This window comes from Prorops nasuta, unplaced genomic scaffold, assembly GCF_024137725.1.
Source record: "Prorops nasuta isolate Cenicafe-Biocafe unplaced genomic scaffold, Cenicafe_Pnas_1.2 PNAS00001, whole genome shotgun sequence".
In the NCBI taxonomy this organism is placed as follows: Eukaryota; Metazoa; Arthropoda; class Insecta; order Hymenoptera; family Bethylidae; genus Prorops; species Prorops nasuta.
In genome coordinates, this window is record NW_027116798.1 from 11,098,018 (window position 1) to 11,170,106 (window position 72,089).

At 36.9% G+C, this 72,089-nt stretch overlaps 2 protein-coding genes and 1 long non-coding RNA gene across 4 annotated transcripts; all 3 read right to left on the bottom strand.

Annotated features, from left to right (window-relative positions):
- Nucleotides 1-7,369: 7,369 nt before the first annotated feature.
- On the bottom strand, nt 7,370-8,704 carry LOC136776794 (uncharacterized). Of its 2 annotated transcripts, XR_010823160.1 has the most exons (4): nt 8,384-8,704; nt 8,135-8,284; nt 7,935-8,069; nt 7,370-7,572 (listed from the first exon to the last, which is right to left on the bottom strand). It is a non-coding gene; the product is annotated as an uncharacterized lncRNA (long non-coding RNA). The 2 variants fall into 2 exon arrangements; XR_010823153.1 differs by having other exon boundaries at nt 8,135-8,704.
- Nucleotides 8,705-32,249: 23,545 nt separating this feature from the next.
- LOC136772121 (piggyBac transposable element-derived protein 4-like) lies at nt 32,250-41,206 on the bottom strand. Its single transcript, XM_066724849.1, is given in 5 exon segments — nt 32,250-32,647; nt 32,650-32,932; nt 33,012-33,700; nt 33,850-34,085; nt 41,118-41,206. Coding segments are annotated over 5 exon segments (1,695 nt in total).
- Nucleotides 41,207-64,657: 23,451 nt separating this feature from the next.
- LOC136772126 (uncharacterized) lies at nt 64,658-65,878 on the bottom strand. Its single transcript, XM_066724862.1, has one exon. The coding sequence runs from the start codon at nt 65,876-65,878 to the stop codon at nt 64,658-64,660; it is 1,221 nt and encodes a 406-aa protein (XP_066580959.1).
- Nucleotides 65,879-72,089: the final 6,211 nt, after the last annotated feature.

Sequence of the window (72,089 nt, forward strand, 5' to 3'; positions counted from 1 at the left end):
AACGATTCATATTAGTACTCTGTTAAAATATTTGTTTACACAATGTCAGGAAAAGCTGAAAGGAAATTGTGGATTTTCGATAATCATCGATTTTTTATTAAAGGCAGAAGAAATGATAAATTGTTTGTATATTACATTTTTTAACATTAACATTCTAGCTTTATTATAAAGTATTTATTTGTTTAAATTTAGACATCTAAGTTGCATAAAATATAAAAAATTAAACTGCCCAGCACATAAGACCCACAAAAAACAAGCTTTGCTTGTAAAAAAAGGACGGCAAGTACATAAGTCGTATCTAGTATGATTAATATATAGTAATATAAAATATTTTAATTAAAAAAAAGTAGTGAAATCCAAATGTTAGGCAAGTATAAATTTTTTCCATGGCGAAAATTGAAATTTAGAAAAAAGTAAATAGTAATACAAAAATTACTTGCCAGGCCCGTTGTATGCAATCGTATTAAATAGCCACATTTTTAACTTACGAGAAGCAATGCTTATATTGCAAGATAGCAACTTACACATGAATATTACGGGCCCGGCAAGTAATTTTTGTATTACTATTTACTTTTTTCTAAATTTCAATTTTCGCCATGGAAAAAATTTATACTTGCCTAACATTTGGATTTCACTACTTTTTTTTAATTAAAATATTTTATATTACTATATATTAATCATACTAGATACGACTTATGTACTTGCCGTCCTTTTTTTACAAGCAAAGCTTGTTTTTTGTGGGATCTTATAACGTTTTGTAAGAATATAGGAATTAAAACTAAAAATTCTTTTAACTAATTCAATCTAATAAAACATTTTCCAATGTTCTCATCGTTCCATAATGTAAAGCTTCAATTCGAGATATTAATTTATTAATCTATTAAATATAATACAAATTATTACAATGATGAGTTCTTATCATAATTACACTTTTAGAGGCATTTAACATAGGATTCAATGACTGTTTGAGTTATATTTTCAACATCATATACCCAATATCACATTAAAGCCTTTCGCTTTCAAAAATTTGTTTCTAAATTTACCTTTAAATCCACTTTTTTCTTAGGTGTTACTCTCACTATCATCTTTGCATTATGGCTCTTTCCCTGGTAAACTAGTGACATTTATATATTCTTTTCATTAATATAAACTGTAAAATATATACCAGTTAATGCAATGGAAGTCTATGTTTTTTAGGTATACTGCTTTCAGTTTCTTGAAGTTACACACTGTATGTTCTATTACATGTGAAATATTGAAATTATGAATTCCTTTCATATTTACACATTTACATGATTTTATTATAATTTTCATCAACTATGTTATTTCTAATTCCAAAGTTGTATGCCCAAAATCACCTGCAGGCACTTCACTCTCAAGGATTTTCTTATAAATTAACTCATATTTATCCATCACTTTTTTAGCTGTTAACCTCAACATCAACTTTGAATTATGGCACTTTTTCCAGCACACTAGTGCCATTTATATTTTCCCTTCATTAGTATAAACTAGGAAATACACCAATTTATACAATGGATGCCTCTCTTTATTAAATATACAGCTTTCAGTTTCCTAATTTTATTCACCATATGCCTGATCACATGTAAAATATTGCAATCATGAATTCTATTCATATTTACACATCTACATAAATTTATTATAATTTTCATCAACTATGTGATTTCTAATTCCAAAGTTGTATGCCTAAAATCACCTGCAAGCACTTCACTCTTAAGGATTTTCTTATAAATTAGCTCATATTTATCCATCATTTTCTTAGCTGTTACCGTCAATATCAACTTTGAATTATGGCACTTTCTCCAGCACACTAGTACCATTTATATTTTCCTTTCATTAATATGTGAGACTGAAAATTTGACTGACTTTGGTGGTCTAGACATTGATTAGATGTACGTAGTCTGGCCAATTTGGAGAAGGAGGCACAGGGCCAGAAGCGGGAGTGCTGAGGTAGCGTGTGTACTGTGAGGACGCACTCAATAAAGAGAGTGAGAATGAGCACGAATGAGTTATCATTATCCTAAATTACCTTTTCCCTCTAAATTATCCAGGATTGAAATAAACTCTTACAAATCAGAAGTGGGATCGTGATCTATACCTGTAACAAGACTTTGAAATCGAAGCGGTCGGAATCTCGGGACCAGCCGTGTATCGCGAAGTGGAAAAGTTGGTTGGAATTGTCATAAAAATCGAGCATAATAGAAGCAGCGTATAACTAGTTAATGCGGTTAGATTTTATGATAGATTTTGTTTTCGGTTCGCGAGTACAGTGGTGGGTAAGTGTGAATTTCGTGGGCGATCGAAATTTCAAAAGGAGTGAACAGGTGGAGAAACAGTAACGGCTTTTACCATAGTGTAGATAACCAATGTGTAACGTTTCTATACAGTGGAAAGAGACAACCTTCAAACATAAACAATAACAGCAAGTTCAAAACTGAGAAGGCATTGGCCTACAAATTCAACTCAATAAGAACGCTGATCTATCGAGCAACTACGACTATAGAAGGTCAAACGAAACGGAGTACATACGTTAGATAAATTTGTTTAGAATGAAGGAGCCAAGCGATTTCACTGTACTTGAGCTAAAGTCTAAATTGCAAAGAAGAAAACTTCCGTCAAGCGGAAATAAAGCAGAGCTAATTGCACGATTGCAAGTAGCAGACCCTAGTGGAGAATGGAGAGGAGAGGAAGACGAGGAGCAGAATGGATTAATAAGCGAACCACACACTTACACTACGGCGAATAATATGCCGGTAAGTCAGAATGTACGGGATGATAGCGAAACCGATCTAGTGAGACGAGAACTAGCAATAGCACATAGGGAGCAGGAATTGTTACGACGCGAACTGGACCTGGCAAACCGCGAATTAGAAATGTGGAGGTCTACTAGGCAGACAGAAGAGCCACAAAGGGCGCGTCGTAGTTCCTCTAGAGATGCACCCAGACCAGATTTGAAACTGTTAACAGATTTCGTTAGCGATTTCAACGGAGCCCAGGGTACATATTGGAAATGGGAGAAGCAGCTGCAGTTGGTGAAGACGACGTATAAATTGAACGACCATTCCATTTTAATGTTGGCAGGATCAAAACTCAAAGGCCCAGCATTAGACTGGTTTCAATCTAGGCCAGAACACATTGAATTGAATTTTAATCAGTTAATGCAAGAAATGAACAAAATGTATAATAATCAGCCTAGTAGACTTGCGTTAAGAAGGATCTTCGAAAATAGACATTGGAAATCCGGTGAAAACTTTGCAGATTATTTTCATGAAAAAGTAACCTTGGGCAATCGAGTACCTATCCCGGAGGAGGAAATAGTCGAATATTTAACAGAAGGAATACCTGATGAAATGCTACGAAATCAAGCGAGAGTCCAAACTTTTGCCAATAAGGAAGATTTCTTTAAAGCCTTCGAAAAGGTGGTACTAAAATCAGTAAAAGACAATAAGCTCCAAGGGAAAAGTCATACTAGCTCTACCGCCAACAAAGACGGGAAAGGAACGGAAGGTGCCAAGGTTAACAGCATGCGGAGATGTTTTCACTGTAAGAAGGATGGGCATATCAAATCAGCATGTCCAGAGCTGGGGGAAGGAAAACTTACCTGCTTCACTTGTGGACAACCAGGACATCTATCCAGAAGCTGTCCTTCTAGGCCAAGTACAACGGATCAAGTGGGCAACGTTGAAGAGAATGGACAGGACGATGCGTATTACAAAAAGTTTGTCTATGTCTTGCAGGAAGATATTAACGAGCGCTCACTTGAATTGTATACTTTGTTGGATACAGGTAGTCCTGTGAGCTTTATAAAGCTGCAATATGTTCCAAGTGGTATGATTGAGCGTGCGGACCATGAATGTAACCGATTTAAGGGAATTAATAGCAGCAGTTTAGTTGTTTTAGGACTAGTGTATGTAAAAATAAAAATAGGAGAGGGCTCGAGAAAGAAAATAAAACTACGAGTAGTACCTGATTATACTATGTCAACGCCGGTTATATTAGGTAGAGATGCACTGAGGGAAATGAGTTTAGGGTTAGTTGCAGTCGACACGCATGAACAGGAAATTCACGAGGTAATGAGCATTGACATGTATGATTCTAAAGATGAAACAGAGATGCTAATAGTTAACCCGGACATCGATTATACAACTCAAAAGAAACTGAGGGAAATATTTTTAGGAAAATATGTTAAGCCAATACGACCTGTGGAACCGGAAATTAGGGCGGAGGTAAAGTTAGTATTAAAGAAACATGAACCTTTCCATTCGCAACCTCGAAGGCTGTCCTATTCAGAGAAAATATGTGTTCAAAATATTCTGGACCAATTGCTAGAGAAGGGTATTATTAGACCTAGTCAGTCTGAGTATTCATCACCTATTGTCCTAGTAAAGAAAAAAACGGGTGAGACAAGGATGTGCGTCGATTATCGGACGTTAAATAAATATTTGGAGCATCACAATTATCCCCTACCGCTAATAGAGGATCAAATTGATATGCTCTATAATAAACGATATTTTACAATCCTTGATTTAAAAGATGGGTTTCACCACTTAAGAGTGTCCGAGGAATCGATAAAGTTCACTGCATTTATTACACCATTGGGACAGTATGAATATATAAGAATGCCTTTTGGATTAAAAAGAGCGCCAACAGAATTTCAGCAATGGATAAATCACGTTTTGAAAGATTTTATTCGTGAAGGGCAAGTGATAGCATATATCGATGATTTCTTAATCGCCACCGAAACACTAGAAGAGCAGCTTCAAATTTTAGAAAAGGTTTTTAAAGTATTAGTCGCAAACAAAATAGATCTACGTCTCGACAAGTGCAAATTTTTGTGCACTGAATTAGAATATTTAGGATATCACATATCCAGTTCGGGAATTAGCCCTACTCAGGAAGGAGTGGAGGCTATCGTTCGATATCCCGTTCCACAGGACGTACGTGGTGTCCAGCGGTTTATCGGTATGTGTTCCTATTTTAGGAAATTCATCGAAAACTTCTCGGTAATCGCAAAACCTTTGTATGACTTAATAAAAAAAAATTCGTTGTTCCAGTTTGGGGAAAGCGAAATGCAGGCGTTTACAAAGCTTAAAACCATGCTTATTAAGAGACCTCTTCTAGCAATTTATAACCCGCACAATGAAACAGAGCTTCATTGCGATGCGAGCTCCCATGGATTTGTGGCGGTCCTACTACAACGAAAGCTTGACCGTAAACTGCATCCCGTTTTTTACTTCTCTATGCGAACTAGTGAAGCTGAAAGTAAATACCACAGCTTTGAGCTCGAGACTCTATCAGTTGTTTACGCGCTACGCCGATTTAGAATTTACCTGCATGGAATTAAATTTAAGGTAGCGACTGACTGCAATGCGTTAAAGTTAACCTTGAATAAAAAAGAAATGAATCCTCGAATAGCGCGATGGGCTCTAGAGTTCCAAAACTATGATTTTGATATTGAGCATCGGGACGCGTCTAAAATGCAACACGTGGATGCTTTGAGTAGGGCAATTAATATACTTGCTATCGAAGACAATCCATTCGAGACGAATCTTATCTTAAGCCAGAGCAAAGATGAGAAAATTAATAAACTTAAAATCACGTTAGAAAAATCTAATCACCCACTATTTGAAATGCGAAATGGACTGATTTACCGGAAAAAGGGTAACGAGTTGCTATTCTATGTTCCAGAAAATATGATTACCCAGGTAATGCACAAATATCATGATGAGCTGGGGCATCAATCAATAGAGAAAACTTGTAATGCGATCCAAACTATTTACTGGTTCCCTAATATGCGCGACCTCTTAAAATTGTATATACAAAATTGTCTGAAGTGTATCGCTTTCAACCCAGTTAGTGGTAGGCAAGAAGGTTTCTTGAATAACCTTCCTAAGGGGAATGTACCCTTTTCGATAATCCATGTAGACCATTATGGACCAATTGAAAAGGAAAGAATGGTGAAAAAGTATATATTAGTAATAGTTGACTCGTTTACAAAATTCACTAAGTTATATTCTACTAAAACGACCTCCACTAAAGAAGTGATCGATTGGTTGTCGCGTTATTTTACCGATTATAGCAAACCAAAATGTATTATAACCGATCGGGGTAGCTGCTTCACCTCTGTTGAATTTAGTCAATTTATAAAAGGAAATGATATCTATCATGTACAGGTGGCAGTAGGCTCCCCAAAGGCAAACGGGCAGGTAGAAAGACTAAACAGAGTGATTGGACCTATGATGGCTAAATTAGTTGACAATTCCTCTGGTCGTTACTGGTATAAAACTTTGGGCGAGGTTGAATTCGCATTAAATAACTCCGTGAATAAATCAACTGGCGAAACACCGGCAAAATTGTTGTTTGGGTTAAATCAAAGAGGCAAAGTCCATGACGCGATTGAAAAATATCTAGAAGAAGAAGTAACGTCTGGAGTGCAGAATCTCAACCTCATGAGATCTAAAGCAGCTAACAAAATCGAAACGTCCCAGAAATATAATAAGCAGTATTTTGATCAAAAGCGCAAACCAGCACGAAAGTATTGCGAGAACGATTATGTTATGATAAAAAATTTTATAAGCACACCAGGTGCCCCGCATAAGCTAGTTCCGCGATTCAAAGGACCTTATCGAGTAGTTAGAGTACTAAGAAACGATAGGTATATAGTAGCGGATGTTGAGAACCATCAAACCACCCAACGGCCATATCATGGTGTATGGGAAGCGGCCAACATGCGCTTATGGCAACAGGGACATAATACTCCTTTTAAACTGTAAAGGTAGCCAAAATAAATGCTATCTAACTACTTGTTTTAGGCTACGAATGTAAATAGGTACGAAGTTATTCAGTTGGAATTAACAATGTAAACTAATAAAATTAGTTCGGGACGAACTAAGGTCAGAAAGGCCGATCTGTGAGACTGAAAATTTGACTGACTTTGGTGGTCTAGACATTGATTAGATGTACGTAGTCTGGCCAATTTGGAGAAGGAGGCACAGGGCCAGAAGCGGGAGTGCTGAGGTAGCGTGTGTACTGTGAGGACGCACTCAATAAAGAGAGTGAGAATGAGCACGAATGAGTTATCATTATCCTAAATTACCTTTTCCCTCTAAATTATCCAGGATTGAAATAAACTCTTACAAATATAAACTAGGAAATACACCAATTTATACAATGGAAGCCACTCTTTTGTGGATATACTGCTTTCAGTTTCGCAAAGTTATTCACTGTAAATTCTATTGCATGGAAAATATTAATATGATGACTTCTTTTCATTGTTTCATTTCTAGATGACGTTATCATTAAAATTATGATTTAATTGACTTACATATTTCAAAGGGTTTATGCCCAAAATCACCTGCAAGCCTTTCGCTATTAAAAATTGGCTTCCAAATTAATTTTTTAATTTCTCCACCTTTTCCTTAGGTTTAACTCTCAACATTAACTTTGCATTATGGCTCTTTCTATGGTAAACTGGAATCATTTCTGACTTCTTGTATTAAATATTACAGCTTAACCCTGCACAATGACACAATAAACATGTTATTGTAAATCAATCTGAAATAAAATCTCACTAAGTACCAAAAGATATATTACATATTATATTATAAAAATCAATGTTATTCTTATAAAAAATTAAATTTGAATAATTTTTTTGGTAATAATAATAATTTCTTTCTATTCTGATTGGGGAAGCGTAGGTAAATATATGGTTTTAATACTTTTTTATATTATAATTGAATATTAAATAACGATTAGAAAATATTTATCTGCTTTTCTTTAATCGTAGTAATAAGAAAGATTTATTGTCTCATGGAAAATTGTTTCTATATATGATATAACCTATCGGACAGTTGAAATCCATATGAGTTTAAAGAAAAGAAAAATTTAAACATGAATTTTGTTATTGATTTCCATACCTGGATGTTTAGCATATGTTTAAACCTCATCCTTCTCTGTTTCATTTACAACCTTTGTTAATCTGCATTCTCCAATGACAGGGTATTTCCAAGAATTGTTATAGCATTTGGCACTGGTTGGCATCAAACTGCAAACTATGAAATAATGCCTATATATAACTTTGTTTTAATTAAACAAATTCTTTTTACAATGTACTTACTTTACATGAAAATGTTTATGTTTATAGCTATTGAGACACTACCGTGTGTCTTAATTATGAGTGAATGTAACAAGATTATCCTTATCTGTTTTATCTGCAATAACCTGCATTTTTGAATAACAGGGTATTTCAATAACCTTTGAAGTACATCTGGAAAGAGAGACTCAACAAAGTAATTGTTATATTTTAATACATGCTTGAGCTGAATTAAAAAATAAATAAATAAACAATTAATTTTTAATTACATACATTTTAAGCGGTTGAATGAGTTACACATACTTTACCATGTGATAATGAACAATTGGCTTATCTTTTTCTTTCGCTAGTAAATTGACATATCATTGAGTCATCAACAGTTAATCACATTTCAAACTACTGTTTCCATTGCTCAACCAGTACTCCGTAGTTGCATTAAACCAAAGCTCTGTTTTCCAGCAACACATGGCAGCACTATCTTCATTATCTATTTTATTATAAAAAGTAGTAATATCCACTGGAACTGTAACTGATTCCTCTTTAACTATGGTAGTACTTTTTGGTGCTTGCATTTTTCCAAGAATTGTTATAGCATTTGGCACTGGTCTGGTATCAAATTGCAAACTATGAAAGGATACCTTGTATATAACTTTGCTTTAATTAAACTAATTTTTTTCACAATGTACTTACTTTTCTTAAAAACGTTTATGTTAATTGTTGTTGAAACACTACCATGTGTGTTGGTTATGAGTGAACGTAACAACCTCATCCTTCTGTTTCATTTACAATTTTCGTTAATCTACATTCTTCAATAACAGGGTATTTCCAAGAATTGTTAGAGCATTTGACACTGGTATGACTTCAAATCAGAGGTGCATACAAGGAAAATATTTTATTTATAACCTGAAATAAAATCCCACAAAGTACCACAAAATATTAAATTTTAATATATTTTACAATGTTGTGTTACTTATCTGATTCTCCATCAGACTCCTTCATGTATTTATTCCTTTAGTTTGTTTAATTATCTACACTTTGAATTATATCATACTATTTTTATCCCAACAGAGTAATTTTGATTTTGACAGTTCTATCGAAATCGATCGAAATTTAGGGTTATGCCGGTATTGAATATAGCAGGTGAATATAGCAGCCAACTTCAGCCCGAGACATACAGAAGCGGTCAACTTCAGCCCGAGACATACAGATCAGCCCGAGACATACAGAAAGGAAGGAGAAGAATTTCAACTTCGGCATATATATAGCTAACAGAGTATGAGATCTCTGGATTGCGTGAACCGATTTTAATGTTTATGGGCTTAAATAAAAGCTCGTTAAAAACCATTTTAAGAAAAGCTTTGCTTAAATCATGATAGTGGATTATTCACAAAGAAAAATCGGTTTGAAAATTAGGACAGCCAAACTTGCTGTATAAGAGAGTAGTGCCTCGACGGCCGTATATACATGTCATTATCTACTTTTTTCTGTACGTGCCGTCGAGACACTACCGTGTCTCTTGATCTATCATAAAGATCAATTTTCTCCTGCTGCTAAAGAGCACAATCATGCTCCAGACAAAATTGGGAATAAAAAATCCATATTTTATAAAACAATAAACATTGATAACAATAATATGAAGGCAAAGGAATTGTATAATATTGGGAAAAACATTAGGTATTTAGTAATAATATAATTTATAATTAAATTATAAGGTTTTATACCTATATATATTATGATAGTCATTAATATCTGCATGCAATTTTAATTGTACATATACAGTGTTAGCCAGATAATTCGCCTCAGAAGGCTGAGGCACGCTTGAGGTCGCGTAGTGGGGGCTATGGACGTAATTGGCCGGAGAGATCGAAGGAATGACGACTGTGGGAGGGGGGGGGGGGGGAGCACGCTAGTCGCGTACGTCGCGACTTTGTCACTCCTATTAGTCTCTCTTTCATAAAGGCATGTTGACAAAAATCATTGGCCGCTAGAGAGAGAGGCTAACAGAAGCGAACGAGAGGCATAGTTAAAACAAAATGGCGATTGCACAAACGTAGTAACTCTCTCTCTCTCTCACTCCTCCTTACGTATCTGTCTTGAATGAATATGACGTTCCAATTAAACAAAGAGAAGCTTCTGTCTTTCTAGTGGCTACTCATCTCAATTTTATATGGGGAAAGCTATCCTTTCCTCACCACCTTGCGGTAGATAGCAAGGTGCGTTTTTTTTAACACTCAGAAAATGTTTGCAATTCATTAAATGTTAATCATTACAACAATAAAGCTTATTTCTTGTTGTAATGATTAAAATTTAATGAATTGCAAACATTTTCTGAGTGTAAGTGGTTTCCCCGGTAGGCCTAATCCACAGTTCATTTGTTTACTTATAACTGCTCGAAATGCCTCCCTCTGCTTTGAAGACAGAGTTCAGCTCTTCGAGCAATGTCGCGCGTTGCTCGGAGCACCATGTCCGCCGTGAATGTGTTGAAAGCCGCAATAATTGCTTCGCGAACTTCCATTTCAGTGCCCTCACGCCGATCTTCCACTAGACGCTTGATGTGTGCCCACAAAAAGTAGTCTAGTGGCGTCAAATCCGGTGACCCAGTTGGCCAGGTGATTGAGCCATCATGACCCATCCACCTTTCCGGGAATAGCGCATTTAGTGTAGTACGTACGTTTCGATGATAATGTGCAGGAGCTCCGTCGTGCTGAAAAATCATACATTCCCGCACAGACAGAGGCACATTTTCGAGCAATTCAGGCAATTCCTCCTCCAAGAATCGTAGGTACTTTTTTCCGTCGAGCCTCGATGGGAAGAAAAGTGGTCCAATCTGCAAATAAAATAAACTATATTTTTAACTTTTTTTATTGTCTCGTAAGCTTAACTAACGATTAGCTTACCACTTTAACTCCAATGAGTCCAGCCCACACGTTAATGGTCCACCGAAACTGAAATGCCCCTACTCTTACAGTTCGCGGATTCTCTGTTGCCCAATGAACATAATTTTTGCTGTTAAATATGCCATCCGGCGTAAAAGTTGATTCGTTCGTCCAAAGGATTCGGTCGGGGAAACTACTATTTCGCCTGCATTGCGCTAGGAATCCTAAATTTAAATAGAAAAATTAAAATAAAAAACAGCGAGGACAGACATTTAATTGATGCGATAAGACTATATGCGTAGGAATGAAAAGTCACGAACCCTCGCAAAAATTAACCATTGGCTGGAAGTCTTTCGGCAACAATTGATGAACCCGCTGCAGGTGGAACGGGTGATAGTTGTTATCATGCAAAATCCTACGAACTGTAGTAGCACTTATGTGTAATTCACGGGCCAGGGTGGACGTACTCGTTCGCGGATTTTCTTTTATGTATTGCAACACTTGCTCCACCAACATTGGATCTCTTTTCCGTGATCTCTTAAATTTATCCACTGACCCTGTATGTTCAAATCGTCTTGTCGCACGTAAAATGACCTTGTAATATGGATGTCGTCGGTTTGGGAATCTTATGCTGTATATTTCCGCGGCTTTTCGCGCGTTTTTATTGGCTTTGCCATACGCGTAAATCATATCACAGTATTCTTGCCGTGTGAAAACCATAGCTGTTGCCTTAATCTCTGCACGACTTGCACCGAGAACATGTATTAAAATGTCAAAACATCAACATTATGCGGCAAAACATTAAGCGACTCACCGGAACTTTGTCGGTACAATAATAAAGATATCATTTTCCATCTCAAAATATATTTCACCGTTAATATCTTAGAACTAAAATCCGACAAAGCATCGATGAGTCGCTTATTGTTTTGCCGCATAATGTTGATGTTTTGACATTTTAATACAAGTTCTCAGTGCAAGTCGAGCAGAGATTAAGGCAACAGCTATGGTTTTCACACGGCAAGAATACTGTGATATGATTTACGCGTATGGCAAAGCCAATAAAAACGCGCGAAAAGCCGCGGAAATATACAGCATAAGATTCCCAAACCGACGACATCCATATTACAAGGTCATTTTACGTGCGACAAGACGATTTGAACATACAGGGTCAGTGGATAAATTTAAGAGATCACGGAAAAGAGATCCAATGTTGGTGCAGCAAGTGTTGCAATACATAAAAGAAAATCCGCGAACGAGTACGTCCACCCTGGCCCGTGCATTACACATAAGTGCTACTACAGTTCGTAGGATTTTGCATGATAACAACTATCACCCGTTCCACCTGCAGCGGGTTCATCAATTGTTGCCGAAAGACTTCCAGCCAAGGGTTAATTTTTGCGAGGGTTCGTGACTTTTCATTCCTACGCATGTCGTCTTATCGCATCAATTAAATGTCTGTCCTCGCTGTTTTTCATTTTAATTTTTCTATTTAAATTTAGGATTCCTAGCGCAATGCAGGCGAAATAGTAGTTTCCCCGACCGAATCCTTTGGACGGACGAATCAACTTTTACGCCGAATGGCATATTTAACAGCAAAAATTATGTTCATTGGGCAACAGACAATCCACAAACTGTAAGAGTAGGGGCATTTCAGTTTCGGTGGACCATTAACGTGTGGGCTGGACTCATTGGAGATAAAGTGGTAAGCTAATCGTTAGTTAAGCTTACGAGACAATAAAAGAAGTTAAAAATATAGTTTATTTTATTTGCAGATTGGACCATTTTTCTTCCCATCGAGGCTCGACGGAAAAAAATACCTACGATTCTTGGAGGAGCAATTGCCTGAATTGCTCGAAAATGTGCCTCTGTCTGTGCGGGAATGTATGATTTTTCAGCACGACGGAGCTCCTGCACATTATTATCGAAACGTACGTACTACACTAAATGCGCTATTCCCGGACAGGTGGATGGGTCGTGGTGGCCCAATCACCTGTCCAACTAGGTCACTGGATTTGACGCCACTAGACTACTTTTTGTGGGCACACATCAAGCGTCTAGTGGAAGATCGGCGTGAGGGCACTGAAATGGAAGTTCGCGAAGCAATTATTGCGGCTTTCAACACATTCACGGCGGACATGGTGCTCCGAGCAACGCGCGACATTGCTCGAAGAGCTGAATTCTGTCTTCAAAGCAGAGGGAAGCATTTCGAGCAGTTATAGGTAAACAAATGAACTGTGGATTAGGCCTACCGGGGAAAACACTGTAACGAAGTTCCCCGTTACGTATGCAAGATACCGAATAAAAAGTATGAAAGTTACCGAACAGTGGATATTATTAATCCCTACGTTACCGACTCGCGAGATAGGCTCACGAGTGGATTATAGCTAACGTCAAGGATAGACCCCGTTGACAGGCAGAGGCCCGGATGAAAAGACCGGCGCTCCAGTAAACGAAGTCCAGGTTGTCCTGAGAAGTAAGGCAGGGCCATGCCAAACAACCCAGGCAACCTGAGATAAGGAGAAGTGGCCTCGGGGAGTCCTAAAGGAATGACAGTGTCTATTAGTCCCCACGAGGAGGGGAAATAGAACATCGAGTCTGGCTTGAACGCTGGTTAAGAGCGTCAAGCAGGCTGCGCGAATGTCGTGCGCAGACTGCCATAGCAGGCAGTCGGAACGCGACCATGGGACTGTGCTGATGTGTCCGTGCGTGCTGGTGAGCGCGTGACGCGACACTCAGACAGCCATGGGTCGGTTCGCGTACGGGAGGCGTGTGCGATAGGCCAGCCTGCACGTACGTCACGACTGGATACCGGCCAATGCATAGTGGGTTGTGCAGGGGCGTAGTTAGCCCGTTGGAATGGGTCCCGGTGCCCTCCGTAATCCCATAGGCTTGCGCTATGGCTGGACGGGCCGCGAACATTGCCTCCGTGGTGGTCCGCTCCTGGCAGGCTCTATGCTTGGCAAATGATACCGCATGTTCCCGCACTCCTCACCACCACCTGGGTGTGGGTGGTGAGGGATGAATGTATGCCCCTCAGCAGGTAGGTCTGCGAGGCTCGGACTTCCGTAAGGAACCCTCCCCTCTCTCCACGACCTGGCATACTGAGCGACCCTGGCTACCGCTACCGTCCGAATGCATGGCCGCAGGGCCGTATGAGATGCATAACGAATGGGGTCGAAGGACCCAACTGATACCGTAGGGTTGTTGGCCACCCAACTGACCAACTGGCGCCCTGATACCGATGAATAAGGACGGGCGAAGGTAATGGGAAAACCCGTAGTGTGAGCGGCCTCTCGCACTGACGGGAATAACCTTACACCACTTACACTCAGAAAATGTTTGCAATTCATTAAATTTTAATCATTACAACAAGAAATAAGCTTTATTGTTGTAATGATTAACATTTAATGAATTGCAAACATTTTCTGAGTGTTAAAAAAAACGCACCTTGCTATCTACCGCAAGGTGGTGAGGAAAGGATAGCTTTCCCCATATAAATTTGAGATGAGTAGCCACTAGAAAGACAGAAGCTTCTCTTTGTTTAATTGGAACGTCATATTCATTCAAGACAGATACGTAAGGAGGAGAGAGAGAGAGAGAGAGAGAGAGAGAGAGAGAGTTACTACGTTTGTGCAATCGCCATTTTGTTTTAACTATGCCTCTCGTTCGCTTCTGTTAGCCTCTCTCGCTAGCGGCCAATGATTTTTGTCAACATGCCTTTATGAAAGAGAGACTAATAGGAGTGACAAAGTCGCGACGTACGCGACTAGCGTGCTCCTCCCCCCCCCCCCTCCTTCAGTCGTCATTCCTTCGATCTCTCCGACCAATTACGTCCATAGCCCCCACTACGCGACCTCAAGCGTGCCTCAGCCTTCTGAGGCGAATTATCTGGCTAACCCTGAATAATTTGTCTAATAGTGAACATCATATCAAAGACACTATTCAATTTATAACAAGTAGACGTACATTGCAAAGATAGTTAAAGAAGAGTAGACCAATAAATATTATACTGAAAGAAAATAACTTTCAAAATTTAGCCATAGTTTTAGAAAATGAAACTGATTTAGATAATATTAAATGTGAAATAATTAAAAACAATGGAGAGGCAAACAGCTTTATATTTTATTCTAAAAATGTTTTGAATAATGTAAATGGTAACACACAAATATTTGTTGATGGAACGTTTAAGAGTTGTTCTAATTTAAAGGAAAGAAATATGCAGGTTCTTTCAATTTTGATAAAAAACTGACACTGTGCCTAATAAAGTAAAATATGTTAACTTTTATTAAATATTAATTAACTAATTTGTGTACTCAGTTTTCTTTCATTAATTGCTACTATATGCAGGCGATTCCATGTGAATGGGCGTTAATGAAAAGAAAGCAAACTACAGACTACATACAAATTTTTCATTTTTAAAAACAAAATTTGTAAATTTTGAGCATATGATATTCATGGCAGATTATGAAAATGCATTATCCATGGCTTCTAAAACAGTTTTTCCCCAAATAAAAATTAACCATTGCTTTTTACATTATTCACAAGTATGTTTAACACATTTATATACTTTAAATTATATTTTAGTTTAAATATTGTACCTAATTTAGTTAAATAAATGAATAATCTGACATTTTGTATAGGCATTAATAAAAAAAGCAAGAAATATATCGCTCATTAATAGAGTTATTAATAAAGAAAAATATCCTGAAAGATACAGAATATTGAAAAGATTAACTCTTTTAGCCCTTTTACCAGCACGTTATATCAAACATATATTTTATTTAATAAAGGAAGAAACGCAGTTGGAATTTCCAAATTTATTTGATAAATATTTTAATTACTGTGAATCATTTTGGCTAAACCAAATAATGCCAGAACACTTTAGTGTATATAAATTAGAGAATAGAACAAATAATATCTGCGAGTCTTATCATAGGACATTAAATCAAATTCTCGGAAAAAGACCCAACATTAATTCCTTTTTAAGCAAGCAGCACCTTTTGTTTTTAATAACAATGAATTAATAGTAAAATTATATATATTTCCAATGTTGTTCTAATTACCGACTTTTTCTTACGAAAGTTATATTAAACAGTAATATTTTAATTTAAATACGAAAACTACTTAAATAATTGCATTTAAATAAACTTCCATTTTTCGAATAGTCATATCTTTCCATAATAATTACCTTTAAAATTGTGTTTTACACATTACATAAACAAATTATCATACAAAAGTGAAGAAAATTTAAGCAATACCTGCATTAATTCAAGAGAAAAGAAGAAAACAACAATAAATTTTAATAGAGAGGTTTCCCAATTATATAAGGAATTAGATGCACTTGAGGGAACAAATATTAATAAACTGCATAAAGAAATATTAAATCTAATTAATAGTTTCAATGACATACAAATATTGAAACCAATGAGATGAATCTTATGATTAAGTCAATTCAGAGCATGAAATGTCATAAAGATGAAGTTGAAAAACACGATCAGATTGTTGAGACTATAATCATTGAAAATGGTTTGTCAGTTGATATGATAAATAAGTTAGTATTACTAAAAAACAGGTACCTTAATAATAAAAGCCAAATCAAACTTGAAGTAATAAATAAATCAGACACATAAAATAGAGAAATAGTATTTCTTTACACATCCCTTCTATAATTACAATAATAAAATGTAGATACCAGCAGTACTTTTCCAAAGAATACATTTTAGAGAGTAAAGAAGAAGTAACTAAAAATTAAAAAGCAGAATTATCATTCGGATAACTGCAAATTTATGATTTCATGAAGGTTTAGATTGGTATGTAACTTCAAAAACCTGTACCGTGTAATATATTTGTCAGTCATATTGCTCTACGCATTGCAATAGAGGTAGATGGAATGTCGTTGTGAAAGTATGATGTAATTAAGACCAAAAGGCAATACATAATTAGCATATATCTTGTATGTATAATTTTTCAATGAAATTTGCCATAGGAACTCAATATTGACCTATTAGAGAAATTGAATGCATTTGTAGAATAAATAATATCTTTGTATTATTTAAAAAGAAAAGAAAAATGTAGATACTTGCTTTAGAATACTGAAGCCTAGGTTATATTTTAAAGTTGGCTGTGCAGAATTTACGTTTCCTGACTCTCATCCAACTTTAACGTTATTTGACATGCTTCCTACGTATATCCCTTCAATCAAACAATTAAATTATAATGTTTAAGATAAGCTAATCAACATAATCTAACAGTTTTTGCATTATTAATAATGAAAATAATGATCCAATTACAGTGAACAAGTTAAGCTAATTAAGTGTTTAAAAGTCAAGAAATAACTTCTTTTAGTGATAGACCAAGATGTTAGGCTTAATGTATTACAATGCAAATATATCCATTTTTATACAGACAGCTATTTTGGGTTTTAAGTAATGAAACAATTTCAAATTTTCAGGGTAATCATAATGATATTCATTATCAATAATACAAAGATTATTAGATTCTTTTGATGATAATACATTTGGACAACAACTACCGTAAGATGAAACCTGTACCTCTTTCTGCAAGTGATAAAATTATTTGTGGTAGGCAATCATTTTAAAACCTTCTAGCGCGTAGTTTAAGCTAGCATAATTAATATGGACGACAGGAATAATTGGTAGCATCTGATTAATTTTATGTATTCCTTAAAATGTCTCCTGCCAAAAAGCCTGCAACAATTAACATAAAAAAGATCACAAAGCTATTTGTTTAAATTTAACATTACTTACTAAATCAATTTACTTATCTGAAATTTAAACTCCTCTACATTTCACTTCTTTGCAAAGGTTAGATTTCATGTAAATGAGAATATATAATAATAATTAATAAATCTATTAGCATATTAATTATTATTGTTCAAGAATATTTTTCTACCACATTTGAACACTCTCAATTTTATTTTAATTCATAATATTTTAACCTTAATTCTTGTGTGACTGTCGTACATACAGTATATAAACACAATTGAAAATTATCTTGTCCTGTTATTATGATTTTATCTACTTATTCCACTTATTTTCTAGTCATACTATACATTAATTCAGTGTAGCCAACATTGTCTCGTAAAATGCCCAAATAGCGTAGGTAAAGTTTCGCCGACCCATTTACCGTAGACTATAGGTGCTTTCCTTTGTAACGAAGTTCCTCGTTACGTATACGAGATACCGAATAAAGAACAAAAGCTACAGAATAGTGGATATTATTAATCCCTAAGTTACCGTCTCGTGAGATAGGCTCACGAGTGGATTATAGCTAACGTCAAGGATAGACCCCGTTGACAGGCAAAGGCCCGGATGAAAAGCTCGGCGCTCCAGGAAACGATTTCCAGGTTGTCCTGGGAAGTAAGGCAGAGCCATGCAAAATAATCTACCCGAGTAGAAATTGTATAGGGAACTCCTTACGTACCATCAGGGCCTGATCTGGCTAAATTAAGGATTTCCTGATAAGGATTTCCTTATAAGGCCCATATCATTAAAGAATATGGCTACCTTTATTGTAAAAATCAAGGAATATTTCTGTAAATGCCTGATTTGGCTGAAATAGGGATTCCCTAACTAAGCATGTTGGGAATATATAATTTGTTCCTCATATGTTCCTCGATATGAGTACCCTTAAATTGACGATCGGTTCGGCCCACGAACACCTTGCGTATTAAAGAAATGGCAGTTGATAATTTCAATTTATCTTCTGTTTTTACGGTTGCATCTTTGACGAAAAATGGAGAGTAAGCGATTACTTAGTGCTTTACGATCTAAAAGATATCGTAATTGTAGAAAAAAATTAAGATTGCATGAAGACTGTGATACAAATAGTAGCAGTGTTAGAGGGACAGTTAGTGAAAGTGACAATTCCCGTGATATGCAAGATGTAGAAGACTTTATTAACGAAAATAATGAATCGAGCAATAATAATGATGACACTGATACAAATGAGAGTATGAGTGATGAGCACAATGAATTACCAACTTTTGCAGAAGAGCAAAGTAGCAGTGATGATGATGACAATGATGAGGTGGAGCAAATAAAAAGATGGATTATTAATAATAATGTTTCTCAAAAAGCAGCTGATGATCTGTTAGCCATTTTAAGGAAAAAACTTGTACCAGGATTACCAAAATGTACTAAGACTTTATTGCAAACTTATAAGGCTACTTATAAAATAGAAATAATTAATGATCCAGTGAAAAATGATAATGGTCAATTTGTATACTTTGGCATGACTGAACACCTGAAAAAAATAGTTAACCCTGATTTACACCCTGATAAAATTATACTTTTACAGTTTCATGTGGATGGACTTCCCCTATTCGAGTCAAGCAGCAAAAGTGCATGGCCAATATTATGTAAGATATTTACAAAGATTGATATTTACAAAGTATTCACAGTAGCTGTATACATTGGTGCCAGTAAACCTGCAAATATTAATCAATATTTTACCAAATTTGTTAATGAACTAAACATTTTAATAACTAATGGAATTAAAGTGGAAGGAAGTGTGCTTATGGTCAAAATTATGTGCATAATATGTGATAGGCCTGCTCGTGCATTTGTTAAAAGTATAAAAGGTCACAATGGTTATCATGCGTGTGAAAGATGTCATGTGCATGGTGAAAGAAATGATAATCGAACAATATTTGCTGACACAGAGTGCACTCTTCGAAACAATGAAGAGTTTCGCAGCCAATTGTACCCAGATCATCATACAGGTATTTCACCTTTAATTGAGATATCAGATCTAAATATGATAACCCAATTTCCACTTGACTTTATGCACTTATGTTGCTTAGGAGTTACTAAAAAGATATTAATTGACTATTGGCTACAAGGTAATCGAAGGTGTAAATTATCTTGTACGGCTAAAGCAGAAATGTCTAGGCTTCTTCTTGAAGTGCAATCTCAAATACCTGTAGAATTTCAGAGAACTACAAGAACATTAAATGAAGTTAGTAAGTGGAAAGCCACAGAGTTTCGCTTTTTTTTGCTGTATAGTTTTCCAGTAATTTTAAAACATATATTGCCCGACAAATTTTATAAGCATTTTTTACTTTTTCATGTTTCCGCCAGAATACTGTGCTCAGAAAACATAAGTGTCAGCTATGTCGAAACAATAAAATTATACTTAAAAAGTTTTGTCAACATATCTTGTCAAATATATGGCAAAAATAGTCAAACTTTAAATATGCACAGCCTTATCCATATGGCAGATGATGTTAATAACTTGAGTTGTAATTTAAGTCAAATAACTGCATTTCCATTCGAGTCCAATTTAGGACGAATGAAGAAAATGTTAAGAAGTGGCAAATTACCTCTATCCCAGTTGTGTAGAAGATTACATGAGGAATCGCTTATTAATAATGATAAAATTGTGGTGCCACCATTGGTCAGTGTTCTTCGAACAAAAATAAACAGTAATTTAACTATCACTAAGTTAAGGTATAAAAATTTTGTATTATCCATTAAAGCTCCAAATAATGTAGTGCAATTGAAAGATGAAAACATAATCAGTGTTGAAAGAATTTTTTATTTGAACAATAAAGTGGACGACAACTGTATATATATTAGTGGAACAATTTTAAAGCCAATTGATAATATATTTGAATATCCATGCCAATCAAGAACACTAAATATGTGGTCAGTAACTGAAACTTCCACTGTAAAAACTGTTAAATTAGATTGCATACTTTATAAAATGATAAAACTACAATTTAAAAATATTAGTGGAAAACTTAAAAAGTATGTGATTCCACTTCTCCATCAATGAGTAAAGTTTTGTGTACATTACATTTATATTTTTAAATATCGTGAAATTTATATTTCCCACGTAAGACGTTAAAATTCAAAAATTACAATTTACCAATGGCATAAGTGCAAGTTATATATATGTGTGAGCTATGCTCCTTCAATTGTTATATCCTGCAGCAATTCACAGTGAATGGTCGTGACGGTGAAAAAGAAGGCATTGTAACATGGATTACAAAATTATCTGTTTTATTGATAAAAGACGAAAAACCAAATCCATTGATATCGTTCCATATCATTGGATATATTATGATAAAAATACAGAGGACTTCAAAACAAAGTTTTTACCTCCACCGTACACCGAGGAGAGCACGGCTAATTTGCACACACTTGTGCAGCATTTAGCACCTGCCCCACAAAATTGGCCGGACTATTTGATTGATATCAAAGGCGAAGCTAGTAAGTTAATTTGAATTTAATGAAAATTCAAGGTTAGTTTTGTTATTTTAATTTATTTTGTTGTAGAAAATTATGAAGATGCTCTTAGGAAATTGGACTTATTAAATGAAAAGAATTATGCTTTCACAACTTCTGATGAAGAAACAATACAACAAAAAGTATATAATATTAAAGAAAAATATCAATTGCAACACAGCAACTTAGATCAACTATTCGATGTACCACAACTTGAAAATGATGAATCCAAAAACCAAGCGTTACCCAAAAATAACAACAGGAAGAGGAAACAGGCTAATTTAGTTACAAGTAAGAAATAGTAGACTATAAATAATTAAGTATGTTAAATTTGAAACTATCAAATACTTACAGCAATTGTTAGCCAATCTTCTACTTCTTGTGATTCTATAATAAGTGGTACTAAAGACCAGTATGAAATCATTTTTGAGGAGCCTCTATCAGTTATTAATACTATAAATAGTGATAACGAAGCAACATTGACAAATAAAGATTCAATTGTGACTACTAAAACGTCACAAGAAAGTAAGAGGAGAAAATTAGGTACAGAGGATGCAACAAAGGGTAAAAGAAATATTACAGGTAAATTAATGCTTTTATCTTATAATATAAATTATAGTTATATTCCACACAATCTAATAAAACTCTTGTTAATTAACAGAATCAGCCAATGATCCTGATGATTTAATATTTTCAGCTATTCATCAATCCCGAAAGGGTATTTATACTTTAATATAAGACCATATAAAATGGTATTTCTCTAGTTACCTAATTATTAATAATAAAATTATTTCAGATAATTGGTTGAGCGTTATTCAGAAGCTGTATGCAAGTCATAAGCTACAAATGTCTGAAATTCAATGTACGGTCACTGAAATTAGAAATGAAATGGCATACGTAAGACTAAAGCTGACTTCTGTTGTAAGCAAAATGGATGAAAACCTGAATATATATACATCATGCGAATATTTTGATGATAAATATAATATTAAAATACCCTTTGATAATATGGATGAATTTAATAAGCTAGAACAGTTATTGGAAAACATTGACATTCGTAAAGAACTGGTATGCAATAATAATCAAAATATATTTACTTAGCTTATTCGCAATGATTAAGCAGGCTGGTTGATTTGAAAAAGAACCTGTTTGTTTTATTTAAATACTAATTATTTAAATTATATTGTAGATTGAAAATATGTCTTACTTAGTAAGCATTAATCATTTGCAGAGAAGTTTGACACAAGTATTAAAAAAATATTTTAGCAGACATTTAATCATGCAGTTTACAGCTACCAAAAAAACTAAAGATAAATTGGTATTTGAAGAAACTAAGTTCTGTTCATGCATTAAAGGTGAAACATAATTAGAAATACTAGATTTTATCATGCTTAAAGGAATAAAATTAATTTTTCTACAATAGATACTGTTAAATTATTATGCAATAAAAATAGTGATTCCACTTTTATGTATAATTCTAAAAATATCATGAATTTGCTTCGATCAACAATCAATAATGCCAAAGATTGGGATGGCCATAGGCTGTTGAGAATAACACAGGCCCCTAAGTAAATATAAGTAAGTTGATAACTCTAAGTAAGAAATCACTGTAACTTTTTAATAAAAGGATGTTTATTTGAATAAGTGCTTTAATTTGTACTTATTTTCTTGGTTTTTTCAGGTATTGATTCGATTACAGTATTCACAGTACTATTACGGAATGGATATTTTAATAAATAAGATATATAAATTGAGTATTTGCGATGGAACATGAGTGAGACATTCACGGAAAAATCGCATCTTAACGAATTCACCAGTACGAAGGTGAAACACCTCGCTTAGCAGTACATATTTCGTTTTTGGAATCACTATAATGATTCTGCAAGAATATTAATCTCTGCATACAGTTATTCATAGGACAAAGGGAAGGTGAAGACAGAACTTAACTGACTAAAATGGCGCAAGACGTCGTCAGCATTTCTTAAAACTTTTAGAGTCTTCAAATTCAAGTATTTTAGTTTTGTTCAAAAAATTATTTAGAGGAATTGCTTAAAGTATAATATTTTAAAAATACAAGTTTTTGAATAGAATAGATTTATGCTCGCGTGTTTGTGTTTTTGAAATTACTGTAACTCTTCAAAAAGAGTACGTTTATACTACGATGCACTTTAATTTGTACTTACTTTTTCGATTCCAATAAACATCAAGTAACATTTATTGCTTTTCTTAAATTTTGACTTTCAATTACCTAACTGGGTGTAAAGCTTTGGTGTTATAAATATAAATTTGAATGTGATAAATTGTATATATATTTACTAATACCCATTTCTTGTAAAAATTTTTCATATCATGAATTATAAGTAAATAGTGAACACAGAATATATTTTTATATGAATAATATACATAAAAATATATTTTGTGTTTACTATTTGCTTATAATTCGTGATATGAAAAATTTTTACAAGAAATGAGTATATATATATATATATGTATAATTTATCAAAATCAGGTTTATGTGTGGCCCATGTCAGGAAATTATCAGGTTTAAGTAGGGATTCCACATGAGGTCCTGATCATACTTCAACTTTAGGCTCACTTCGAACGGGGCGTGACGCTTCTTTACATGGGCCAGACGTGGAATCCACATCAGTTCCTTATATATAATCGGGAATACCCAGAACTGGTCCTGATAAGTTCCCTAGTACAAATTCTACTCGGGTAGGCAACCTGGGAAAAGGAGATGCGGCCTCGGGGAGTCCTAAAAAGAATGACTGTGTCTATAAGTCCCCACGAGCAGAGATGGGAAATTGTGGGAATTCGGTATCCCCACCATGCCTCCTCGAGGGAATTAACACAATCGTATGTCTCGTTCGTGTGAGGACAGTCGGCTGTACTCGGCTTGAGTCGCTAGTGCTTTAAGCGCAGGCGCGTGTAAAGCCATTATCGGCTGAGTTCGGTGGACTTCGGTGCATGTCGGGTGTGCAAACGTGATTCACATAGTTCTTATCGGATCTCTCTGACTCTCGCGAGTCGTCGATGAAAGTTCTCCTTCCTTAGGCGATCAGCTGGGCTGCTAGAGAAGGAGAGCGACCATTATATTCTCGCTCCCTTTCTCTCCTAAGTTTAATTCGACTAATTTATGACCCTGCAAATAAAATCTCCTCGATCAATATTTTTGTTTAGTCGATCAGCTGGGCCGCTAAGAGAAAGATAGCGAATGTTGTCATCTCGCTCTCATTCTCTGCTCAGTTTAATCCGATTAATTTTTGGAACCTGTAAGTAAATATTGATAGAAGTATCAAGAGACACGGTAGTGTCTCGAAGGCAAGTACATATAAAAGTACCGCCGACGCTACCGTGTAACTAAAACAGCAAGTGTGGCCGTCCCAATTTTCAAACCGATTTATTTCCGTGAATGATCCATTGTCATGATTTAACTAAAGCTTTTCCTAAACTGATTTTTAACAAGCTTTCATTTGAAACCATAAACATCAAAATTGGTTCATGCCATCCAGAGATCTCATAATCTGTTAGCTATATATATAACGAAAAATTTAATTTCTTTCCGTCATCTTCTTCTTCTCCAGCCAGAATGTATGTCTCGGGCTGAAGTTAACCGCTAAAGAAAATGACGTCATTTTTTCTCAGTGTTGCCAACCGGTTATACTCAACGACAAAATCAGTCTTGTGAACTATCAAATAAAATCGATGTAATCGATATAATTAATCCGGCGACTACTGTTAACTGTCAATTGTAATGTGAGGTTAATTATTGCTATGTTAGGGAATGCGTTAAATTTTCGAAATGACAAATAAATTCGAATAATAATGACATAAGAAGTCGACAATTATTAGATAAGTATAACATTATATTTTACAATATAGGATGTTAATATACTTGGTGCTACTTTTAGTCGGGGAGTAATGGCACAAAAATATAGCACTTTTTCCGCTTCTTGCCATAGAGAATTTTAATTTTTTTATGTATAGATTAGAACGTCCTTAAAGAGCTCCTAAAGTCTTCAAAACGAAGGAGGTCGGGAAGCTTATTATTAATTCAAAATAATGTTGAAAAATGCGTGTCTTTCTGGTTTAACTTAAATAACTCGCTTATTATTCATCTTATCAAAAAATGTGTCAAATAAAACTTGTTCGTAATTAAATTTTCAATAAGATAGGCGTGGTTTAAAAAATCAATTTGTTTTGTTTATTTGTAATATCATTAATGAAGTACAGGAAGTGGAGAAAACTTTGAGTAGTGAAAAACCATATAACAAATACTTCATTGCTACTGAAAGTTCACTAAAAGGTGTCTTTTAGTTAGTAGAATTTTCTATAAAAACCATTTTTCGATATCTAAAAATGGTGGCCTATTGCAAAATTATTTATGTCAGAACTTTAAGTAGCTGCCAATTTTTTCCTGGCGGTCATAAATTAATGAAACTAATTGCTAAAAATTGGAATTAGTGTTATCAGAGATGAAACGGGAGATTGCTCATGGCAGGGTCCTAAAATATTCCTTGCCGGTAGGCGGCCCTGATGTTTGTTAGAAGTCGAAAATTCCATAAAACCACTAACGCCATCTGTCGGACACGAATGGGAAGCACTTTGTTAGGCACATACACCATTACTGTGGTGCGAATGCGTGTGCAACCTCCTTCGGTTACCATCGCTCAGCTTCGGACATCTTCGCTATACATCGAGTTCGAGAGAGAACGGCATAGTTTTATCGGATCTCTATCTCCCTCTCGATCTAACTTTCGTTTAGCCGAAGAGCCGAGTAAAATTCCTTTTCGTCCTGCTTCAATCCTCCTCCATCTTTCAAACCTCAGATTCGAGTTCGATTCCATCCAATAATTTTTTTTTTTTTTATTGTAGAATGTTTTTTTATTGCCATGAACATATTAGATTAAAAATATGTAAAAATGGGGTTTTGATATTCCATAATTACGCTCAAAATATTCTTATAAAAATTTAATTTTTATTTGTTATCAATTCAAATAAGTTATTAATGATTACTATAAATATTCTAAAATTATAAAAAATGAAAAAAAAAAGAGTCGGAGAGGCCTTGAACCTGGGCTCATCGGTTCCAAAAGCCGAGACCTTACTACATGCGCAATAAGAGACTTAAGAATATAGATGATAAACTTGCATAAACTTTATAGCTTCAAATTTGCGTACTCTCCATGTTACACAGATATAAGTATACTTTCTTTCGATACTTTTATACTTTATACTGTGAAATTAAACCAAATGTATGAAAATATTATTAGGTTAATTTTATGGACCTAGAATCGTTAATACATTTTCTATAATTTCGCCGTTTTGACTCTTCAATTAATTTACAGAGACACGTAAAACATTAATTTGTTCTGTTTAATTAATAACTGTATGTTTAGAAAAAAAAGCTTGTAACTATACAGAAATATTAATTTAAATAGTCGAAGCGGTGAATTTGTAGAGTAATAAATATTAACGATTAAGATCACTCGCGCGTTAAACTATGCATGTAATGGAACGAAAAATACAATCATTTCGAAAGAAAACCCAAGTTCTAAAGGGAAATGAAAAAATACGTAGGTAATGAAATGGCATGCGATTCAAATATACAAGTGAATTGTTGTGCGTTTCACTTTGCGTTTTAAATATTATTTGACACTTCAAAATTACTAATTCAGTCATAAAGCCGGAATTGATTTATTACTAATTTAAAAGATGTCTAAATAATATAGTAGATGACTGGGCCATATAATTAACCTAATATTTTCATATATTTTGTTTAATTTCACAGTATAAAGTATAAATATATGGAAAGAAGGTATACTTGTATCTGTGTAACATGGAGAGTACGCGAATTTGAAGCTATAAAGTTTATGCAAGTTTATCATCTATATTCTTAAGTCTCTTATAGCGCATGTAGTAAGGTCTCGACTTTTGGAACCGATGAGTCTAGGTTCGAGACCTCTTCCATTCTTTTTTTTTCATTTTTTATAATTTTAGAATATTTATAGTAATCATTAATAACTTATTTGAATTGATAACAAATAAAAATTAAATTTTTATAAGAATATTTTGAGCGTAACTATGGAATATTAAAACCCCATTTTTACATCTTTTTAATCTTAAATGTTCATGGCAATAAAAAAACATTCTACAATAAAAAAAAAATTTATTGGATGGAATCGAACTCGAATATGAGGTTTAAAAGATGGAGGAGGATTGAAGCAGGACGAAAAGGAATTTTACTCGGCTCTTCGGCTAAACAAATGTTAGATCGAGAGGGAGAGAGAGATCCGATAAACTATGCCGTTCTCTCTCGAACTCGATGTATAGCGAAGATGTCCGAAGCTGAGCGATGGTAACCGAAGGAGGTTGCACACGCTTTCGCTCCACAGTAATGGCGTGTGTGCCTAACAAAGTGCTTTCCATTCGCGTCCGACAGATGGCGTTAGTGGTTTTATAGAATTTTCGACTTCTAACAAATATCAGCACCGCCTACCGGCAAGGATTATTTTAGGACCCTGCCATGAGCAATCTCCCGTTTCATCTCCGGTGTTATTAACAAATGGTGTAAAGAACATATTTTTGAATAATATACAAAGCATTTTTTAATTGAAAAACCCCGTTGCTATCGTTCGTATTTCAGCAACTATTGTATTTTAACAATTGCAATAAAATGCATCGTAATGTTTATAAAAAACCATGAATTTAAAAAAAAACATGGCGATTGGAGCAGTGGAAGCTGAGATAATCAAGTTTTACTTTACGGTGCACTACGTCGAAAGTATTTGAGCTTTCGACCTGAAATTTGGCACAGTAGTTGTGCACATATCACCCTATCACCTAAATTTTTTTGTTAATCTTTCATTCAATTTTTCTTGTTTGCAACGAAGAAGAATCTGTTAGAAATCACGCGTTCGGTGGTAGCGATCACCTCACTACGTAGCGCGGTGGTGGGGGTCGCGCCTGAAGAGTGGAGGAGGCGCGCAGGAGATATTGAATCATTCTTAATTGAAAAATGAATTTCTACATAACCGAATGTCGTAATTGGATGATTCTCTTTTATTTTATAGCATTTTTCCGTACTTTCCAGCAATATTTATTAAACATTTATAAGAGTACGGCAAGTGTCAGAAAACTATGCTTTTTAACTTATTTGTAATTTTCCAGGATTTCGAAATATAGTACAGATATGTTTTTAAATTGCATAATTAAATATACATATCATATTTAACTGCAATTTAAAAACATGTCTGTACTTTATTTCGAAATCCTGGAAAATTACAAATAAGTTAAAAAGCATAGTTTTCTGACACTTGCCGTACTTTTATAAATTTTTATAAATATTGCTGGAAAGTACGGAAAAAATGATATACAATTAAAAAATAATCATCCATCTACGACCTTTGGTTATGTAGAAATAAATTTTTCAATTAAGTTGTTTAATATCTCCTGCGCGCCTCCTCCACTCTTCAGGCGCGACCCCCACCACCGCGCTACGTAGTGAGGTGATCGCTACCACCGAACGCATGATTTCTAACAGATTCTTCTTCGTTGCAAACAAGAAAAATTGAATGAAAGATTAACAAAAAAATTTAGGTGATAGGGTGATATGTGCACAACTTCTGTGCCAAATTTCAGGTCGAAAGCTCAAATACTTTCGACGTAGTGCACCGTGAAGTAAAACTTGATGATCTCAGCTTCTACTGCTCCAATCGCCATGTTTTTTTTTAAATTCATGGTTTTTTATAAACATTACAATGCATTTTATTGCAATTGTCAAAATCCAGTAGTTGCTGAAATACGAACGATAGCAACGGGGTTTTTCAATTAAAAAATGCTTTGTTTATTATTCAAAAATATGTTCTTTACACCATTTGTTAATACGCTAATACCAATTTTTAGCAATTGGTTTCATTAATTTATGACCGCCAGGAAAAAATTGGCAGCTACTTAAAGTTCTGACAAATAATTTTGCAATAGGCCACCATATTTAGATATCGAAAAATTGCTGTTATAGCAAATTCTACTAACTAAAAGACACCTTTTAGTGAACTTTCAGTAGCAATGAAGTATTTGTTATATGGTTTTTCAATACTCAAACTTTTCTCCACTTCCTGTACTTCATTAATGATTTTACAAATAAACAAAACAAATTGATTTTTTAAACCCCGCCTATCTTATTGAAAATTTAATTACGAACAAGTTTTATTTGACACATTTTTCGATCCAATTAATAATAAGCGAGTTATTTAAGTTAAACCAGAAAGAAACGCATTTTTCATCATTTTTTTGAATTAATAATAACCTTCCCGACCTCCTGCGTGTTCGAGACTTTAGGAGCTCTTTAAGGACGTTCTAGTCTATACATAAAAAAATTAAAATTCTCTATGGCACAAAGTGGAAATTCAAATGCTATTTCTCCCCGACTATTTGTGAAATTTCTTTTTCAGATAAATTGAGATAGAACAATTCTATTTTCATTGCTGAGGATAGTAGAGCTGACTGGATGAAATAAGATTAATATTTACATATTTTCAACACTGAGCCAAGAAGAAGTATACTTACAACATTTATATGTATCGGTGATTATCAGGAGCATATTAAATAAATGAAATTTTTAAGATATTTGATAAACATATCCTAAACATCCAGGTATGGAAATCATTAACAAAATTCATGTTTAACTTTTTCTTTTCTTTATACTCATATGGATTTCAACTGTCCCATAGGCTATACCATATATATGAACAATTTTCCAGGAGATAATAAAGTTTCTGTGTTTACTACGATTAGATATAGAAATGATTTTTACAATATAATATGTCATATATTGTTTGGTATTTGTGAAATTGATTTTTCAGATTAAATTGAGACAGAACATTTCCATTGCCAATTTCATTGCTGATGATAGAGCTGACTGGATGAAGTAAGATTAATATTTACATATTTTCAACACTGTGCCAAGGAGAAGTATACTTTGTAACGTTGCGTTCCCGCAGCGTCAATAGCTGCCATCTATCGCTTTGCTAATCTCAAGCGCTAAATAGGCGGGTCTTATGCGAACTAGGAAGTTATCAACCGATGAGTTATTGGTCGGGGATCGATAACTTGTCGGCTTCCTAGTGTCGCGCGATGGGTGTAGCGGGGCAGCGGCGGGACAGGCGCAGGGCCTTACCTGCTTTTGCGGACTGCCCCGACACACGTAGTTTGGAGGTTCATAGGATGAGTGTTGTTAAGAAACCCCGCCGCTGGAAATAAGCCGCAGCAAGGCAGCAGCCGCCGCAGCGAAGTAGAAACAGTGCAGACAGAAGTGCAACGACTGCCACCTTGCCGCGAACCCATACCGGACAGCGGAGCCTACCAGCTCTTCGGGCCAGTGTCAAGGGCGAGAAAGAGAGGGAGAGAGAGGAAAGAGCGAGAGAGAGACGAGAGAGTTAGAGAAGAGAGCCAGCCCTAGGTAGCTGATATAAGGGTGATTATTCGTATTGTGAAAAGTCCAGTGACGTCCCGGGATGTGCTAGGGCTTTAGGGCTCGTAGCAACGAACGGTTTTATAGGGAACCACTGGCCCTGCTCACCTGTCACGGGTAAGCGGGCAACCTAGCGGAGTGGTCATTCCGTCAGACCTGTAACGAACGTCATATTGTGTAAAAGCGCGAATTAGTAAAAGTGTTCGCGATTACATCGATTCGTTGTGAGTTTGACCGTTGACAGGAACGTTCCCGTAAGTCGGTTCAAGGCCGCGGACTTAGTATACTCATGGTGAGGACTCGCGACTTTAGAATCCTAGACGTAAACAATCCGGGTCGTTGTTGTGCTTGAGTACGCGGGAACAGAGCAAGTGCGAATAACCGTCGAATGACGCGCACACGCGTGGATAGGGACTTATCCGCGTAACGTCGAGTCGTGGTTAGCCTAGGAATCCGCCGGTGGCGCACGAGTACCGCGCGACTCGGTGGGTACCGCCGCGAACGCCAACTAGTGGCTCGAGCGCGGGGCTAGCTACTACGTCATCAGGGCTTCAGCCGCGTTCGCACGACTTGGGCCGCGTCCACATTTAAGAACTCGCGTAACATACTGATACCGTGTAAGGAGGACCAGATATTGTATTGAGCACGGAATTTATAATAAAGAGAGTTTAACCAAAGTTGAGGATTTAGTGTTTTAGCACCCCCTTCCCTATATTCGCGTACGAGGGTTAGAACCCCCTCTGTATCAATAAATATTAGGGAATTATAAAATAATTACATCGAAGGCGCCCGGGTCTTGTAGGAAGTCGCCTATTGGGACGCGAACGCGATCGGTGAGGGATCACTCCTCCCTCCCCTTCTACACTATCCCTTGAGATAGACAGTAGCGTCACAACTTTCAACACTTATGTGCATCGGTGATTATCAGGAGCATATTAATTAAAGAAATTGTTAAGATATTTGATAGGCATATGCTAAAGTTTCAGGTATGGAAGTCATTAAAAAAATTCATGTTTAACCTTTTCTTTTCTTTAACCCTTAGTGTGCACACCTGTATAATGAATCAATTAATGCATATGGGGTCAATCTGACCCCATACGACATAAACTTAGAGTATCTTCGCAACTGTACGTTTTTGGTATGAAAAAGCTTAATGTTTTCTATTGGAAATTTATTAAATTTTCACGATTTTAAATAAAAATCTAAAAAAGAAATGAAATATTAGTCAAAAATATATTAAGAGGAGAAATTGTTTAAATTATCGTTTTTAATTGTAAAAAAGGGTGTAAAATTTACATGCATTAATATCCGGAACAATCATTTATGGATTTAGTAGAGTAATCCACGTAGTTTAAGAAAAAAATATGAAATTTCTTAAGGATTTCAAAAAATATATTTATTTACGAATCAATAGTTAAACATTTTTAAGTTATATGAAAAAGTGAAAATAATGGTACTGTAGTAAACGATATGAAATATTCTTGTACACAATAACTAAAAATATTAATATAATTATAAAATTATAGTTATTAGTATATTTAGTCAACACAAGCACAATCTGTGCATAAATAGACTCTGTGGTTGTCAAACATCGGCCGTCCGCAGGATGGACATTTTGCGTTTGTTTTTTGATCTTTTTTGCGACTGCACAGTGAACATCTAACTCTTTTTTCAAACTTTGGACGTGATTCTTCAGTAGGCAGTAACTCTATACCTAAAATTGTTTGAACGCTTTTCTTTATTCCTATTTTCAAACAGGACGTTTCAGCAAGTCGGCGATGGAGTAATGGTTTTAGCAAGTACATTGCAATCTGCTTTTGGCTTTCCCTTCCAGACAATCTCTCTCCTACATTTTCCGGATCATTCATTTGACGACAAGTATGGAGTATTCTGCTATTTACCGCTGCCTGATCCAACATCCCAAAAAAAATCGCACTGGCCATCGTTTTGTACCACGCGTAACAGTGTAGGAGTGACATAATTTGTCAAAAACGTCAGTACCACCTTTTGTACTATTGTAATGACTTATAATGAGAGGTTTTTTCGACTCTGTTGCATTTTCTGTAGAATTAATGAATGAAGATGCTACTAGTACAACTTTCTTCTTTCGTGGTGTCCATGACAGTAAAGCAATATTATCATGGAAAGCATATTTTGCAGTTCCCTCTTCTCCTGCTATTCTCATTTCTAATGGTATCTCGCGTTTATTACTTGATTGTGCCTGTAATTTTCATGTTATACGGATCTGCTAATGCTTTCTCAATTAAATGAATCGAAGTGAACCAATTATCACAAGTTACACTACGATTAGTTCCATGAATTGGTGTCGTAACTTTCAAAAAAACATCCTCAGGAATAGATAATCCTTTTTCAACAACTACTTTACCTGTATAGGGAATTGCATTAATCATATAAAAGGTGGTCACGTCGTTCAAAGTAACGAGCTTAAGACCATATCTATCAGGTTTACTTTTTATGTAGACTCGAAAACTACACCTTCCTCGAAACGATAACAGCTGCTCATCAACAGTGTAGAGTTTGTGTGGTTTGTAATTCCTTCCACATTTATCAATAAACATGTTCCATAGGTCTTCGATACAAGCGAACTTATTTGGTGACCTCTTTGATTTATCATCGAACCGCAATGATTGCGAAAGAAAAATAAATCGTCTACCAGGCATAGCAGATCGAAACATAGTATAGCCTTCAGTATTAGCCCAGAGCTCTTTGACAGCAACATGATTGACCTTCCATATACCCATATAATAAAGCAATCCTATGAAACCGTTTATTTCATTCAAATCGGATAAATGATGATAAGTTTGAATAACACCGCCTTTTGTCGTTATGTCACGTCTCGTTGATTCAATTTTTATGTTGGTATATTTTACGATCAATTCGCGCATTTCCGTCGTGAATAACACTTCCCAAAATTGAAAGATTTTGTCGCAATGTAGAGATTCATTCATTAGTGCTGGCATATCAACCTCTGTAGATGTAAATCGATTTAAAATAGAAATATAAAAAACGAACAATTTAATTTTCATTGAAAAAACAGAACAATACGCAAAGTAAATGTGATATTTTAACTCGAACGCCTTTCATTCTGTTTCGTTGTCCACTTGTATCCATTTTTACCTCTCAATACTGTTCTCGGTCTACCTCTCACGCGCGACTGTAAAGCACGATGTTGTTCCAACGAATTTTCAGTATCGCTCTCTATTTCGAATTCGCTTTCCTCACATGAAGTTTCCGATATCATTTCAACATTATCGTTTTCATCTTCACTTGATTCATCTCCAAAATCGTTGATTTCATCTTCATTTTGTTGAAGGTAATCTCCAATACTTCGCGACCGTAAATTATAAGCCATTCTGTATGCAATACGTTTGATAAAAAAAATTAAAACGTTATATTACACATTTATCTTTACTTACTTCAAAATAAAAGTGAATAATTTCCCTTATCACGAAAACACTTAACACTGAAATCGTGCACACTGGGGTCAATCTAACCCCACCTAAAGCAGAAGGTATTTATATGTGGCTCGAACGTTAATACTAGCAAGAACTCGCAATTGGTTATGACCCAAACTGTTAGAGGTAGGATGACTAATTATTGTTTATATATGTTTGAGGTCATGCGCCATCTTCCTTTAAAGTTATAAAGGTTTGATTTCAAAATTGGGGTCAAAGTGACCCCATATGCACACTAAGGGTTAAACTCATATGGACTTCAACTGCCCATAGGTTATATCACATATAAGAAACATTTTCCATGAGACAAGAATAGTTTCTGTTTATTATATATATATAAACAATTATTCAGGAGACTATAAATCTTTCTTATTACTACGATTAAAGAGAAGTAGATGAATATTTTGTAATCGTTATTTAATATTTAATTATAATATAAAAAAGTATTAAAACCAAATATTTATCTACGCTTCCCTAGTATGAATACAAAGAAATTATGATTATCTCCAAAAAAAATATTCAAATTTAATATTTTTTTTAAAAGAATAACATTGAATTTTATAATATAACATGTAACATATTTTTTGATGCTTAAAGAGATTTTATTTCAGATTGAATTACAATAACGTGTATATAGTGTTATTGTGCAGGCTTGAGCGGTAATATTTAATAGAAGAAGTCAGAAATGATACCAGTTGTAACAAGGCAAATTCTTTTGCCTTGCTACATGAATTATTTTTGATATTCAAAAACCGCGCGCAAACAAGGTTTCTCTCGATCCCGGGTGGCGGCGCTGCGCCCGCGCGTACAGCTTCTACGACCGCCTGGGCGAGAGGCAGGTTTGGCGCAGACACACCGCTTTTACCAGTCATCAAGGCAGGACGTATCTTTGTGGAAAATCCAAGAAAAGCTTTAATCGATTTCGGATACCCATGTAAGTGGACCCCGAGACTGGATTCGATATACTAAGAAGGAAGGAAGGAGGCTAGACAGGGAATTGGGAACTGTCAAGAGGTTCAATTGGGGACTTCACTCAATCCACTACTTCTAACCTTAAATTTGACACTGCTGTGCATGCCTGGCTTATATTTTGCTATATTGTTTATTGCATGAAGGTAAGCGTTGAGGACCGATAGTAGGACTCAACGTTTAAGTATTAATATTCCGTTGTGATTAGCTTAGTGGCTCCAGATCTAATAGGGCATAGCAGGTCTACGTAGGAAGTATTATTGAATCCAACTTCAAATACAGGAGATATATACAGAGCTCTTCCATTTGCACTCATATAGTTTAGTATTTCCAATAAGGAAAGTTAACTATTATTAAGATGAGTGGGATTATAGATTCCATAGTCTGTACGATGACAGGATTTAGGCTTCAATGCATATATATATATATATATTGTTCGAGATTGGGAGGAGCAGAAAATGTTGCGAAGTAGATTCCGCATTTCTCTGTTATATCTCCCATCTCTATTGCGCTCACAATAGACGGCTAGACCGACAGCGTCTAGCCGCTCTATCTGTCCCTCTCTCCGCGGCGCGCTTGCGCGTCTTCTGGCCCTGGCGCGTCGCGGCCGCGAAGCGACACTACTTGCGCGCTTGGCCACTAGGTGGCCAGCGCCCGCGGCAGCTCTCTCGCTGGCAAGATTAGTGTCGCGTAATTATATAGATGGGTCCTTGATAAGGACCCATCGCACCTCAGCCTTGCTCGACAGCTGATTAACAGCAGCAACCGCAGCAACATAAAGCAGCTTTTGTTCGCCTCCACGGCATCTAACTGACGCCTCAACGGCAGCGCCTCCACTTGGCCAACTTTTTTGGATACTTTGGTAAGTATCACCCACCACCCACTGCCTTCCAAGAGGGGACTTCCCCACTGCGGCATTTCCTCCCTCCTAAGGGAGATTTCTCCGGGGACTTCCCGGGAGAAGTTAAAATCCTCTCCTTCCCCTCCACACTGTCTCCGAGGACTACCTCGGACCCAGTGTTCCGACCCTCAAATCCAGTGCTCTCGACGAGTCGGGTAGTGGGAGGGGTAGAATCACCCTAAGGGTTGGGGTGGCTCGGAGCCACTAGAGCTCTTGGAGAAGGCGGCCGAAGGGTAAGGGGACTTCCCCTTCCCTAAAACCACTTCTCTTCAACTTCGCTTCCTCCCGTGGCTGGGGATTTTACTAGGGAATACCCTAGGAAAAATTGTCCAGTCAGGGAGTTTCTAAGTCCGCGTCAAGGTTGCCAAGTCCGCCATCTTGAATAGTACTACGCTCTATAGTAAGTGAATTTTGATATAAGGAATGCAGACTGCACAAAGTATACTGCCAGCGGAAATACGTCAGTAGCCATCTTAAATGCAGAACGTAATATATCAAAAATTATATATATTATATTCACAGCCTGTCACCGTGAACGGCGTGAACGAAGACAAATGTTTATTATACGGAAAAATAAAGTGTAATAAAGAAATAAGGAGTAGTGACAGCTTTGATCTATCTGACAGCTGATGTACTTATGGTATAAGTGAATAAATAAAATAAAAATGCTTTTCCTAAATTGATTTTTAATTTTGATAAAATGGTCAAATGTAGCCATTAATTAATTAGATTTGGTAATAAATACAACAAATGCGGTTTATTATAACAAATGATTTGAGGTAAAATAAACTCAATGTTTTTATATTAATCTGTTAACAAATGCATTTTTTTATTTATTATTGAGTCCAATAAATTAATGGTTATTAAAAAAAAAATTCCTTGTAATGAAAAAAAAATGAAAAAATTTTAACTTCACCAAGACTCGAACACGAGCCCACCGCATGACAAACGGCAACCTTACCGCCTGCGCTACAGCGCTCACTTGATGTACCAAGAGCAAAACAGCCTTTTAAAGACTGACTACAATTCTTTCACTAACTCGTCATAAACGATCAAGAATTAGCTGTAATAATAAATACATTTATCTACATAGCATTATTGTACTAAATTTATTGTTTTTAATTTGAAGCATACATTTTGCATGAAGATATGATAATTTAAGGGTAACCATTCAGTACTCTATATACAAAACTTCATATGCTCAACTATCATAAATTAATTAAGTAATATTATAATATTTGTTATATGTAGTCGAATAACTATGATAAACCAGCATATGAATAGTTTTGTATTTAAAGTATTGCATGAACATCCTTAAAGTATCGTATCTTCATGTAAAATGTATGCTTCAAATTAAAAACATAATAAATTTAGTGCAATAATGCTGTGGAGATAAATGTATTTATTATTGCAGCTAATTCTTGATCGTTTATGACGAGTTAGTGAAAGAATTGTAGTCAGTCTTTAAAAGGCTGTTTTGCTCTTGGTACATCAAGTGAGCGCTGTAGCGCAGGCGGTAAGGTTGTCGTTTGTCATGCGGTGGGCTCGTGTTCGAGTCTTGGTGAAGTTTAAAATTTTTTCATTTTTTTTTTCATTACAAGGAATTTTTTTTTTAATAACCATTAATTTATTGGACTCAATAATAAATAAAAAAATGCATTTGTTAACAGATTAATATAAAAACATTGAGTTTATTTTACCTCAACTCATTTGTTATAATAAAACGCATTTTCTGTATTTATTACCAAATCTAATTAATTAATGGCTACATTTGACCATTTTATCAATATTACAAATCAATTTAGGAAAAGCATTTTTATTTGCTTTGAGTTTTTAGGTAAACGCAGCACCACTTCACACGGATAACACGTAAAAATATCACGGTTAGCGGTAGTCGCTCTTCTTCTAAAGCCAATGTTGCCTGAAGTCCAAATCACACCTATGCTCTCCAGGCATAGTTGTGTTTGTACCGCTTCCCTTTAAATTTTCTATACTCCTGCTGGCTAGCGCTTATCTTCATTTTTGTTGCTAAAAGCTTGATTCTGGCATCACTGCCGTGTGGAACTATTAGTTTGCTAATAAAAGCAGAGGCTTAATTTTAAGAGATTGCAACATATAGTAATTAATATAGATACAATTGTAAAAAGAAAACAAAAATTTTATTTTACATATATTAACTTTAAATAAAATCCCACAAAGTACTGTAAAATATCTAACATGTTATATTATATATCTAATCTGTCAGCTTCTTTATTTTAATATTCATCTCAATTATCACAATTTGATCCTCAGCGATGACACAGTAACCACATTATGGTGAATCTATTCTTTTTTTTTAATGTTCGATCCACATAACTTCATCCTCAGCAGTGATACAGTAAAAACACGTACATTACTATAATTTAATCTGAAACAAAATCCCACAAAGTACTATAAAACATCTTACATTTTATATTATATATCTATTCTGTCATTTTCTTTATTTATTATTGCATTTACCTAAATTGCTGACTCATTTATTTTAATATATGTCTCAATTAACACAGTTTGATCCTCATCAGCGATGACACAGAAATAACATTATGGTGAATCTATTCTTTTTGTTTTAATGTTCAATCCACATAGCTCCATTCTCAGCATTGACATAGTAAACACTTTACAATAATTTAATCTGAAACAAAATCCCAAAAAGTACTATTTAAAATCTTACATTTGAAATTACAAATGTAATCTGTCAGCTTCTTTATTTGTATCGTATTTACCCAATGTGTTGACTTGTTTATTTTAATATTCATCTCAATTAACACAGTTTGATCCTCAGCGATGACACAGTAACCATTATATGGTGAATCTATTCCTTTCATTTTAATGTTCAATCCACATAGCTCCATCCTCAGTAGTGACATAGTAAACACATTACTATAATTTAATCTGAAATAAAATCCCAGAAAGTACTATAAAATATCTTACATTTTATATTATATATCTAATTTGTCAGCTTCTTTATTTATTATTGTATTTACCCAGTTTTTTCACTCATTTATTTTATTATCCGTCTCAATTAACATAGTTTGAATCTCAACGATGACATAATAACCACATTATGTTTAGTCTATTCCTTTATTTTAAATTTGAAAATCCGCATAGCTCCATCCTCAGCACAGTGACATAGTAAACACATTACTATAATTTAATCTGAAATAAAATCCCACAAAGTACCACAAAATATTTATATCTTACATTTTATATTATAAAATTTATTGTTATACTTATCTAAAATGTTCAGTCCTTTATATACTTTTAAAAATTATTTTTATGTACATTTTACAAATTTCGTCACTTTATTTATTCACTTATACCATCAGTATATCAGCTGTCAGTAAGACTAAAACTGTCACTTTATTTCTTTATATTACTTTATAACTTGCGGTATGTATGTACGATACAATAATACTAACATTTGTCTTGGCTCACGGACCATGCATTATGTATTTTGAAATTAGTAATTAGAAATATCTATATTGCGGTCCCTCTACAGTCTCTACCCTCTGACGTATTTCCGCCGACCAGTAGTATCAGCAGCGACTATAGCGTAGTACCAAAAATAGTACTACGCTATAGGATATGTCGCTTTTGGGTACTAGGGTGGTACCGAAAGTACTACACTTGGCAACCTTGGTCCGCGTTCCTTTCTGGGGAATTCGAGTCTCTACGGTTATTGGGAATCTTCGTCTATCGAAATTCCCTAGAATCTGACGACGACAAATTCCCTAGAAAGTCGATCATCTTAGTCTAAGCGGTTCTTTTTTGTAAATATTGTAAAATTTTGTATAATTTTTATTTATTTGAATAAAGACTCTTTTACCTCTTACATTTGTCTTCGAACTTTTATTCTCAGATATAACCTTCCCTTCTGACCACAGGACTGGAACCTACTTGGGCACTGTCTCGCACAAATTTTTGGTCCTTCGAGCCGGATATCCGGCAAAAAACGTTCGAAGTGCATCAGTGTTCCTGAGTGGGTATTCCGGGCTGTGTTTTGGATTGTGGGTTTGTTCTGGAATAGAGTTTCAAGATGACTACGCCTAGCTCCGGGGAATTACTAGAAGCGATCAATTACGTGCCCATGATTCGGGATGAATTCGTTCGGTTGGTCGTTAACATTAAGAAGCGTGGAGTCCACAACTTCACCCTCCCATTCTTGGAGGATAGGCTTGCGGCCGTCGAGAAGTGGCTTAAGGCGTTGCATAAAACTCACGTTAAGATCACTACTCACACTAAACCGGCCGAATGAGCTAAAATGGAGTACGTAACCGATAGCTGGTATCAAGCGGCCCTTGATGCCCATAGTGACGCCGAAGAATTCATCCTAGGACATCTAGATGAACTTCGACCCAATCAGGGTATGTCGGCATCAGGTCCCACTGCGCCTTCAGGCGAAATAAACCACATTAGGCTTCCAGTTATCGATTTACCAAAGTTTTCCGGGAATTACTTAGAATGGAACAACTTTTATGAAACGTTTAGTTCCATTGTTCACGACAAAGTGTATGTCTCCGGTCGGGACAAGTTCCATTACCTAAAATCCTGTCTGCAAGGAGAAGCAGCAACGGTCATCAAATCTTTAGCGATCACCTCCGAGAACTATGAGATAGCATGGGACACTCTGGTAGCTCGGTACACTGACAAACGAATGATCACGGATACGTTCTTAGATCAGATCTCGCAAGTACCCACGCTTCGGGGTGACAATTTTAAAATTCTGAAAGAAGTTAGGGACTCTGTTACGGTTGCTCTCAACGCCCTTAAAACTATGGGTTACGGCGTCGATCATTGGGATCCCATCATTGTTCATTCACTGAAGAACAAACTGGATAACACCCTCCGCTTGGCTTGGGAGATGTATCTAGGAAGCAGCAAGGATTATCCCACCTTTCTTCAATTTTCGGAGTTCTTGACGCGACACATTAACTCATTGCAATCATTAGGTAACAAACCTAAGACTTCCAAAAGGAATCCGGGAGATCCTTGAAGTCACACGCCGCGAGTGTGAATAGTACCGGTTGCGCTCATTGTGGTAGTAACCATCTCTTGTATCAGTGCAAGGACTACCTTGCATTGACCCCTCAGGCTCGATCAAAGTTTGCATTTTCACAGAACCTCTGCATCAACTGCCTGAGGCCAGGGCATAGTTGCTCCAATTGTTCTTCTTCGTCACGCTGCAGGAAATGTAGTAAAATGCATCATACGTTGTTGCATTTTGACAAATCTGGCACCGGGGGGAGCAAGTCACGGGGGACTACCCCTGCGGCAAACTCCGCTTCCGAGCCTGAACCCTCTAGCTCGCATTCTACAACGCATCTCAGCGTTACCGATACACGTTCATTTCTGTTGGACACGTTCTCTGCTAGAATCGATGCTCCTGATGGTTCTCGTATCATAGTCCGCGGACTTTTTGACACGGGCTCAGAAACTTCCTTTATCTCAGAAAATTTAGCTCAGCAGTTACGAATACCGCGAAAACGTATCAATGCTACCATTCATGGTGTTGCATTGACTTCGGCTCAAAACGTTCGAGCAGAGGCACAGATTACCCTTCATTCTCTCTCAAGACACGGTGTTTCGTTGGATGTAACTGCAATAATCTTACCAACGATTACTCAATATCTCCCTCCGACTTATTCTCGATCGTCTTTTCCATCGCTTAGTGGAATCGATTTCGCTGATAATTTCGCTTCAATCAAGGTTCCAATTGATGTGCTCATTGGTGCAGATTATCTCACGTCGGTGGTAGAAGGCCCGTACATTAACTCTCCTGATAATTCGTTACGAGCCCAGCGGACTATTTTCGGTTGGATCGTAGCTGGAGTCGTACCTAAGGCGGGTCACCCTCATAGCCTCACGGTTCATCATTGCTTTGACCTAGAGAACACTCTTCGCGACTTCTGGGAACTGGAAGAGGTTCCTGAAGTCAAACCCATGTCCACAGAGGACTCCCTCTGTGAACAACATTTTGTGGATACGGTAACACGCACCCCCTCGGGGCGTTTTGTCGTCGCTTTACATTTTCGATCCGACATCGAAAAGCATAGTCTAGGTTCTTCTTCTCGGGTAGCAGAGAAAACCTTATCACGGATACTTCGGCGATTGGAAACTTCTCCAGACCAGGCTGAAAGTTATTCTCAATTCTTACAGGAGTATATTATGTTGGGACATATGTCTCCTGTTCCTAGGAACTCTGATTTTCGCGTCTTCCTGCCTCATCATGCAGTATTTAAGACCGAGAATCAGAAGACAAAGATTCGCGTTGTATTCAACGCATCTTCTAAAACCTCTACTGGCGTATCGCTTAACGACACGTTATTCATTGGACCCAAGCTCCAGCAGGACATCACGCGGATCCTAATGAATTGGCGTGCCTTTCGATATGTTGGCGTGACGGACATTGTTAAAATGTTCCGACTGATTCTTGTGCGTTTTGAGGACCGCAAGTATCAGAACATTTTATGGAAGACTGATTCCGGTGAGCTTCAGGCTTTCGAACTCAACACGGTGACCTACGGTACTGGACCGGCACCTTTCTTATCCTCGCGAGTTTTGCGCGAATTAGCTTCCACGGACGGAGCTAACTTCCCTCTCGCGCAGGATGTTTTGTTAAATTCTACATATGTAGACGATATACTTTTTGGGGCCCATGACGTAAAGCAACTCAGTTCGGTCAGGGAACAACTCATCGCTCTACTGGCGAAAGGGGGCTTCTCCTTAAGCAAATGGGCATTGAATCAACCGGGGGCTTCCCCGCTTGAACCTACCGAGCTGCACTCTTTCTTTGAGGATCCTGCTGGATCAAGTAAAGTCTTGGGCATATATTGGGATCACGGGGATGATAGCTTCCGCTTCCGTGCTTCTCCTTCTCACATTGGTGTACTAACCAAACGCATCCTCTTATCAGAGAATGCCAAGATCTTCGATCCATTGGGATGGATCTCTCCAATAGTCATCACCTTAAAGCAGTTAATGCAATCCACCTGGTTGCTTAAACTCTCTTGGGATGAAGAAATTCCCGAGCCTATTCAGTCAAAATGGCTCAAGTGCTATGAGCAGCTCCGAGACTTACAGACTTTACGGATCCCACGGTGGATTGGACAATCACTTACTACTGGAAAACCCGAATTAATTGGATTTTGCGACGCCTCAGAGCTTGCGTACGGCGCGGTCGTTTATGAACGCCTCACTGATGAGGACGGTCAACTCTCGGTACATTTAGTAATGTCTAAAACAAAGGTCGCTCCGATCAAGACCACTTCAATCCCTCGTCTGGAGTTGGTCGCCGCTGCCCTTCTTGTCAAATTATTGGTTCACGTCAAGGGAAGCTTGGTCGGGAGTTGTGATGCGATTCGTTGCTATTCAGATTCGCAGGTCGCTTTAGCTTGGATAGCAAAGCAACCCGTACATTGGAAGACGTTTGTGGCCAATCGCGTTTCATATATCCAAACACATTTATCGGAAGCCAGCTGGCATTATGTACCCACTAAATCGAATCCTGCAGACTTGTGTTCAAGAGGAACCAGTGCTCAACAGTTATCAGAGGACTCACTTTGGTGGCATGGGCCTGCTTTCCTCCGTGAGCACACCGTAAATCCCGTTCAGATCTTTGAAACCGCGGAAGAAAGTCGGAAGGTAGCGTTAACCGCTCAAATGGACAAAGCCCAGTGTTGGTTTTTTGATAAATTTTCGTCTTGGTCTAAACTGGTCCGAGTTATGGCCTATGTTCTTCGATTTGTCCAGCGGACCAGGAAAACCGGCCAATGGGAGGACTCCCTCCTGTCCGCTTCAGAGATTCGCGATTCTATAGTCGCTATCGTACAGGTGGTTCAACGGACACACTTCGCCGACGAGCTTTCAGCCTTGAATCATGGGTCACGTATACCGTCGCGCTCAAAGCTTCTTTCATTATATCCGGTAACTGATTCACAAGGAATCTTAAGATTAGGGGGGTGGCTTCGGAACGCCGAAATTTCTGAACAGATGAAACACCCCATTATTCTTCCGGATTGCCACTTAACGGCCATTCTTATTAGGCAAACTCACCTAGATACACTTCACGGGGGACTGCAATTGACTTTGTCTACGTTGCGACGAAAGTTTTGGGTCGTGAATGCACGCACTCTAGTAAAGGCATGCGTTCATAAATGCATCACGTGTGCCCGCGAACGCGCTAAACTCGGCACCCAACTCATGGGTTCACTTCCTGCCGCTCGGGTTTCTCGCAGCTTTACCTTCGAACACACCGGAGTAGACTATGCCGGGCCCTTTTTGGTAAAATTACACCACGGTCGCAATGCCAAGTCCGTCAAATGCTACGTGGCGGTATTCGTATGCCTAGCTACCCGTGCTGTTCACTTGGAACTCGTCTCCAGACTGGACACCGAGGCCTTCCTCGCCGCGCTGACTCGATTTATCTCTCGTCGTGGAAAACCCGTCGTCATGTATTCGGACAACGGCCTTAATTTTCAAGGAGCGGACGCTGAACTAAAACGCGCCTACCGATGCTCCTTAGAAGCTGCACGCGCTCAGAACACCGATTCCATCAGTAAAATCGAGTGGAAATTCATTCCGGTCGCTACTCCCCACTGGGGCGGTCTTTGGGAAAGTGCCGTAAAAAGCATGAAGCACCACCTGAAGCGCTCCCTCGGAGTTTTCGTGCCTAATTTCGAGGAAATGGCCACACTATTGACCAAGATTGAGGCCTGTTTAAATTCACGACCTATATCGCGGTTACATGATGATCCAGAGTCGTTGGACGTACTCACTCCGGGGCATTTTTTGTCAGGACGGGCGTTAAATTCCCCACCTGAATTATCCACCTTGGATTTACGCGAATCATCATTAAACCGTTGGCAAACCGTGAATCGAATCACCGAGACCTTCTGGAAGAAGTGGTCTTCCGAATACTTACACACTCTGCAACATAGGCCGAAATGGCAGAACTCTAACTCGGAATTCGGTGAAGGAGATTTAGTGCTTGTCAAAGTACCTAACAATCCTCCCCGTATGTGGACCTTGGGGCGGATTCTCATACTAGTTCCTGGGGTGGACGGAGTAGCTCGCGTAGCTGTCCTTAAAACCGCGAGAAAAGAGATTCAACGGAGTCTCTCGCAACTCTGTAAACTCCCCTCTTAGCCCTCACTTTGGGTCGTATCAGGGTCTATCTTCACCCTGCTTTCCGGCATCCTGGGACTCTTCAGGTTGCCACTTTCCTTCGCAAGCTTCCTGGGGCTCTTCAGGTTGCTTAACCTCTTCCTGGTTTCCTGGGGCTCTCCAGGTTACCACCTCCTCTCTCGGGCGTCCTGGGACTCTTCAGGTCGCCCTCTTTCCTGTTCCAAGCCTTCTGGAACACTTCAGATCTCCGCCATGTCTTTTCTTCCAAAACTCCAACAATACTTACTGAGTCTTCGTACTCATCATTTGCCTTTTTTGGTGCAGCGATATTTGAGCATGGCGGATTATCCATGGGCCCACCTACTGGGCGTAGGCTATGAGGACGAGGGGGACGACGTCCTAGAATTACATGCCCCCCGGGAGGAAAGTGAATTTCGGCGGCTGTTCGGCCATGTCCTCCCGGCGGGGCCGAATGAGGAGCCGGCACCGCCACCACCTCCACCTCCAGCAACCCGAACACGGGCGAGACGGCAGAGGCCCGTCATCGCCTCTAAGAAAAGCATTGCCTCGGCGAACTGGGTTGGGAAAGTCCTAGACGATCCCAGCGCCAGGGAGCTCGAGCGCAATGCTCAACAAATCAGGGTCCGCGCATTCGGACAAGAAATTGAAGTGCCCCTATATTCCGTCCTAAAACTGCGGAGATGGAAGGCCTGGGCCCCTCAGGGCAAAATTATACTCCGGTGGACCCCGGCCCTGGAATTAAATTCCGCAAAACTTCAAATGAAGCCGTGTAAATAGTCGTCTCGTCCTTATATGTTTTATATTCTTTATTTGTAAACAAAACTTGTTAAACTGATTACACTCTTTCTTCCTTGTCTTGACGCTATCGCGTCAACGGGGGGAGTTTGTTCGAGATTGGGAGGAGCAGAAAATGTTGCGAAGTAGATTCCGCATTTCTCTGTTATATCTCCCATCTCTATTGCGCTCACAATAGACGGCTAGACCGACAGCGTCTAGCCGCTCTATCTGTCCCTCTCTCCGCGGCGCGCTTGCGCGTCTTCTGGCCCTGGCGCGTCGCGGCCGCGAAGCGACACTACTTGCGCGCTTGGCCACTAGGTGGCCAGCGCCCGCGGCAGCTCTCTCGCTGGCAAGATTAGTGTCGCGTAATTATATAGATGGGTCCTTGATAAGGACCCATCGCACCTCAGCCTTGCTCGACAGCTGATTAACAGCAGCAACCGCAGCAACATAAAGCAGCTTTTGTTCGCCTCCACGGCATCTAACTGACGCCTCAACGGCAGCGCCTCCACTTGGCCAACTTTTTTGGATACTTTGGTAAGTATCACCCACCACCCACTGCCTTCCAAGAGGGGACTTCCCCTCTGCGGCATTTCCTCCCTCCTAAGGGAGATTTCTCCGGGGACTTCCCGGGAGAAGTTAAAACCCTCTCCTTCCCCTCCACACTGCCTCCGAGGACTACCTCGGACCCAGTGTTCCGACCCTCAAATCCAGGGCTCTCGACGAGTCGGGTAGTGGGAGGGGTAGAATCACCCTAAGGGTTGGGGTGGCTCGGAGCCACTAGAGCTCTTGGAGAAGGCGGCCGAAGGGTAAGGGGACTTCCCCTTCCCTAAAACCACTTCTCCAACTTCGCTTCCTCCCGTGGCTGGGGATTTTACTAGGGAATACCCTAGGTAAAATTGTCCAATCAGGGAGTTTCTAAGTCCGCGTTCCTTTCTGGGGAATTCGAGTCTCTATGGTTATTGGGAATCTTCGTCTATCGAAATTCCCTAGAATCTGACGACGACAAATTCCCTAGAAAGTCGATCATCTTAGTCTAAGCGGTTCTTTTTGTAAATATTGTAAAATTTTGTATAATTTTTATTTATTTGAATAAAGACTCTTTTACCTCTTACATTTGTCTTCGAACTTTTATTCTCAGATATAACCTTCCCTTCTGACCACAGGACTGGAACCTACTTGTGCACTGTCTCGCACATATATATATATATAAATTTAGTTAAAAACTTCAACGATCGTTCATTTCGCAACCTCCCATTCTCTTTCTCCTTCTCCTTCTCCTTCTCCTTCTCCTTCTCTTTATCTTTCTCTTTCTCTCTTTCTCTCTTTCTCTCCTTCTCTCTCTAAGGCGTCCGCTGCTTAACGTAAGAGGGGGGGAGGTCACATGTGTACCCCACACCAAAGGAGTTTAACGCGGGTGACACACACAATGCGCACAACCGCAGAGGGGGCAATTCCCCTACTTCCCCTACACCCGCGGGACCCCGACCCCCTCGCCCATCGGTCTCAGCCGAGGAGTGGGACAATTCCCCTACTTCCCCTACCCCCGTGGAACCCCGACCCCCTCGCCACCCGGTCATAGAACCCTCCTAGCTACTCTACTTGCGTTGTGTATATTATGCAAAAATTGTAAACTTTATGACCTTTTCTATTTTTCAAATTAAATAGTAGTATAACACTTTTATTAATGTATTTTAAAGTTTAATAAATTGAATAATATATACTAAGAAAAGTAAGAGTACTCACGCTCCAAATAGATGAGCCAGTTGATCCATGAGAACTGAAGCTCCACTTTGACAGCTACCTATAAAAGCAACCTAACTAACAATATTATCGTATTAAAATAGGTATAGTTTCTCACCAATTCCATTTGTAAGGTGTATTGGAAAGAGTTAAACTAGATCGTCAAATAATAAAGGTAATAAATCTGTTACCGCGAAATATAAACACGTATAGCGCCTCGAAGTAAACAAATGTTTACCTCGTTCAGTCACTTTCAACCGCTTTCTTTGAACGACTTAAATACCGCAATAAAAGTATAAAAGTTCGCGTGATTTTTTTAGCGTATTTCGCGCTTTTTTTGTGTGAATTTTATTCATAAACAGTGAATAATCATTTTCACGCATTTTCCAGTGTGTGTAAGTGTGGTGGTAGTTTTTTGTGAAAGGTGGTACTCCCTGCTAAGGATTATTAAGAAGGAAATATTACATCTTGTGTGAGTACAATAAGCTTCATTATAATAAAAATAATAATAAAATGGCTTCAAAGGAAAAATCATCAAACCGAAAAGCAAAAAAATTTCAATTGCAATGGTATGACGATTATCCATCTTGGAAGATTTGTGTGAAGAGAGTTCCGAATGATGATTACAAGTATTTTTGCGTTGCTTGTAATAAATCTTATGCTTGCGGTCGATCACAAATTTTACGGTACTCTGAATCCTTAAATCATCTAATGAAAATGAAGGAAATAGATACTGCAGAAGACGAGGATCTTACAAATCCTGGTACTTCTAGAGATGAGCAGCTTGATTTCAGTGACAAAGTTAAAGTAGCTGAAATCAAGTTAGCTACCTTTTTCGTAGAGCACAACATTCCGTTTGTTTACAGTGCAGAGCTATTGACGATATTTAAAGAGATTGGTAAGGAACCAGATGTTCTTCAATCAATGTCTTTAGGGAGAACTAAATTGAAAAATATTATTAATAATGTTTTATGTCCGTATGAGACCAAACGGATAACAAATAAATTAAAAAACAATAAGTTTTCCGTGTTTGAAGATGAAACTTCAGACATTACAAACGAAGAAAAATGACATTGCTTACACGATACGTGGACAATAGATCTTTACGCGTGCATACTGAATTACTTCAGTTAATTAACTTAGACGCGAGCGATTGTTCTGCTCAGAAAATATTTAATTCATTTAGTTCAGAATTAATTAAAAAAGAAATACCTTTAGCTCAGGTTATCGGATTAAGTTGTGACAATGCTTCGGTAATGGTTGGAAAACATGATTCTTTCCAAACCAGATTAGTACAAAAATGTCCACGATTGGTAACAATGCCATGTATTTTTCATTCCTCTGCACTGGTAGCTGCTAATGCTTGTAAAACTTTACCAACGGAATGCGGAAACTTTATAAAAAAAGTGGTTTCTTTTACAAGTGGAAGCCCGAAAAGAACCGCTATTTTTAAAGATTTCCAACAAGCGTTTACAAACGAAAATAAAATATTAATAAAGTACGGAGAAACACGTTGGCTTTCACGTCAGAAATGTATAGAACGTTTGTTAGAAGTATGGGATGTATTGCATAGTTTCTTATTAGAACAATTTTCAGACAAAATAAGTCAAGCAGAGGAATTGCTTCGAACAATGGAAAATAGCGAAACCAAAGCTTATTTATTGTTTTTGAATAATATTATGAAAAAATTTAATTCATTTAACGCTTTTTTCCAAGCTAGTGAAACTAAAGTATACCTAGTTCAACAACATTCTTTGTAATTTCTGACCTTTTTCTTGCAAAAGTTTTTAAGCCCTCCACTATTAAAAGAGGAATTAGTTCCTCAATATTTAAGAAATTTAAATTTTTCAGCAATTGAAAACCAGCTACCTCTAGAATCAGTTGATATCGGCCTTGAGTGTGTTGATTATTTAGAAAATCAATTGATAGAGGAGAAGCTTGATGAAAGAGAAGTACAATTAATTCGTCAAAATTGTTTGTCGTTTTTGGTAAAAGCCAGCGAGGAAATTCGAGCCCGTTTTCCTATTTTCGATAGATTTTTAGAAAATTTGAATATTTTTAAAGCAGAAGAAGCATTATTTACCGCGGATCGAGAAGCCAGTACTTGGAAATTGCTGGAAATATGTCGTAGATTAGACAATTTTGACAAAGAATTAATTAAAAACGAATGGACTTCTCTTTATTCAACAGAAAGCTCCGAAGTAAAGCAATATTGGTCTAAGTTACCATTTGACAATATGTGGATGGCGATATGTTCTAAATTAACAGAAAGAAAAGAAATAAAATATCCACAATTGTGTTTGTTATTAAATATTGTGAGGTCTCTTCCTCATTCAAACGCGGAAGCAGAAAGATGCTTTTCCATAATTCCCGATAATAAAAATAAGAAACGCAACAAACTATCGCCTGAAACAGTAAATGCAATTTGCGTAATAAAGTATGCACTTAGATCCAAAAATGAAACATCGCTTTCAATGACTGTGACAGAACAGCATTTACATTTAATGAAAACCCAATTAAATGTAAGGCATTCAGTTACAGCAGGAAGCAGCTTAAATGTTTATAGTTGTGATGATAGCGATGACAATGACATAGATTTAGAATAAATAATTATAATAGCAAGTCGTTTGTTAAACGACTACTTTGCAAAGCTTGTATACGAACATTAAGTCGATACTTTCACCGACTACTTTGCAAAGCTTAAATATAAATGTTTTTAGTCGGTGCCTTGACTGACTACTTTGCAAAGCTTAAATATAAATGTTTTTAGTCGGTGCCTTGATCGACTACTTTGCAAAGCTGAAATATAAATAGTAATAGTCGGTGCTTTAATCGACTACTTTGCAAAGCTAAAATAAAAAAAATTAATAGTCGGAGCTTTCACCGACTACTTTGAAAAAGCTAAAATTGAAACATTGTATAGTCGGTATTTTCATCGACTACTTTGCAAAGCTCTAACATATTGTCATTTATAGTTGGTTCCTTTACCGACTACTTTGCAAAGCGTTAAAAATTACAATTGATATAAATAATGTCTGTAGAGTCAGAGGATTGTTTAGTGGGTAGAATTTAGGTCTTAAAGATCCAGGGAGATTGAGCGGGCATCGAAAAAATCGGTGCAATGGCAATTCCTTGGGACCATGAGTCCCACACTACCAACGAACTAAAATCCTATCGATAATTCGAAGGAAGTTTACTCGTTGGTGTGCGTAAATGCATTTTAACCTTACAAAAAAAAGAAAAAAAAATAATAAAAATGTTATCCTATCCACCCTTACACTTTATTTGCAGGAATCCTCTCGCCGCTATAAGGAAACAGAATAGGTACGAAAAATAAAAAAGTTAAAAATTTTATTTATTTAGATAATAAAAATGTCAATTTTTCTTAAACATAAGCTATTGCATTTGCAAGAGCTTTGTGTGTAAAAATAAGTTTCGACTTATTCCGTGAGGCATTATTTACGGAAATCAGCTGTTACTTTCGAAAAGGCGATGTCCTATTAATCTAAATGTACATCAGTCCAACAAGGATAGCGCTATGAAATCATAACACGAGTTTTTCTAAATTTCGAAAGCGCAGGTACTTATTAAAAGGAATGCGGTGCCTCTTTACCTATTAGGAGAATGCGTGCGAGGGAGAAAACCACAGTCTTCGCTACGAATATCCGCACAAAGAGGAGAGCGAGATAATGCTCCAAATTTTAATAATTGTAATACGAGTCATAAATACACACAATTGCTACTAGATTTTATATAATATTTCAGTGCAAATGAAATAAATTTTGTGCACATATAATTGTAGCAACTTCTGAATATACAGAATGAGATGATGGTAGTTTTCAAGGTGTATAATAATTATTTCTTGATGAATTCATTATAATTATTCATATTTAGAGCGTTATTGCGTTCTCCTCTTTGTGCGGATATTCGTAGCGAAGACGAGCTATCTCCCTACCATGTAATCTCTAAATACAATAAGGGGGAACGCTATCCTTTCAATAAGAAAATTTGCTTTTGCTATTTATAAAAACTCGTGTTATTATTTCGTATCCCTATCCTTGTTATACTCATCATTTGAATACCTAGAACATTTGCTTTCTAAGAGAAACAGCTGATATTCGTAAATAATACGTGGCCCCGATTAAATGCTATATACCATATGTTTTTATAATCACTATTTTTAAGTCAAAAATTTAATAGGTTCCTCCTTCACAAATGGTTTTCATTACGCTGGTCTTTATCCACGAAATGTGTAATCATCATTAAATATATATATTCTTTTGTAAAAACATACGATGTTTCCGTTAAAAAATTAACGTCATTTCACGCATACCCTTTTATCATAGTAATGAAGTCATATTATGACTGTTATTTTTTTCTGAAAATAGACGTTTATTATATTTCATGCTTCATAATGCTGAATAGCGTTAGCATTAACATCTTCGAAAATAATGTTAAAATTGATTTTCGGAGATTCGAATATTTTTAATTTGCACAATTTCTATTCGGCCTCATATATATATATTGTGCAATTATAACTCTGCATACGATTTCAGCTTTAAAACTATGTTGAAGAAAGAAATACGATAAGTATCATTTCACGAGAACCTCCGTTTACATTGTCCGTTTATACAAGAAATGTCGAAAGGTTGTGTAGCACAGGTGGCTAAGTGTCTGCTCGCAACGCAGATTGTCGCGTGTTCGAGTCTTATTGGGTATTTTTTTTTTAATTTTGTTTAAGATTTGTATACATTCTAAGATTGCTTTTTAAAATAAATTATTAATTTAATGTTTATTATTAATGGAGAAATAAATAAACAATTTAATTGCTTATAAAGAGGTGTGGGAATTAAAATTGTACATTATTATATTCCAATGTATTAATATATTGTTTTTATTTATTATTTAATAATACAATAAAACAATTTTAACATTTCTTTATCATCATACGAAACTTTTTTATAGTAATTGAACCGGAATCTACGAAAGGAAAAGTTGAAATTGCCACCGAAAAGGATTCTAGCTCGTCGGCTGAACGAAGTTCAGTTCGAGTCAGTTCGGGTTCGAGATAGAGAGATCCGAGAAAATTATTCCGCTCTCTTTCGCACCCCAGACCACCGACGCTCATCGAAATTGAGCGACGCAAGCCGAGACACCTATGCATCCCTGCAATGGTGTGAGTTACTAGGGAGTAGGAACATGAGTGTGGTTGACTCACGGATGCAGGCATCCCTGGACGTGTTGGTGAGTCCGCGGACGGATGGTGGGGAGTCCGTCCATCCGGAGATCGCCATCACTGATGCATACACATCTCGGCTTCCGTCGCTTGACTTCGGCAAGCTTCGCTGAACGTAGAGTACGAAAGAGAGCGGTATACTTTTCTCGAACCTCTCTTTCTCGCGCTCGATCTTCGTTCGTTTAGCTAACGAGCAAAGACGTGCTAGCCGAAGCAAATTAAGAAATGTCTTTTCTGGCAGTTATGATAAAAAAGCTGGCTACGTTGAATGAATATTAAAATAATATTTATAAGCAGCCAATAACTTATTAGATTTTATAATAAATAAGGAAATGCGATGATTTGATGTAACATTGATCAATTTTATTGAGACTCATATGTTACGTATTATTGTAAAAAATATTTTATTTTCTTAATTTATTATTTAATCTAGTAGATTAATGGTAATAAAAAAAAATGCATTATGAAAACAAAATTTAAAAAAATTGCACGCGTCTTCGGGAATCGAACCCGAGCCCGCGATAACAGCAGGCAATCGCCTTACCATCTATGCTATGGCACTTATTTGACAGCTTAGAAGCACAGTCGCAAGTCGCTTATTAAAGCGATGGAACCTTTCTCTGTTAAGTTTAATTTCCAGAAGAAAGTATTAATTATAATCTTATATTTATTTACTTCGTATGTCTTTTCATAATATAACAAAATATTTTTTTTACATATTTCTAAACATTAATGACTTTAACAGCTGTAGCTTCAAAAAGTGACTCTAACATTGTGGAGAATATTTTTGAAAGCTGCAGAATTAAAAATAAGTAACCCAAGAATCGTATTTGGTATTTAATATGTCATTTCTATTGCAATCTATTTAATTTGAAATATCTCATAAATAGAAAAACGATTAATCGTTCTTAACAAGTAAAAGCACGTGGCTGACAGAGATTAAGTCGATATTTATAATAGATAATATATGAAAATAAACAAATAAATAAATAAATTTGTTTGAAAATGCAAAAAATCGATCACAATTTATTTATTACTTTGTTTATTTTTATATGTTATCTATTATAAATATCGACTTAATCTCTGTCAGCCACGTGCTATTACTTGTTAAGAACGATTAATCATTTTTCTATTTATGAGGTATTTCAAATTAATTAGATTGCAATAGAAATGACATATTAAATACCAAATACGATTCTTGGGTTACTTATTTTTAATTCTGCAGCTTTCAAAAATGTTCTCCGCAATGTTAGAGTCACTTTTTGAAGCTACAGCTGTTAAAGTCATTAGTGTTTAGAAACATGTAAAAAAAAGATTTTGTTTTATTATGGAAAGACATACGAAGTAAATAAATATAAGATAATAATTAATACTTTCTTCTGGAAATTAAACTTAATAGAGAAAGGTTCCATCGCTTTAATAAGCGACTTGCGACTTTGCTTTTAAGCTGTCAAATAAGTGCCATAGCGTAGATGGTAAGGCGATTTCCTGCTGTTATCGCGGGCTCGGGTTCGATTCCCGAAGACTCGTGCAATTTTTTTAAATTTTGTTTTCATAATGCAATTTTTTTTATTACCATTAATCTACTAGATTAAATAATAAATTAAGAAAATGAAATATTTTTTACAATAATACGTAACATATGAGTCTCAACAAAATTGATCAATGTTACGTCAAATCATCGCATTTCCTTATTTATTATAAAATCTAATAAGTTAATAGCTGCTTATAAATATTATTTTAATATTCATTCAACGTGTCCAGCTTTTTTATCATAGCTACCAGAAAAGACATTTCTTAATTTGCTTCGGCTAGCACGGCTTTGCTCGTTGGCTAAACGAACGAAGATCGAGCGCGAGAAAGAGAGGTCCGAGAAAAGTATACCGCTCTCTTTCGTACTCTACGTTCAACGAAGCTTGCCGAAGTCAAGCGACGGAAGCCGAGACACGTATGCATCGCTGTGATGGTATATGTGATCAGCGAGAAGGGACACGAGTGGGGATGTCTCACGCATGCCAGAATTTCCAGAAGGCTTTCGGAATCGTAGTGAGCCTATGGTTGCATAGTGGGGGGAACGAATACCCGCTTTCTATCATCACTGTAGATAGTAGCGTTACATTATATTTTAGATAAACATTTGGATAATATAAGTACTGAGAATGATTTGTCAGTCAATAGCCTAAAACACTTATATTCAATAAGAAATGATCCTTTGGATAATATAACGACTTGTGAAATGTAACGTTTGGTGATAATGGATATCGAATAGGGAAACAGTGTATTAAATGATGTCAATGCTAATTTTTTACTATAAAATAATTCACGACATACTAATTTTCCTGAGGTATTAGCAGATATAAAATATTTATCACCCAAACCTTGTTCCCATGTAAGTATTAAAATTAATGTAGACATTATTTAATGAAATAAAATAAAGGAATCGAGCCTTCAGTTAAAAGAACCGTTGGAAGATATGGTTTCTGAGATTATGAATATGAGATTCTTAGCTAATGAAGTAAACAATATTTGAATAGAAACCTGTAGTATAATCTGCTCTCTATATGAGGGTTATTAAAAAGTGAAATGAAACTTACGAACTACCAATTATTATTTTGTTATATAAATACTTTGAAATGATAGTCAATTTATAGCTGAGTGCTTCTTAACGAGATCCCTCAAGCCCTCTGTAGCCAACATTACGGAACGAAAAACGAGGGAGAATTGTCCAGCGCTATTTTTCAACCGATTTCAATGTGTTTGGGCTTGTTGGAATCGTTAGGACTCGCACTTTGTCATAAGTAAAGCCGTATTTTCCAAAAAAACGTAAGAAAAATAAAATTGTTTACAAATTCGCATTAATATTATTTAAACACAAAACAAATCGAAAAATCGGGCTTCTTTATGACGAGGTGCCAGACCTAACGATTCCAACAAGCACAAAACATCGAAATCGGTTGAGAAATAGAGCCGTACTATTGTCCCGCGTTTCTGAGGTGGACGAAAACCAAAAATTTATAGGAAGGAAGCTAGGCTTCCGCCCCTCTCGCGGCTCACGCTAACGTGTTTCCCCACTCCAGCATCGAAACTTACTGCTAAGCTTTCCTCATATTTACGCTATTCCCCTATCGATAGCTATACACATGTAAATATCGCTAAAATAATGATGAGAACAATTTATTTCGCCAATATAATGAAATTGCTAAAAATGCAATTATCATTTTGAAATAAAATTGTAGGAAAGCAGTTTTCGTAATGCTTGAAATATAAGACATACGGCGAAACGCGGGACAATGGTACAGTCGTATTTTTCAACAGAATTTGATGAGACTATTAATAATTAAAGCTATTCTTCATGTAGATTGTCCTAAAGAGCTCGCATTTTCGATAAAGCTTATAGTTTTTCAGCTATGAATGATTGAAGATGGACATGCGCAACAGCTGATCTACGCGAGAGAAGAAATATGTATTTGCGCGCCGTGCAACTTCAATCGTTCATAGCTGAAAAACTATAAGCTTTATCGAAAATTCGAGCTCTTTGGGACAATCTACATGAAGAATGGCTTTAATTGTTACTAGTCTCATCAAATTCTGTTGAAAAATACGACTGTACCATTGTCCCGCGTTTCGCCGTTTGTCTTATATTTCAAGCATTACGAAATCTCCTTTTCTACAATTTTATTTCAAAATGATAATTGCATTTTTAGCAATTTCATTATATCGACGAAATGAAATGTTCTCAACATTATTTTAGCCGTATTTATATATGTATAGCTACAGATAGGGGAATAGCGTAAATATGAGAGGAAAGCTTCGTAGTAAGTTTCGATGCTGGAGTTGGGGAACACGTTAGCGTGAGCCGCGAGAGGGGTGGAAGCCTAGCTTTCTTCCTAAAAATTTTTGGTTTTCGTCCACCTCATAAAACGCGGGACAATGGTACGGCTCTATTTCTCAACCGATTTCAATGTTTTTGGGCTTGTTGGAATCGTTAGGTCTGGCACCTCGTCATAAAGAAGCCCGATCTTTCGATTTGTTTTGCGTTTAAATATTATTAATGCGAATTTTTAAAAAATTTTATTTTTTTTACGTTTTTAGGAAAATACGGCTTTATTTTTGACAAAGTGCGAGTCCTAACAATTCCAACAAGCCCAAAAACATTGAAATCGGTTGAAAAATATCGATGGACAATTCTCCCTCGTTTTCCGTTCCGTAATGTTGGCTACAGAGAGCTTGAAGGATCCCGTTAATGTTTCCCGATAATGATAACGCTAAGAAATTATAAGAGTTTCTAGAAATTAAAGTGCCCCTTTTTCTGGAAAACCTGGAATTTCAAAGTTACCGGCAGTCATAATTGACGTGCAAGATCACGAGCCAATCAGACAGCGAGCTCATAGGTGCACGGATAAAATCCGCCAACCCTATGCAACTTCTGAAAATTTTCTGCCATAAATTGTCGTCAAACCGTAGGTGGCTCTAGTAGTAATTAGGGCCGATCGCGCAGGCGGGCTATTTATAATGAACATGTATAAGTGTAGTATACATCATATATAATCGTAATCGTAGTATAATATAAGAAATCAGTGAAATGTGATTTTTAATATTTTTTTAAATTAAATTAAATCAATGAAGTACAGGTATTAACGTAAATCTATACAACTTATGATTTTTCAATAAAATAATTTATTATTCAAAATTAAGATACACAAAATTTAGAAGTTTTCTTCTTTTCTTGGTTTATTTTTTTAACCTGAGTAGTAGAGCTAGACAGGACCTGGATGAAGTGTAGGTGAGGGGAGGTGAAGAGAGGTGAGGGGGTTATTCCAAATATGGTTCGAGCCATATATGGGCATGTCCAAAAAAAGTTTCGATCCAAATATGGTTATGTCCAAATATGGTTCGTGTCCGTTTTTGGGTGGGTGGGTGGGGGGTCCCCAGACCCCGCCCCTAAAAAAAGGCTCCGCTCCCCACCGCCACCCCTTTTTTTCAAAATTCCGCGCGTTTTTTCCCGCCGCCGAGGGGGGAGAGGGTGTAAGAGGATGCGCACCTGGATGCGCGCCGCCGACAAGGCCCCGACCCCGTCGGCAAGGCAGTGAGTATCTTTATCAGCATGAAAGAGGTAAAATAGTGAGTATCTTTATCGACATGAAAAAGTATCATGTGTATAGGCATGCACAGTAGCATCACTAATAACGTGTGGATGCGTAACTCATCAATTTTTTCGTTGCAACGTTAGCAGGACACGTATCTCATGAAAAAAAAAAAATTCGTAACTTTTCCCCTCCACTTTAAGAGAATATAATTGTCTGCACGAGTAAATTTCGATGAGCTGTGTGTGTGTGTGTGTGTGTGTGTGTGTGTATATAAGCGCACATGCATGCATGCATGAATAATGTAATCGCTTATGCATCAAAATGCATTTGCTGATGCATCGATACACGAACTTCAAAGACTTCTTATAAGGAATAATGTATTCATTTAGTCGTTAGCGTATGAACTTCCATCCGCTAATAAAGTCTAATTGGTTGGACATTGATGCAATTTTATCGTCGGCACGTGTAGAAAAAGAACTATATTGAACTGAATGAGGTCTAACAAAGTCTGCTTTATCAATATCAATAAGTTATATCCCAATTGTGTTGGGGTTTTGAAAATTTGTAAACGTCTCTTCCTACAAAGTCGTGATTATTATATTTTAATGTTAAAGAGCTTCAAAAAAAAGGGTGTGTGTATATATAGTGAAGCTTTCTACGAGAGTAATGAAGTTATTGTTCTTTCAACCATCACGACAGTTTGGTCTTCAGCGAAAAAAAGTTTTTATTTAATCATAAAATTTAGTGTCTGAGTGTGTAAAACAAAAAACGGATAAGCTACAAATAACAAATCAAGATATAAATGCTCCTGTTAAGTATTTACCTATAATTAATATAAAACAATTAAAATTGAAAAAATTGTATAAAGTTTCAAAAATTAAAAAAGTTAACACAACTTATGGATTGAAAATAGTTATAGAAATAGATTCAAAATGGAGTATGTTTTTAACTGGATCTATTAGTGCTGAAATTATTGATATATCTGACAGATTTTTTTATCTTGAGAATCTGGCGAAAAATTCGAATCTTTATGTAAAAATGTATGATGCAGATAAATTTGTTTTTGAAAGAAGAATTGTAGATGAATGTGAAAAAAAAGAGAAAGGAAAAACGAGTATGGATGAATGTGAAAAAAAAATCAATCAATAAAGGCAAAAAGTAAGTTAACAATTTTTTTTTTTGATTATCAAGAATTTATTTAGTGTCTTTTTTCTAATTATACAGTATTTTATTATAGAAGGAAACTCTGTAAAGAAGACGAAGAAGAGGTAGAAGGAGAAGATTTGCTGGAGGAAGAAGAGGAAGAAGAGGAGGAGGAGGAGGAGGAGGAGGTGATTGAATTGAAAGATTCATTGAAATAGTGCATTGATTATTCATTTTATAGAAAAACTTATACACTTTCTATGTATTAATTGCTAATTCTCGTAGATGTGGGTTGTATAAAAGCTACAGACCAGTCTCATTCGTTTTAAGCTTAAAGCGTAACGCACTATCTGGTTTACAATATACAGATTTTTGAATAAGAAAAGAAAAGAGACCAGAAAACAAAAGAATTTTAATAACAGTATCAGGAAAGTGTTGTTATTGTTGTTGTGCTGAAAAATTTCGAAGAATATTAAAAATGTACGTTGATTTTCAAGGATTCAGATTAGCAGATAAATCATTTATTATTAAGGAGTTTGCTATTTTGGATAAAAATAAAGTGGGATGTTATATATTTTCACCTCCCTTTCCATTTAATAATCTAAGTGTTGAAGAAAAAAAACAGCTAGATGGTTAACAAAAAACCATCATGGTTTTAATTGGTCTGACGGATACATTTATTACAAATACCATAAAAATATAATAACCAAGTATATCAAAGAAAACAGTAGAGTTGATGTTTATGTGAAAGGATCTGAAAAAGTTACATATTTGAAACACATGGTAGGTAATGTAAACGTTTATGATCTAGACGATTATAAGGATTATCGAGTGAAAGATTATGTCAAAGAAAATCTTCCACAATGTATAACTCATTCTGGTATTTGTGCTTTAAGAAATGTATATTTGTTTAAACAAAAGCATAATTAAAATTTTGTATATATATATATGTATGTTATAATTATCATAATAAATACTAAATAACTTAGTGTTAAAATAATAATAATATTAATTCTTCCTTTACCATGTGTATAGAGGATATTGTTCTTTCTCATTTACATTTTTACTCATAGATATAAGTATACAAGATGTAGTAGACTTAACTGAATTCACGAGTTTTTTTAATATTTTCTATCAGTTAACAACCTTCAACTTCTTTATTCATGCTTGTTTAGACAGTAATTTAACCCATTAAGTCCCAAATGTCAGCTTTTTCGTCGCCTCCTTTGGCCGCTGTATTTTGGGTGAAAATGGTATCTGAAAAATATGGGACGGACCAATTTCGACGCAAAATTTAATTATCTTTCAGAATCTGACCTTAGAATATGCAACAGATGAGAATTTCAAAAGTTATTAGCAATTTTATGCAAAAAAACGTGATTTTGAAAAAAAAAATTTTTGGTTTTTCCAACTTTCGACAAGGAAATCCTTTGAAATCTCTCGGCTTTCGTACAAATATCGTGGCATAGACACCCAATCTATAAGCTCTCGGTGTTTAAATAGGAGATTTCAATGTTTAAGCACACAAAATGGCGGTCGGAATGGAAAAAGATGAGATGAAACTTTCGGAATTTTTAACTCGAAAACGAAAGGTTTTAGGAAAAAATATTATGGAACAAAAAGTGCTTAGAATTGGCTGAGGAACTCGTGTGAATTTTTTCAGAATTTTTGGAGCGATTTTTTGGATTTTTAGATATAGCAATTTTATGGAAAATCCAAAAATCGCTCCAAAAATTCTGAAAAAATTCACACGAGTTCCTCAGCCAATTCTAAGCACTTTTTGTTCCGTAATATTTTTTCCTAAAACCTTTCGTTTTCGAGTTAAAAATTCCGAAAGTTTCATCTCATCTTTTTCCATTCCGACCGCCATTTTGTGTGCTTAAACATTTAAATCTCCTATTTAAACACCGAGAGCTTATAGATTGGGTGTCTATGCCACGATATTTGCACGAAAGCCGAGAGATTTCAAAGGATTTCCTTGTCGAAAGTTGGAAAAACCAAAAATTTTTTTTTTCAAAATCACGTTTTTTTGCATAAAATTGCTAATAACTTTTGAACCTCTCATCTGTTGCATATTCTAAGGTCAGATTCTGAAAGATAATTAAATTTTGCGTCGAAATTGGTCCGTCCCATATTTTTCAGATACCATTTTCACCCAAAATACAGCGGCCAAAGGAGGCGACGAAAAAGCTGACATTTGGGACTTAATGGGTTAATAAGATGTAATAGACTTATTTGGAGTCAATGAGTTACTGTATTTAATTTTTTTTTCTGGCACGTGTATAGAAGATACTAGTTTGTTAATTAACATTTTCCTTTTTGTTTCAACACGTGTGTATCTCTACAGATTTTTGTAGAGGGGAACTCACCGTATAAAACAAGATGTTTGGTAGATTCGATAGTTTTTAGTTTTGCTTCACGCAAACAGTTTACATTTTAACAAGTGATAGTACATTTTCAACGAAAATGCAGTGCGGATACATTATGTTCTTACTTGCTGGATTTATTTCAATTATAATAAACGAAAGTAGTCAATATGATAAATTTATGATAGATTTTGTGATAAAATTTGGATACGTTAATAAAATTAATAATAGTTCTAAAGCAGATGAATTAAATTGGATGAAACATACTAATGAAGAAATAGAAAGTGGTATGACGTTATTTAAACAATACTATAATTTACCGCATGAGAGTTCATATAATGAAATAGTTAAATCTATGAAAGGTGACAGATGTGGTGTAAAAGACGGTGTTTTAAATCTTAATCAAGAACAATTGAAATGGAATAAAAAGAAATTATATTGGCATTTTATTTTGGGATTACCAGACCATATTTCTACTACTGTTGAAGTATTTAAAATATGGAGTAATATGACAGGTTTAGAATTTAATCACATTAATGAAAACAATACGCTGATATAGTTATATCGTTTGAATATGATAATCACTATTATAAATTAGAACCAAACATCAAATGTACTGGTCATTTAACAGATAATGTTTTAGGACATGCTTTTCTTCCTGATACAGAAAATACTCCAAGAGAGATTCATTTACGAAAACGTGTAAACTGGTTTTATGGTTTGGGAGAAATTCCAGAAAAAAAACCTAGTCTTTTTTATGTTTTAATGCATGATGTTGGTCATACATTAGGGCTTTCTCATAATAATGAGGGTAAACTAATGTTTCCTACTTATTTATATTTTAAAAATGCTAATGATAACTTATTTAATAATTATGACATATTAGATATACAAAGTTTATACAATATTGAAAATAATGATAATGACAATCAAGAGGTTGATAGAAATAAAATTTCTACTACTATTGCTCCTTCTGTTAGCACTACTAAATCAACTACTATTGCTCCTCCTGCTATAACAGCTAAACCAACAACTAGAGTAATTAAAAAATCTTATTATCATCCTAAAAATGAAATACCACCAAAATTTGATGATGTATGTGAAACATCGTCTAAAGATGTTGTTTATTTAATTACTGATGGTACACTATTCATTATGTACGGAAAATGGTTTTGGCACTTTGAAGTTCATAGAAATAAAAAAAAAGATATTATAGAAATGGAAAATTAATTAGAGATTTTTTAACATTTTTACCGAGTAATTTTACTAGAATAACGGCAATACATGAAATAGGTGTTGGTAAAATAGTATTATATTCAGATAATAATATATATATATATATATTTGATGCTCTTACTAGAGAATTAGATTCAGGATATCCAAGATCATATCAACAATTATTAGGTAATTATGTTAAATATGATGGTGTTAAAGCAGCTGTTTTAACAAATTCTGGAAAAGTTTATATTTTTTATACTCCTAATTATGTAATGGAATTGTCCAGTTGTGAAGTATTAAAACCCAACAAATTCACCACAGTTGAATCAGTTTTCCAAACTGAAATAAATTTTTATCAAAACTTTACATTTTTCAAATATACAAATGGAAAAATTTATATAATACAAAATGATATGTATAAAGCCTATGATGAATTCTTGGGTATAATTGTAAAGTCAGATAAATTTGATTTATCATTATTTAATATTGAATGTTCAAGTATCACTTTAGGTGAAAAATTAAAAACTCTTATGGTGAGGATGTTAACATTTTATGGAGATGATATCAACCAATATCATAATCTTAAAGGAAATTATTTAAACGATGATGCTAATAATGATAATAATGATGATGAATATAATAATGATTTTAATGATGAATCATATCAAAGTATGAAAGGAGTATCCTTCGATTCTGGACGTGTTAAGAGATTTAATTCATTTGCCGAAGTGCAAAAGTATAAAATTGATCAGATTAAGAAAAATGAATTATAAGACAACAAAATTTCATTAAAAAAATTAGTCAGTAATCGTTTAATCGTCAAGCATGAACGCTGTTCCTCGAGAGTAAGTAGAAAAAAATTAAAAATTGTCTTTTTTATTATTAATTACAGATATATTTGTTTAAAGGAAACCGATTCTTATTCTGGGAAGGCGATATCCATTAACTTCAAATGATTATGAATATTTGGAAATTGGTATTAAAATTTCAAATATTCAAAAAGCTACTATATCAATCATCCTTAGTCATATTGCAATAAATGAATTCATTGAATTTTACGAAGAAACATGGAATGAGGTCTATAATTATCGTGAATATATTTATAAATTTTTTGATAATATACCTACACCAACTCTTCATCTACTTAATGATGATACATCAATAGAATTGTTGGATAAAATTGATGGAATTGGAAAAAAAGTTAAATTTAATCAAGTAAATAGTGTTATTTATGTATCAAGTGAAATTTGTAAAAATATGTTATCTCTTTATCGTTATATTAGTATTACAACTCAATGGTTACAATTTAATTTGGATACAGTTTTATACAAACATTTCAGGATTTTGTAAAAATTGCTCGTTCTGCTAAGTTTAAAAATTGTATTCTTGAATTGATTGAAAAACATACCATTTTTAACAAATATTCTCTTATACAAAACGAAATTTTATATTTTTATTTAAAATCAATTGTATTATATTCCAGAACAAATTATATGTAAACAATTTTTAAGTGAAAAATGATTTTAGTGTATTTAATAACAATTGTTTTATATAAATATTGTAGTATTATAAAATAGAATATTTTATAAACAATGGGGTAATTTTTTAATAAAAACTATTATTTTATAATTAAAAAAACAAATCTTAATTTATTTATTCATTTTTTAATAATATACAAAATATATTCAAAAATTACATTTTTTTACAATTATTTTTTTATAATTTTTATTTAAAATCTCTCAGGTACTAGACAATACACATTCTACGAAGATGTTTTCCTCATCCTTAATCTTATTGTTATTAATTTTTTATTTTTCATTAATTTTATTATGTAAAATTATAATTTATTATGTAATTTTTCTAACAATATTAGTTAGTGGATTGTATTCAACTATACAATCGTTTAAAATTAAACAATAAGCGCTAGTATTCAAAGGTATATCTTTTTTACATTCAAAATCTATTCTAATGTCAACAGTACCATTTTTAATGGATTCAACTTGACGCAAACAATCAATGACAATTAAAGGCGCTATATTCTTAAATTTATTAAGAGTTAATAAATTATCCTTTTGTAATCTGTAATAAACAGATTTAAATTTTGAATACATTAAATATAACAAACTAAAGTTATTTTTATCAAAATCTATGTTTAAGTTGTCGTAAGGATATGATTCAGAGTTAAGATAGAGACGAACGTTTGATATATTACAATGATCAAAAATATGAGATTGATTTGATATTTGATCTTTTCGATGTGTTTGTAATGCTAATATTTTAAAACGTGGTTTTTCCAGTTGAGTAGATACTTTCACAGCCCAAGTATGTTTGGTTGATGATTGTAAAAGAGGATATTCATATAAATCCCAAGTTCGATAGTTCATAGTAACAACATTTCCATTTTCAACAAAACGTAGAATTGCTAATTTATTCATTTCCTCCAATGTAATATGCGGTATTTTCCATTGAATTTTAGTTAATTCAATCGATGCGTTAACTTTGGGTTTATCATACCCAGAAAAGAGAGAATTCAAATCGTTTCGAGATCGAATTAGTATTAATTCGTGTCGAGCATTTATTACAATATGATTGTAATCTTCGCAAAATCCCAATAACATTCGTAATGGTACACAAAAATTAAAAAATAATTTGTTATCACTCGTTGTATATTTTAAAGCATCATGACACCAACCTGCATTTTCTATATAATTTTTATTAATCCTGCCAACTGATAGATAATTTTTAATAGATGTTGTAATCCCAACATTTCTACATTGATCTATTTCAACACCATCCAATTCATATCTAATCTCATCGAATAGAAATGCCATACAATTATTATCAAGAAATACTTCATCTTTACCTTCGTCAGTTCTTGTTACTTTTCCTTCTATGTAGAGAAAACTTTGACTTGGTAATATATATAGATCTTGATGTTGGATTGGAATTCTAATTTCATCATTGTTTCTCAAATTTGTATTGGCATAAGGATTATATCCATGAATTTCAATTTTTGTTATTCGATTGTCCAACACGGGTGATTCTTGAATGTCTAGTATGTCGATCATTTTTCACAATGTAACCTAATGATTGTAGAAATTTAATATTTGATAGATTTAAACCTCTTCTACTAAGTTGTACTTCCGATTCACAAGTTGCTCCAGGAATGAGAATTGAAAGATGATGTTTTTGATTATATATAAGCATTTTACTTATGCTTCTTTTTAATATGTAAACGAACAGTAATTTCTTCACTACGAAAATTAACTAAATTATCATTTTGGTCCAAAATACGTATAATTAAATGATTTATAATTTTTTGAGTTACCGGGAGATATATTACATTTGGTGGTACCTCAACAATTTGTAACGAAGTTCCCCGTTACGTATACGAGATACCGAATAAAGAACATAAAAGCTACCGAACAGTGGATATTATTAATCCCTACGTTACCGACTCGTGAGATAGGCTCACGAGTGGATTATAGCTAACGTCAAGGATAGACCCCGTTGACAGGCAGAGGCCCGGATGAAAAGACCGGCGCTCCAGTAAACGATGTCCAGGTTGTCCTGAGAAGTAAGGCAGGGCCATGCCAAACAACCCAGGCAACCTGAGATAAGGAGAAGCGGCCTCGGGGAGTCCTAAAACAATGACAGTGTCTATAAGTCCCCACGAGGAGGGGAAATAGAACATCGAGTCTGGCTTGAACGCTGGTTACGCGCGTCAAGCAGGCTGCGCGAATGTCGTGCGCAGACTACCATAGCAGGCAGTCGGAACGCGACCATGGGACTGTGCTGATGTGCTCGTGCGTGCTGGTGAGCGCGTGACGCGGCACTCAGACATCCATGGGTCGGTTCGCGTACGTGAGGCGTGTGCTATAGGCCAGCCTGCACGTACGTCACGACTGGATACCGGCCAATGCATAGTGGGTTGTGCAGGGGCGTAGTTAGCCCGTTGGAATTTGTGTCCCGGTGCCCTCCGTAATCCCATAGGCTTGCGCTATGGCTGGACGGGCCGTGAACATTGCCTCCGTGGTGGTCCGCTCCTGGCAAGACGCTATGCTTTGGCAATTGATACCGCATGTTCCCGCACTCCTCACCACCACCTGTGTGTGGGTGGTGAGGGAGAAATGTATGCCCCTCAGCAGGCAGGTCTGCGAGGCTCGGACTTCCGTAAGGAACCCTCCCCTCTCTCCACGACCTAGCATACTGAGCGACCCTGGCTACCGCTACCGTCCACATGCATGGCCGCAGGGCCGTATGAGATGCATAAAGAATGGGGTCGAAGGACCCAACTGATAACGTAGGGTTGTTGGCCACCCAACTGACTAACTGGCGCCCTGATACCGACAGAAAAGGACGGGCGAAGGTAATGGGAAAACCCGTGGTGTGAGTGGCCCCTCACACTGACGGAAATACCGTTACAAATGGCGCCCAACGTGGTTTCTGATTATAGATTAATTATTCGGCGAACGAATAATCCACAAGTCCGAGAAGTTACCGGAAGTGTTGGAGTTTTCAGGGAGTAGGTGGCCCACTATTTTCTGGAGGCTCGGAAACGCTGAAAAAGCATGAAAAGATCATCTGGTTGAAAAAGGGATCAAATTCTGTTATGAATTGATAGCCTGATCGAATTGACGTGTTCACGAAGAATTCGAGCAACCCATGCTAAGCTAACGGAAAATTGGATGAGAATCACGGGCGCAAATATAATTTAATATTATATTCGCCCGTGTTAAAATCTAACGCTACCGAAAAGGCTTCTTGACTTGACAAGTGACAGCTGAGCGCTTGTTGGTAAACAAGTCGACCGGCTGAGCTGAGCCATGCTGCCTGGCGGAGCATGACCGGCTAACTGTCAGAGCAGTACAATTAGCCAGCTATCGAGATGTTGCCAAACATAATTACCGAATTAAGCGCAGAATCGGAAATTTGGCAACACATGATAACGCCTCGCTAACGTTCCGCGAGCCGGCAAGTCGCCTCACACCTCATCCTACTCTGGATTCCAGCAGAACTGTTGTTCTCTCCATCTCTCTCTTTCAGCCTTCCTCGATCTCTCTCTCTCCGCCTCATACAATGGCATCCCAGAACGCCTCGCCCTCGGCTACGACTGTCGCCGCTCGCGACGCTCTCGCTCCTCCTGTGCCTATGGCACAGGATTCCGTCGATGAGGATGCCCTTCTGGCATCCCCATCTCCTGCGGGCCCTATTGAGGGTCTCGCATCCGATCCCGTTCCCGTTCCCGTGGCGCAGGTTGTCCGTCAAACGCCAACCTGCGTTACTGTTATCGAGGTGGGCGGCAGCCCACCTGTTCTCGAGGGGGTATCGAAACACCCTGTAGAGTCTGGGCATGAGGAGCTGGGTACGCAGGTACTCAGCGAATTAATGCAGCGACACTGCAGGATGCGTTCGGTAACCCCGACGCCTATGGGGGGGAGCAATCAGGGTCTTCCTAGACGTAGTCTAGTGGAGTTGCTGGCTGCTCTCTTCCGAGCGGACCTGGACCTCTACCACGAAGTCGTGGCAGCGGTCGAGGTGGCCGAGGCACCTGTGCTGAGCACCCCTGTCCGTAAGCTCTCCCGAAAGGAGCGCAAGCGGGTCAGGGAGGTCCAGCGGGAGACAGCGGTAGCTGCTCCGGAGACGAAGCGGCCGTCATACGCAGCTATGGCGTCCGTCAAGCCTCCGAAAGGAGTTAAGCAACCGTTGCCGCCTAAGGTGACTCCGGCACCACCGGTGAAGAAGGCGAAGCCTTCCGATCCTGTGGCCACGCGCGCTACCGGCAATTTCGGCATACGTGTATGCTGGAATTGCAAGGGTAAGGGCCATCGGTTTTCCGAATGCCCTACACCAATTACAGATGCTTTCTGTAAGGGGTGTGGGCGCACCGGGAAAACGTTGCGCACCTGCCCTGCCTGTGGGCCGCATTGGCAGACAATCGGTCCATACGTGGCGAATGCGGGTACGAACGTACCACGTAAGGTGATAGCGGCAAAACGCAGATCCGAGCGTGGGAAAGTACACGCCCAACCACGGCTTTCCGAGGCGACTCCGAAGGCAGTTCCCCAGGTGGTAACCCCACCGAAGGAAAAACCTTCGAAGCCGCTAAAGACGAAAGCGGCTCGTAAGGAGGTTTGTATGGATAGGGTTTCACAGCTAGTCGAGCCCTAGAAATACTCCTCCTGCAAGTTACCGAATGTTACCGGTACGAGAAATCGTACGATCCCGCACGCTACCGTACACCTCGGTGAATTTCCCATCAATTTCCATCCTATTTTCCTTCCTTTTCATTCCTTTCCTATCCATCCAAAACAAAAATAAAATTGATGGGCTTGAGCCGGTAAAGGCCAATGTTTTCAGGACGAGGTGAGACAGAGACCACACGTGGACCCTCTGTCGAGAAATGTTACCGGTACTGCCATCTAGCGGTAATCGACGGCAAGACGAATCAATAATTCGTCGAAGTGCTGCCGTCGGTCGTGATTGATGGTACTGGAGGTCGATGAACTCGATCCTAGTGCTGCCATCTAGCGGCCCGTAGATGAAGCAGAGCTATCGAGCGCCTAGATCGAAATTCGATTAATCGAAGGGCGATTGTTATCGAGCAGAAGCGATAAGTGAGAATACGAGAATCACTTAGATCGTCTGCGCATGTCCAAAGCTCGGGTGGGGGTAACCTATCCGACGGACGGCTAACGGGGAAAAACAGAACTTTGCCTGATCACTCCAGCGACAACCCTTGGACTACAAACAACACGCACTATTGTTTCTACGTAGATGGCTGAGTCCACGGGACGGAAGAGGAGTACCGGGTCGGGCGACTCTGATGAGTTCGCAGAACCGACAGCTACCGATGCTTCCCAGGTAAACCTGGAGAAGAAGATCTCGAGTCTAGACGAGAGAATGGAAAAACTGGAAGGGTCGTTCCAAGATTTCATTTCTCAAGTCCAGCAGGCTTTTGACAAGCTGCTGAAAAATAAGACTGTTCCCGATGAAGCAGCAGTGGCAGCTGCTTCTGCTACCGAAAAGCGCGCTAGAGGCCGACCGCGAAAGACCGCGGCCGCTCTACCGGCATCGGCCAATCAGGGTCAACCTTTGTTGACAGTGACAAGGCCGAGCGATGATCTCGAATCTCAACCGACATCAGACGATGCTTCGGCTGAGATATTCCAGGGGGCCTACAGGACGAGGGTCCTGAATGGAAAACCTGGAAAAGTTACCGGCCAAGGGGATGACTGTATGCCCCGTTGGCGTGTTCTCGAATCTCTCCAGAGATCAAACTTGACCTTTGCGGGCGATGGAACGGAGGCGGTTGAGAGTTTTATTTCTCGAACCGATGCCGTCCTGAACTTTCTCAGGGTAAGAGATTCCGACCTTGTTGACGTCTTTCCCCACATCCTAACAGGTGTGGCGAGGATGTGGTTTGAGGATAATGAATTCTCAACCTGGTCTGATATTAAGTCCGCCTTAAGGTCGTATTTCAGATCACAAACATGGGAGGAAGAACTGGAGACTGAGCTTCTAACAAGAACTCAGGGTGCTAACGAATCTGTGCGAGCCTATTTGCAGACTATACAGTCGTATATTCGGAAAATAGGCAGAGAAAGATCGGATTGGAGCCGAATCGCTATCGCGCACAAGAATATGCTACCGGTGTATAGAAGAGGTATCGCTATACACAAAAATATGACGTATCGAGAGTTTGAGCGTTTGGCGCTCAATTTCGAAGCCGCTTATAGGCCGTCATTAAAATACCGTCCACCTGCCGCGCCTGAGGAAAGTTTAGTTCCTGAGTTGGCGTATACCGGCAGTCATGGAAGATACCGAGAGTCTAGGCGACACGGTGTGCGTGCCCTAGAAGTGGATAAAACATCCAGCTCTGATACCGACGAATCAACAACGGAAGATTCGAATGATAACGAAGAGCATTTGAAAGCCTTTAAATCAACAAGGAACCGACAAGGAACCAGTTCCAAGTCGAAACCTTCGTTAGATAAGGCAGCTGGCAACAATAACAGCCGGCAGGGCTCAAAACGTAAACAACCGGGCCCGAGCGCTACCTGCTTTAATTGCGGGAAAGCTGGACACGGTTGGAGTGCGTGTAAAGAGCAGAGAACAATGTTCTGTTACCGATGTGGCAGCAAAGGGGTTTCTACAGCGGAGTGCCCTAAATGCTGTTCAAAAAACGCCAAGAGGAGTTAGTAAAATTTCCCGAGAATGTTACGACACTCCAAGAGCGGAAAAACATGATACCGAAAATCTTGGGTGAAAACCAAGATAATATATTCCCGGATAATTATGTCGAAGAATATTCAGTACAGCAATGTGTGAATATTAACCATAATTATCGCTCCCGCGACTTCTCAGACCAACATGTTATGTTGGAGACGGAGAATGTAAACAAACACTCAGAGGACACAAGCGCTCGAGTGGTTGCTACCGAAAATTCGAACGATGATCAATCGGTCGATAAGTTACCGGTCGGTGATATTACTGATATAGTAATTACGACGTTTGGCGATAGATCTAGGAAACTAGCATTCTACACCACGATCACCGTACAAGGGGAAAAGCTGCGTGCGCTGGTGGACTCGGGAGCCTCACGCACGTTTGCAGGCAAAGTAGCCATTGAATTGTTTAATTCAATTGGTATACAAGCCAATAAGATAGAACCCTTAAGAGTTACCGTTGGCAACAATTACACATGTAAAGTAATTGAGTCCGCCAAGATCCCGATATTTCTTGAGGGGAAGACAACTATACTTGACACACTATGGATGCCTTCCTTGTCGAGTAATTTTATTTTTTGACTTGATTTCCTACAAGATGCTCATGTTGTCGTGGACTTCTCTACGGGAGAATGGGCTTACAAGGAAAAACCTCAAAATAAACATTGGTTCTCGAATGCCGAATCACTAAACTGTGTAGTGGTGAATAACGGCTTAATGGTTCCCGATAATGATAACGCTAAGAAATTACAAGAGTTTCTAGAAATTAAACTGCCCCCCATTTCTGGAAAACCTGGAATTTCAAAGTTACCGGCAGTCATAATTGACGTGCAAGATCACGAGCCAATCAGACAGCGAGCTCATAGGTGCACGGATAAAATCCGCCAAGCTATGTGGCAAGAGGTTGACGATATGCTAACCAATGGCATTATCGAACCGTCGCAAAGTGATTGGGCGAGCCCGGTAGTCATGGCGAAGAAAGCCAATGGCAAGCTCCGCTTTTGTGTGGATCTCCGGCGCGTTAACGCTGTAACTAAAAAGGATGCGTACC

Coding starts and splice junctions, on each gene's coding strand:
- LOC136772126 (XM_066724862.1), bottom strand. CDS start 65,878: ATGATCGACATACTAGACATTCAAGAATCACCCGTGTTGGACAATCGA.